The sequence below is a fragment of the Scyliorhinus canicula genome, chromosome 18 (genome assembly GCF_902713615.1).
Source record: "Scyliorhinus canicula chromosome 18, sScyCan1.1, whole genome shotgun sequence".
NCBI lineage: Eukaryota > Metazoa > Chordata > Chondrichthyes > Carcharhiniformes > Scyliorhinidae > Scyliorhinus > Scyliorhinus canicula.
Window position 1 is genome coordinate 19,855,749 of NC_052163.1, and position 72,089 is coordinate 19,927,837.

Below are 72,089 nucleotides of genomic sequence, written 5' to 3' on the forward strand. Positions count from 1 at the left end.
CGGAACAAAAGAGGCCCCCAGCCTGAGAGGCCAGCCCGCCAATCGGTAGGCCCCGATCGTGGGCCAGGCCACAGCGGAGGACTCACCCCCCCCCCCGAAATCGGACCTGCCTCCCCCCCCCCCCCCCCACCAGGCTGCCCCCGGATGCATGCACACCGAAGTCCCGCCGGGTAAGACCACACGTGGACGGCGCCGGCGGGACTCGGGTATTTGCGCGGCTGCTTGGCCAATCCCGGGTGGAGAATCGCCGGGGGGGGGCGCTCTACCGGTGCCGCGCCAACAGTGCCGGCGCCAATGGCGCCGATTCTCCGCTCTCCGGAAAATTGGCGGACCGGCTCGGGGCAGCGTTGCGCGATTTTCCCCCATCCACGCGATTCTGCGGCCTGGCCTAGGCTGAGAGAATCCGTCCCTTCACTCAGCATCCAAGGAGTCACATGATATTTATAGGACTCCTCCTTTCTCCATCCAGTGATGAGACGTATTAACATCAAATTGTTAACCCTTTGCCTTCTTTACAATGTACATATTGTTACAGTTAGGGGTGACCATGGCAATGGTAACATTTAATGTTCTGACCCTGAGACTATGAACTTGGCTGCTGTGGCCTGGATCTTGCTAAATCACCCCTGCTGGCTTAGGAAAAGAACTCCCTTACAATTTGCATCTATTCCTTTCTGCCATTTGCATGGCTTTGACCTCATCACAGCTCTCCTTCCAAGTCAGCTTATTGCATTTGCTCAAAGCCTTGGCCTAGATTTTACCATTCTCTAAGCCACCTAAGAACGCTATACCCACAGTGTATGTAAATATGTAAAAGTAATCTGTAGCAGACTCACTTAGCAAAGGTTTTCTTCTGCAGAATGCAACTCAGGGCAATCTCATTCTTCGTTGTACCATGATATGAATATAAAATCTCATTAGTTTCATAATAATCCATACAATTGCTGTGCACAAATTAGCTGTTATCATAGAATCATGGAATTTACAGTGGAGAAGGAGGCCATTTGGCCCATCAAGTCTGCACCAGCACTTGGAAAGAGCCTATACCTCCACCCTAGCCCCGTAACTCAACCTACCCTTTTTGGACACTAACGGCAATTTAGCATGACCAATCCACCTAACCTGCACATCTTTGGACTGTTCTGTTTCTTTTCGTTCATGTGACCTGTGCGTCACTGACTAAACCAGAATTTGTTACCCATCTTTAATTGCCCTTGAAAAGGTGGTGGTGAGCTGCCTTCTTGAACCGCTGCAGTCCATGTGGTGTAGGCACACCACAATGCTATTAGGGAGGGAGTTTGAGGATTTTGATTTACAGACAGTGAAGGAACGGTGATATAACTCCCAATCAAAATGGAATTTGGAAGTGGAGGTGTTCCCAGGCATCTGCTGCACTTGTTCTTCCACATGTGGTAGAGGTTGTGGGTTTGGAAGGTGCTATCAAAGGAGCCTCAGTGAGTTGCGGCAGTGCATCGTGTAGTGCACACTGCAGTCACTAATTGTGGTGGAGTGAGTGAATGAGTGGTGCTTGAGCTTCTTGGGTGTTGTTGAAGCTGGACTCTCCAGACAAGGGGGCAGCATTTCAGTGCACCCTGATTTGTGCCTTTCAGATTGTGGACAATATTTGGGAAGCCAGGAGTTGAGTTATTCTCTTCAGAACTCCCAGCCTCCAACTTACTCTTGTAGCCACAGTATTTATATGGCTGGTCCAGTTCAGTTTCTGATCAATGGTAACCCCCAAGATGTTGTGTCATGTTGTCTGCATGAACCAGTAACCACACTTCAAATGTATTCCGTTGACTTAAACGCACTTTGCGACATCCTGTACTCACGAAAGGCGCTATACAAATGCGAGTCCTTCTTTTTGATAAGCTTTAAATTAATCATCAGTACTTTATGATGCCTCACACTAAAGTTACCACTGCCCCAACAAATGCAGCAGTTTACAAACTGAGGAGTTACAGAGCATGAAGGAAAGATTTTGCAGAAAACCCAACTTGGCAGTTCTAACACAACTTTAAAAGGAAGGGCAATGCTTAAAAATCGAATTAGTTTTGCAGTAACAGTAAAGGAACAACAGCAGAAACACCTGATCCTTCCGCGCTAATCCGGTGATCCAAGTAAACCAGAGAATGAAGAGGTTGTGAAAATAAAGTCTGGCTGGTTTGCGATAGTTGGGGAGGCAAAAAAAAGCACAGCTGGGAGATGATATGGAGAGCACGGCAGATGTAAAAAAACTAATTAAAAGTCGCTTGAATAAGGACAGGGGGAGTCCACACCGAGTGGAATAAAGAACTTTGATTTATTTACAACCACGGCATAACACCTCCTGGTAGATGCCCACCAGATTTATTTCTGGTCCGTGCCTTACTGGGATGCTACAGTCGCAAAAATGAAACGTGAAAAAAAAAACAGGATTTAAGAATTCCTCCATTCTGTTATGTCATACATGCATTCCTGGGGACTTTCTCTGCTCTTCTGTGGGCACATTCTTACAAAATGTATTTTCTACAACTTCACTTGAAATAGAAAACAATGGAAATCTTGACAAATACATTTATTACGTTGCAATGCATGGTGTCAGATGGGGGTTACCCTCTTCCCTCTCCCCCAATAATTAATCTCTGGGAGGATAGGGTAGTGCAGTAGTTTCGGAACATTGACCTTTGACCTCTGTACCCAGGATTGTCTGTACCAAGAATGATGGGAGGAAAGGACTCTTTTTTTTTTTTAAATTTAGAGTACCCAATTATTTTTTCCAATTAAGGGGCAATTTAGCGTGGCCAATTCACCTAACCTGCACATCTTTTGGGTTGTGGGGGCGAAACCCACGCAGACACGGGGAGAATGTGCAAACTCCACACAGACAGTGACCCAGGGCCGGGATTCGAACCCTGGTCCTCAGCGCCGTATGCAGCAATGCTAACCACTGTGCCACCGTGCTGCCAGGAAAGGACTCTTAATGTAAATTGCAAAAGACCTGCGTGAAATTACTTAGTTCAGTATCAAACACCTTGAAAAACCTTACCAACTTAGTACCTGGCAAAGCTCTAGGATCATTCTCATGGAACCCAGTTCCCTGTACAGCCATCTGACAGTTGCTCTTTACCAGAGCCAACCAATTAAAAACGTGTCTCTGTGCTCCCTGGCCTTTCAGGGAGGATGGGCAGGTCGCTGTGCCCTCCTGTCAAAGGAAATATTTCTACTCAAAGGGGCCATAACATGAGTCAGGAAAGCTCCGCAGCACTTGCGGTTTTGAGGCTCAGCAACCAGAGGAATGGAGAGGAGGCCTGGGAAGGCAGCTCCCCAGGATTTCTCACTTCCTTACCCACTAGTTCTGGTGCAGGAGCTAAGTCGCTGCAGTGAGATGAACTCTCCTAAGGACAGGGGGAAGACGACAACCTCTCCAACCAAGCAGGGGTACATGAATGTCACACTTGGAGTGTGCACCCTCCAATCTGGAGACAGTGCAGCAGGAGGCTCCAGGACCTCAGGAGGACGACACAATAGGTGAGAGGTATGATAATTTTGTAATCAAGCTCCAGACTCTAACTTTCCCAGCATGTTCCTGCACAGTATTCCTCAGGTCGACATAAGAACTAGGAGCAGCGGTAGACCATCTGTCCCCTTGAGCCTGCTCCACCATTCAATAAGATCATGGTTGATCTTTTTGTGGATTCAGCTCCACTTACCCGCCCGCTCACCACAACCCTTAATTCTTTTACTGTTCAAAAATCTATTTATCTTTGCCTTAAAAACATTCAACGAGGTAGCCTCAACTGCTTCCAGGGAAGGGAATTCCACAGGTTTACAACCCTTAGGGTGAAGAAGTTCCTCCTCAACACACCTTGTTGCTCCACTCACTGCTTTCTCTTCAGACACCTCACATATCCATCTGAGCAGCTCACCCTTCCACTCACCCTCATTCTATGGCTCCCTCGCACCCATGCCTCACATTCACTCTTCATAATGTCTACCGATCTGCTCCAATGGGAGGGACATTTTAGTTCCTTCAAGCCGCCTATGGGAACAACCTGCAAGTCAGCCTAAGCTTCCTGAGGCACTGCTGCCCAGACCTGTTCAGAGTTGTTTCTCTGTCTGCATAAACTGTGTTGACATTTTCACCTCCTGTGCTGCTGGTACTATTGGCCATGGTGTAGTCTCTGGTCTTCACCCTGGGAAGTAGTGGAAGGTGGGGCTGTATAAGCTGTTTCCATGTCGTTCTGACGGCCTGCAGCGATGAAGTGCAGCTGAATATGAGTTGAAGTGCAAGGCAGGTAAAGTGCCTTCCGAGCAATTGATCATCACCTGTCAAGCAATGATGACAATCTCCAAGGGAGGTGCTTTAAACACCAATCTCTCAAAGGCCAAGGCTGGAGCTACAGTGTAACTGATCAAAGTTTCCTTGAAGAAGATCTTCGCACTGTGTACTCGCTGACCTTGGCAAGTAGCTGAATCGTCTATGTTCTCTGGTTGGGAAATGCAGGATTCAGAACAAAAGGACCTTATAATTACCTTCTTAATAACCTCAACAAGCTCATAAATACTTGCTAACAGAACTACAGAGGTTCCATCTCACCTTTAATGTTGTCCTAGGGAAAGCCAAAAGAGAGTGGGATCACATTAGGATCCTGACCAGACCAGACGTCAATGTCCTGAACTTACCCACTCCCCGATGATGGCCTCCGACAACCTGGAAAAGGTCTTCTCCTTTGTGGTGAATTCATACTGTATTGTAATTCACACTGTATTGTATTGCATAGTATTATGTCCTTGTGGGCTCCGTCTGTGAGCCGTTGCGCGGCTCTGCCCATAGGGGGAGATGAGGAGCTTGTACAGGGCTCCACCCTTGGCTCTGACCATAGCTCCTCCCATGGCCCCTCTCACTACCGGAAGTATAAGGTGCTGCTGCCGTGAGCCTGCCCTCAGTTCTTCTGGTCGCAGGCAGGCTTAGTTGTAAGACTATTAAAACCACAGTTTACTTCCAATCGTGTTCCGAGTGAATTGATGGTCACATCACCCTTTTCTTTACCATCCCAGAGCACAAGACAACCCATTTTTCGGCACAAAGTTGGCAATCTCACTGCATGGATTTGTGAGGATTACTGATGCGACAGGATAAACTCTTTTGAGACTATGAATGAGGGACTTTAATGGGGCAAAGCTTCACTTTGCAGCTGGCCCTCTGATGCCTGGCCTGGTAATGTCGGATGTCCACAGAAGAGTGCCACTTCTCAAGACCAACAACTGTATGGTGAGCAGAAAACATTGCAAAAGTAGTCAGCAGGAAACAGAAATGGAAAGGTAAATTTTAAAAATTGTTTTCAAACTGCAGGTAGAAAAAATAGAGAAAAGGTGCATGATTAAGTTCAAATTGAAAGTCAAAGAAATAAAACATTTAAATTCCTACATTAAAGCAGTGATTAAACTTCAAAAAGTACTTAAGCTCTGTAGGGCATCCTGAGGTTGCGGCGGGTGCTATATAAATGCACGTCCTTTTTCCTAATACAAAATGTGGTTTTTCATTGGACAGTAAAAATGTGAATGGGACCTTGCAAAATCAGGCTTTGCTGTGGATTAGTAATAGTCAAGACTATTCATTCAAGTAGCAGCATCGACAGGGAAGAAATATTTTGAACAGAATGCTGCTCAAATCCAAATGTAATCAGATGTCTTACTAACTAAATAAGTGTTTTGCCAACAGTTTAAAATGATTCCTTTCTCACCTCATTATTTTCGAACGTGGCTTCCCAGTGTCCCAGAGTATGGTGCGTTTACTGTGGCCCAGTGCACTGCCAGCCAGCATCAAATCAAAACTTCTTGAACAACACAGTTTCATAATCAACAACAAAACTGCAATTCAAAATCTTTAAAGTTTAATCTGCCGCGCAAGTGGCTATATGAAAAGGAAATGCACGTAACAGCTGGAATCCATCTGCTACTGCTTCGGGGAATTATTAAGCAGCCGCATTCAGCTGTTTAGAATACAAGAGGGTTAAGCTGCGATTTGCTGATCCCCCATTAACCTGAATACTGTTGCTAGATTGAAAATAATACTTTTAATTTTCCAATTATGGGATTTTTGTTTAGGTGCCTCAGATGAAGACAGGTCATTGCTAACTAACCCATGCATTCACTGTCTTTATCAGACATTTTTAGGTCAATGATAGCAGGTTGTAAGTGGAATACAGAGCTACCCCTACACATATGCCCTCACCAAACCCAATTCCGCACCCCCCCCCCACCCAATAATGGCACCTCAACACCCAAGCCCTAATGAATACCCCTTTGCTGTACTAATAATGTGACATTTGTGTTTCCCACACCAGCCCAATCATTGCTGAGTTATGAGCAGTTTTACAATGTCGACTCATATTCACTGGAGACTGGACCACAATTGGTCAAACTTACCTCATTTAGGACCTGTAACCCAGCCATCGTTCATCCCATTAGTCAGGACACTGTTCTAACACAATAGATGGCCTAATCCGCCAGTTTACCCTACATTTCCAATGTTGAATAATTTAAACGACAAGAAAATTCGGGAATCATACAGAAACAAACAACACTTCTTAAGAGCAAACCTACATTAATTTGTTGCTGTACATATATTTGGTCCAGTCATGTTCCAGCAAACAGAAACGTCTTGTTAAAGATTTAGCCAGCTAAATCTGCCACTTTCCCATGTATTTCAGTGAGAATGTCTATGATTATGACTCTACATGTCACTTCTTATTCATTTCAGATCAAAACAGAATCTAAAGGACTGGGCAATTGACTTGAATCTGTTCTGAAAGAAGTTCATTTTTATCCTCGCAACCGTAATTATTTTTAAATGCAAGCTCAAGGCCTCAGTTACACAGTGTACCTGGAGTTCCTCCAGCTAATTCCACTTCAGTTGAATGGAATCCATTTACATGTTAGCGTATTTGCATTTGTTTAGGGATTCTAACCTGCAGCCTGGGGCTGGTGGTTAATCTAGCCCTCAATTTGAATTAACATGGCCTGGATCATCCATTTGTAAGGCCAGCCCTGAAGGGATCTGTCACATCTCCGATCTCTGCAGTTCCATGGAACTGGCACAGATGCTTCAAGCAAACTGATCTGAAGTAGACAGCTCTGAATATTGCATGTGGACATAAACATGAAATACAGCACGATTCTAGAAAAAGCAAAGAGTTTATCTGCTGTTCTAGTTTGCAAGCTTCACTGAACCAGCACCACCAACACTACAGATTAACAGGTTGGTCATCTAATCAGCTGCTGGGACAGCCTTGCTGTGGATAAAAGGTATGGTTGCTAAATTTACGGTTGATATAAATGTAGGTAGGAAAGTAAGATGTGAAGAGGACAAAGGGATATAGATGGGTCAAGTCCAAAGATGTGCGGGTTAGGTGGATTGGACATGCTAAATTGCCCGTAGTGTCCTAAAAAGTAAGGTTAAGGGGGGGGTTGTTGGGTTACGGGTATGGGGTGGATACGTGGGTTTGAGTAGGGTGATCATTGCTCGGCACAACATCGAGGGCCGAAGGGCCTGTTCTGTGCTGTACTGTTCTATGTTCTAAGTTGTTGGGCAAATGCAGTATAATGTGGGAAAATGTGAAATTGTCCCTTTTGGCACAAGAATAAAAGAGATTGCAGAGCTTCAAGATGCAGAGGGACCTGGACGTTCTAATGCATGAATCAGAAAATGTTAGTGTGCAGGTACAGCATGTAATCAGAAAAGCTAATAGAATCTTAAAATTTATTGTGAGGGGAATTGAATCCAAAAGTAGAGAGGTTATGCTTCAGTTATGCAGGGCAGTCGGAAGATCACATCTGGAGTACTAGGTAGAGTATTGGTCACCTTATTTAAGGAAGGATGTCAATGCATTGGAAGCAGTTCAGAGGAGGTTTACTAGCCTAATTGAGTGGTTGTATAGGAACTGGGTGGCCTACTCCTGCTCCTAATATATGTGTTCATATGTGCCTTAGCATAAAACAGTCATTGAACTTCAAAAATATTTCATTTGTCTGAAACACTAAAATGTCTTGAGGATGTAATGCCACTGAAGGGAAAGTTCTCTCCCTAAACATTACTGTTGTTATCAGCTAATCTCCATTTTCTTCCTCCCATGTTTAGAACAAAGAACAAAGAAAAGTACAGCACAGGGACAGTCCCTTCGGCCCTCCAAGCCTGTGCCGAGCATGCTGCCCTTCTAAACTAAAATCTTTTACACTTCCGGGGTCCACAGCCCTCTATTCCAATCCTATTCATGTAATTGTCAAGATGCCCCTTCAACGTCACTATCGTTCCTGCTTCCACCACCTCCTCCGGCACCGAGTTCCAGGCACCCACTACCCTCTGTGTAAAAACCTTGCCTCGTACATCTCCTTTAAACCTTGCCGCTCGCACATTAAACCTCTGCCCCTTAATAATTGACCCCTCTAACCTGGGAAAAAGTCTCTGACTCTCCACCCTGTCTGTGCACCTCATCATTTTGTGGACCTCTATCAGGTCGCCCCTCAACCTTCCTCGTTCCAGTGAGAACCAACTGAGTTTATTCAACCTCTCCTCATTGCTAATACCCTCCATACCAGGCAACATCCTGGTACATCTCTTCTGCACCCTTTCTAAAGCCTCCACATCCTGTTGGTAGTGTGGCGACCAGAATTGAACACTATACTCCCAGTGTGGCCTAACTAAGGTTCTATACAGCTGCAGCATGACTTGCCAATTTTTATACTCAATGCCCCGGCCAATGAAGGCAAGCATGCCGCATGCCTTCTTGACTACCTTCTCCACCTGTGTTGCCCCTTTGAGTGACCTGTGGACCTGTACACCTAGATCTCTCTGACTGTCAATACTCTTGAGGGTTCTATGATTCACTGTATATTCCCTACCTGCATTAGACCTTCCAAAATACATTACCACACATTTGTCTGATTAAACTCCATCTGCCATCTCTCCGCTCAAGTCTCCAAACAATCTAAATCCTGCTATATCCTCTGACAGTCCTCATCGTTATCCGCAATTCCACCAACCTTTGTGTCATCTGCAAACTTACTGATCAGACAAGTTACATTTTCCTCCAAATCATTTATATATACTGCGAACAGCAAAGGTTCCAACACTGATCCCTGCGGAACACCATTAGTCACAGCCCTCCAATCAGAAAAGCATCCTTCCATTGCTACCCTCTGCCTTCTATGACCTAGCCAGTTCTGTATCCATCTTGGATTTTTTTTTTTTAGTTTTTAGTATTGTTTATTCCTCGTTGAATTAAAAGTGAAATGGTATATCTCATGAACTTGTCTGTGGTAACTAGCACTATTAAGAAAGAATTTACGTTTATACGGTGACTTTCATGGCCACAGGATGTTTGAAAGCATTTTACAGCCAATAAATTACTTTTGAAGTGTGGTCACTGCTGTAATAGAGAAAGCACAGTAACTAATCTGTACACAGCAAGCTCCCACAAATAGCCATGTGATAATGACCAATTAATCTGTTTTTTTGTGATGTTGATTGGTGGATAAATATTGTCCCGGACATTAAGGATAACTTCCCTGCTCTGCTTCAGGCACAACCCTCAGTACTGCAGTGAATTGAAATCTGTACCTACAAACCTCTGACTCGGACACAAGAGTGCTGCCAACCGATATTGTCAGTCCGCCTGTCATTACACATTGTTCTTGGGATGTTGGCATCGTTGGCTAGGCTAGCATTTATGGCCCATTCCTAATTGCCCATGTGGTGACATTTAAGAGTCAATCAACCACATTAATGGTGATCTGGAGTCACATGTAAGCCAGACGAGGGTAAGACGGCAGATTTCCTTTCTGAAAGGACATTATGGAGTTTTTATCACAATCGTCAAAGGTTTCATGGTCATCGTTAGATTTTTAAGGCAGATTTTTATTGAATTAAAATTTCACCATCTGCTGTGGTGGGATTTGAACCTGGTTCCCTATTCCCCTGGGTCTCTGGATTATTAGTCTAGTGGCAATACCACTATGCCACTACCTCCCCTATCACATGAATAATGGGTACATAGATGACACAGTGGGGGCATGTTGAATTATAAATGAAGAGGCAATAGAAGTGAATTTCCTTGGGGTTTCTCCTATCCTTCCATTGCAACTGTGGCAGAATATCTGTCGAAACCTCAGTGCGGCCCCATTTACACCATTTTTCTGGGGTTTCCAGGACTCCTCCCCACCGATGTCACCAGAAGAGGTGGGCTGGCAGAAACAGGGTGAAGAAAACCCCTGTAAAATAGATTGAACAAAATCAATATTAGTACCTAGAATCTCCACAGTCCACATCTAATCACTAACTCGAGTTCAGTCAAAAAGACAATACATAGTCTCGCTCACCATACATTGCCAAAGTTGCACAACTTAATTACTTTGCATCAACTATTGCTTGAAAACACGTTTGGATAAGTTTAATACTGGTTGTGTCCATTAGTAGTCTTGGCTTTGGTTGGACAACTGGAGGTTTTTGCTGTTTTCTTTTGCAGTTCTGTGAGCTCTTTCACTCTTGTGTCTGGGCAGAATGCTCAGCAGCTAATAACAGCTTTGGGACGCAAATTAACTGTGGCTCAACAAAGTTTGCCCAAGGTCAGCAGAGGGTTTTAAAACAAGATGCACCAAAAGTTAGCCACCAAAAAACTTTGGGAGTAATTTCTTCACCGAGAGTTTTTCCTTTCACTTGTGCTTCCCCCCGTCCTTGATAATGGATTTAACCCCATGGCAGGAAGTGGCTGGAACACAATTGACATTCCTATTATTTTCACTGAGGATATTTCTGGGCATGCGAAAGCTTGCTGTTGTCGCATTTGGAAAGAAGCTGGCTTTATCTCATGAGAAATACCTACACTCTTCTAATTGCTTGGAATTCACCTCTCTTCCCAACTGCTCGGCATTTCATCTGAGCTGCAAAGAATTCAACAACCCACTGGGGGCTGATCAATACGATCTATGATGACACAAAAGCAATCTGATGGCTGATCACCCACTTCATATCTCAGCAAGAAAATCACTAACGTGAAAGCTCATTTTGTTGGTCTGTCATTAATTTGTTGCTCGACATAAGCAAATGTCCTTGATCTTTGTCTGGTTTGGTGCATTTTCGTACAAAGACGATGCCAGATGTTCATCTTCCCTTCAACCACAAAGCATTACAGTCTCTTTTCCGAGGGAAGATTAGTAGTAGCAGGTACTTCTGGTGCAATCTCTGCTTCTGTAGTTGAACTAGAAGTTACGCAGTCAGATGGGCCGGCGACCATTACCTCTTGAGGTAGTTCTGGCATTGGCACACAAATGTGTGTTGACAATAATTGATCCATATGGCTTCTCTACGTGAGTTATCTGTTGTTTGGACTGAGTAGGATATTGCACCATCTGAGCCAATACCACCACAGGGATCTACTTCTCACCAGCGTTGTAACTGCTCGCTAACACTTGTTCTCCTTGTTGAAACAAGCATTCCCTTGAATTACTTTCCTCTCTCAAAATCTGTGACTGTTGGTTCTCCTCTACTATGTCGGGTGTCTCCTCTGGCAAGAGTAAATCAAAGGTAGCCCTCAGCTTCCTTTTCATTAAAAGCAAAGCTGGGGATCGGGTGGCACGGTGGCGCAGTGGTTAGCATTGCTGCCTCACGGCGCCGAAGACCTGGGTTTGATCCCGGCCCCGGGTCACAGTCCGTGTGGAGTTTGCACATTCTCCCCGTATCTGCGTGGGTCTTACCCCTACAACCCAAAAAGATGCGCAGGGTAGGTGAATTGGCCATGCTAAATTGCTCCTTAATTAGAAAAAAATAATTGGGTACTCAAAATTTATTTTTTAAAAAGCAAGCACAGCGATGAAGTGAACCTTGGTACTTGGCAGCTTTCCGTGCATGCTTCAAGGATTGGACAAACCTTTCAGCTAAACCATTCATGGATGGTGGTGAGGTGTTGACTTTAGATAGTGAACGTTTACACATCTTTAAGTAGTCTTCAAACTCTTGGCATTTGAACTGTGGCCCATTGTCGCTCACAATCTGCTCTGCTTTTCCGAGTCTCGCAAAGATCTTGGGCGGGATTCTCCGACCCCCTGCCGGGTCAGGGAATCTCCGGGGGCGGCGCGAATCCCGCCCCGCCACCCCGACGCCAGCTGCCGTATTCTCCGGCGCCGTTTTTCGGGGGGGGCGGGATTCCCGCCACGCCGGTCGGGAGCCGTTGGCAGTGGTCGGATGGGCCCGATGGGCCAAGTGGTCGTCCATTTTTGGGCAGTCACGACGGCCATTCTGCGCATGCGTGAACTCGCGCAGTCCCTTCGGCGCCGGCTGGAGCGGCGCCAACCTCTCTGGCATCCACCTAGCCCCCTGGACAGCTGAGAATATCTCACCTTGAGGGCCCGTTGATGCCGGAATCAATGGCGCCGGTTTTCCCGCTGGCGTGGGGACTTAGTCCCTGGAAGGGAGAATCCCGGCCCTTAAGTTTCTCGCTGATTTGTTTCACAGTGGTTGACTTCATTAAGACCCCCTCAGGCCAGTTTGAATGTGCGTCTACAATAACCATGAACATTTGCCCCTCAAATGGGCCAGAAAAGTCAATGGGCAGATGTTGCCACGTCATTTTAAGCAACAGGACACAGTGGTTAGAGGTGCTACTTCACAGCGCCAAGGACCAGTCCGACTTGGATGACTGTCTATGAGGACTTTGCATGTTCTCCCCATGAAGTAGCCGATGACATCACACACGTCACATGACTAAGTTCTTAAAGAGAGATTGCACACAATTACAATAACCCATAGAAGTAACAGATGGCACTTGTCCATGTTGAAAAATGTTGGATTGAGCCAGGAGCATACATCAGTTCTGGATTGAACATCCTCTGCTGCAGCTATGGAGGCCGATTCATCAGTGGCACTCCCTTCCACAGCGACACAATGTGAATAGAGTTGGCCTAGATCCATTGATGTATTTTTCCATCTCTTTTCCACCATCTGGCCATTTCTTTTCTCCTCTCCTTTTTCCACACCCTTCCTGACCTGCTTGTCTGCAGTCACTCCCCAGCGGGGCAATAATCTGAAAATCAATGCAATACTGCCAAAACTGAAGATTAATCTATCTATCTATAGGACAAGCCTAGTGAATAGTTTTACGGAGGATTTATTATGGAGGCAATGGGGGTCTTGGGTGCTGACAGAAGAGCCGGCAAGAGTGCCAAATTGCCTCTTTTTGGGAATGCCAGCCACATTGTGTGCCAATCAGGCACTTCAAAGGCCAGCAGCAAGCCTTACCTTGAGATCAAGGAACCTGGGGATGGCAATCCTGCCCACCAAGAGCTGGTGGCAAATTAGGGGTTGGCAGCTCTATTGAACAGCACACCACTGGGGAGGCGGAGATTGCTGCTGGTACAAACTCACCTGAGGCCAAGGATTACCACTGGATCCTAGGCTAGAGGTGAGTGATGGCAGGAGGGAGATCATGAGGTACAGGTCGCAAGGTGAGGGGAAGGGTGAAGAGGTTATGAAGGGGACTTGGCGGCAGTGGAAGGGGCACAGCTATCAACGGGCACCCACCCCCCACTTCCTAATGCCAATTCCCTCGATCAGGCTCTGGGTGCCTTTGATGAAAGGACCAACAACAACACTGCAAAAGTTTAATTGTCATCCTCCCTTCATGGCAAGTCACTTCCTAATGCTGGATTAACATCAGCGGCAGCTGGATGTGGACCTTAAGTAGCCATTAAGGGCAATAATCAAGGCTGAGGTGGGATAGCTATCTACATGCCTTCCTGTTGAACACTTAATTAGGGTGGAGTCAGGGAGGAAACCCACCCGCCTGGTTAAATATACCCTTGTCACCAAACCCACCACAGGGAAAACATAAGCTTCTATCTTATGTAAAATATCTGTTGTCACACTATTCAATCCATTTATGATCCTCATCCTTATGATCTTTAATAGAACACAAAGTCTATCACTGGTATATGATTTTTTTATGCAGAACAATAAAAATGATCTCAGCCCAGTGTTAGAAGATGTTAGAGTTAATTTTGTTATATTCATGCTGTTTTCAATCCAAATATTCGTATTTCATATCATAGACATATCATAGAATTTACCTCAGAAGGAGGCCATTCGGCCCATCAAGTCTGCACCGGCTGTTGGAAAGAGCACCCTACCCAAGGTCAACACCTCCACCCTATCCCCATAACCCAATAACCCCACCCGACACGAAGGGCAATTTTGGACACTAAGGGCAATTAATCACGGCCAATCCACCTAACCTGCACATCTTTGGACTGTGGGAGGAAACCGGAGCACCCGGAGGAAACCCACGCACACATGGGGAGGATGTGCAGACTCCGCAAAGACAGTGACCCAAGCCGGAATCGAACCTGGGACCCTGGAGCTGTGAAGCGGTTGTGCTATCCACAATGCTACCATGCTGCCCAACTGCTGGGCAAAGTTTGTCAGTTTTGAAACAAAGGATTTGAAGAAAAACTTTTTCACCTAGATGATGGTGGGAACCTGGAACTCACTGCCTGAAAGGGTGGTAGAGGCAGGAACCCTCACAACATTTAAGAAGCATTTAGATGAGCACTTGAAATGCCATAGTGTGCAAGTGCTGGAAAATGGGATTAGAATAGATGGGTGCTTGATGGTCTGTGCAGACACGATGAGCTGAAGAGCCTGTTTCACTGCTGTAAAACTCTAAGCGCCTGGACCAAGCACAGCAAAACTACTAACATGAGACAAACAGGGTTGAATTTCCTCCGTAATATAAAGCAACAATTTTAATTTAAAATTAACAGTGTTAATGGTGTCAGATGGTTGTACCTTTAAGAAATGGGTGTTTATCAAATAGCTGCAGTGATGTCACTGTGTGGGTGGAGCTGGACTGTCTGTTTTTTACTTTCATTTTCAGCTGAAAAGCTGCTTTGTGACTCTGCTTTTGGTTTCATTTTCAGAGTTGGAGAGCTGTATTTAAAGCAAGCAGGCGTGTAATGATCTTTCTCTCTACAAGCGAAAGAATGTCTTCAGCTCACTTTGATGATTGCAAAGTAATACCTGTTTCTGTAGAGAATTTAAACCTGCTGTCTTTGTTAAAAAAGGGTTTAACTTTTGGATGTTGCTAGGAAAGGCATTAAGGGTTACCTATAGAGTATCGCATCTGTGGGTTACGTGTGTTGGTGGTTGATAAGATGTTTACTGTGTATTTATAAATGTTAACTGGGTTCATAGAATAAACATTGTTTTCTTTGAAAAATACTTAAGCAGCGGGATTCTCTACTTTACGCTGAAATGACCCGCGCCTGCGTGAAAACCGGCACGAACCACTCCGACGTCAACGCCCCCTGAAAGTGAGGAATTCTCCACTTACCTCTATTTTCTCGGGTGCTTGGTGGAGGCCGGAGAGGTTGGTGCTGCTCAAGCCGGCGCTGAAGGGACTGCGCGAGTTTGCGCATGCGCCAAATGGCCGGCATGTTCTCGCGCATGCGAGGAACCACTGGCATGTTTTGGTGCATGCGCGGGGGGTTCTCTTCTCCGTGCCAGCCATGGCAGAGCGCTACAGGGGCTGGCGCAGAAGGAAGGAGTGCCCCCACAGCACAGGCACGCCCGCAGATCGGTGGGCCCCGATCGCAGGCCAGGCCACCGCGGGGGGCCGCCCCCAGGGTCGGTTCCCCCCGCGCCCCCTGAGGACCACCCCAGCCGACTTGCCTGCCAGGTCTCACCACGTAGGACCATGCATAACCCACGCCGGCGGGACTGGCCAAAAGTGGACGGCCGCTCAGCCCATCGGGGCCCAGAGAATTTCCGGGGGTGGACTGCTGCCAACGGCCCTTGACCGGCGTGGCGTGAACCCCGCCCCTGCCCGAAAAACAGTGCCGGAGAATACGGTAGCCGGCGTCGGGGCGGGATTAGATCCGCCCCCCCCCCCCCCTTCCCGGCGATTCTCCGACCCGGCGGGAGGTTGGAGAATCCCGCCCAAGGTCTCTGTTGCATAACACATGGAGAATGGACCCTGATGCTCCCCATAACCAAAATCTATTAAAAGTCGTGTGTCAGGTGAACTCCATGTTATATTTTGGAGTTTTCTAAACACTGGCCCATAACAATGGGATAAAAACTGAAAATGCTGGAAACATTCCCGTACTTCCAAAATGTTATGTTTTTTTCAGATTATTAGCATTTGCAGTACTTTGCTCCGATGGAGTTTTAAAGATCTTTCACACGCAGCCTCAAAAGTGCTTGGCATTGTCACTGGGTATAAATTCATCTTCCTCTCAGGGTCCTTATCCCTCATTTTGATGAGGACATATAAAAATAGAATTAAAAGAAGCTTCAATCTACCTGCAGCTCCTTGCCACTGTCCGAGAGGTTTGATGCCGCTAAGAAAAGAAACAAATTACATTTTCTCTGCTCCAATGACCCACCAGATTGTCCTACCCGCCCATTTCCTGACTTTCCTGATCTTTAGCTATAAATACACACAGACATGTCTGGACTGAGAGCTCTTCATTTGAATGCGCAAATACCCAGGGGATCCAATATGGAATTGTAGACAGTGTGAATGAGTAATTACAGCTCACAAGCAAATACGAGAAGACTGAGATGAAAATGAGATAGGATTTAGGAAGGTAATGCAGCGCAGTGGAAAAGTACTCACAAACCAGTGTGCCAGGATAGACCTGGACTTGATCTACGGGACAAACACAAATGTTCTGATTCAAACCCAACTTCAAGTTGTTGAGCACGAACATCCTCGACTTCTTGGCAATGGAAGGGTTATTTTCCAATTTACGTCAACGAGGATGTTTGCTGCAGAAAATGTTAAATTTTGAGCTTCAGCCAAATTGAATAATTGATGTATTTAATAACCCAGGTTCAGTCAAGTGAAATGCAATTCCAGAGATTTTCGTTATCATCGTTCTCTCAGTTGTTTGGCTGAGGCGTGAATTTTCATCAGCGTCATTTCCTGCACAGGGGAGTTCCGACGAGCAGAGGTCCTCAGTGCAGGAATGAATCGGGATGCCATCTTTAAATGGCACCCTGATCTCTCGACGTCCCCCCCCCTTCACCCAGCATGACCCCCCAAAACCCCAACTCATCGCTAAGGGTCCCCCCACACCTCACCTCACACGGGCAAGGCAACCCCAGGCCCGATCACTGACGCAGGGAAAATCAGCACCTTGGCACTGCCAGCCTGGCACCCTGCTAGTGTCCCTGCCAGCATGGCAGTGCCAGGCTGGCACCCAGGTGACACTGCCAACGTGTCCTGGTTACACTGCTAGGGTGCCAGGCTGGCAGTGCCAAGGTTCCTCAGTGGCACCAATAGTGCCATGGTGCCACCCTGTCCAGAGGCCAACCACCTGGGGACCTCCGATTGCTTGGGAAACCCCCACCCCAAAGTGCCGTTCACCCTGGTACCATTTGTGGGGACCAGTGCTGAATGGTGCCCAGCTGGGGTCTCCTCAGCGAGGCCAATAGGTGCCGGGTGCCAATTCAATCTGGCTTCAGCACGACTAAATGGGTTTCTAAACTCACTTAACTGTGCAAGACTGGGCATGACCCAGATCCTGTCCATTGTGGGCATGACCCAGATCGTGATATCTCTCAGGATTTGTCCAGATCTCACGAGGCGTAACGGCCACGGGGAATCCTGGGCGAGGCCTCTCCCGAGAGCTACCGGCCGTGTCCCACTCCGATTTCAGCGGCACGCAGACGGTAAATCGCGCCCACTATGTAAATAACATTTTAAAATAAACCATTATAATTCGTCATACATATTGACTGGTGGTCGGCAATCATTCCTTTGCTAGATTGGCGATGGGATAAATCAGAGCGACTTCGTTAGCAGCGAGGAAATCGACAAGAGCGTCCTTTAGAAAGCTGCAAAGTGAATCAGATCATTTGAGGCCTGGTGAAGAGAGGACGAGCATGCTTCTCTTCAGGAAGCAAGAGGCCTTTGACCCGACAACTGAGAATTAGGTGCAAATACAAGACAAGTTAGTGAAGAAGAACATGGACCATTTGAGAAGGCAGGAGCCATCCTGACAGCCAGTGCTGCTGTCTAATCCAGTTGTGACCAAAAGTAGCATGGTGCTCAAGAGGTGAAGTGGCTGATCAGCCAGTGGCAGGCCAAAGGACTGCTCCCGTTGAAACTGAAGAAAGTGAGCCACAGCTTCCAGAGGAGGGTCCGAGTGAGATAATTGCAGCAGAATCTACCTCGACAGTCGAGCCACATTGTTCCCAGAGGAAGACTAAGTCCACTGATAGTCTGGGTTTTTGATGAGCTGTGTACAAAAGTGTTTCTCTACACTGTCCGGGGCGTGCATCGGGAGTGACCCTGGGCTGGATTCTCCGATTCTGGGGCTATGTGCCCATGCCGGCGTGGGAACGGTGGCATTTTATACCAGACAAACTGGCGCAAAACGGGCACCGATTCCCCGTTTTGCTGAGGGCCAGCAGGATGGCACCATAGAGCATCTGGCTATGGCTACCAATACGCCCCGGAGAATTGCGCATGCGCACGGCGGGGTCCTGCAGCGGCCGCAGCCCCCGGACCCAGCCCGCTAAATAGTGCCACCCTTTGGACGGCTTGCACGCCCCGGACCACCCCTCCACAGTGCCCCCAGCCCCCAATAATGTTCCCCCTGCCCGCGGATCGGCTGTCCCCCGACTGTGGCGACGCTGGACTGAGTCCGTAGCCGCCACGCTGTGTTCCCGACGGGTGAGACCATGAGAGACTCACGCTGTCGGGAACTCGGCCGGTCAGGGGCGGAGAATCAGGGGGCAGGCCTCAGGCAATGTCCTGAGGCCGTCGATACGTGGCGCGGCGTACTCCAAGAGTATGCCATTTTGGAGGGGGCAGAGCATCGCGAAAGCGGTGCCGCCCCCGATATGGTCAGAAACGTGAATTCTCCGGCCGTTCGCCGAACGAGATTTCGGCATTGGCAACCGGAGGATCCAGCCCCCCATCACTCAGTGGGAATCGAGCATCGGGATCTTAGTGGGGAGCGTGGGCTTTTGCAGCCAGAGTAGATCCGAGAGACAGCAGTGATAACATCATGAGTGACTCTGGATGCGATTCAGTCATCACGTTGCCCCCAGCGTGGATCCGGGCACAATGGGTGAATCGTGGGCGAGCCCCAAGTCGGGTTCTGCGCTGGCTGCAAAACCGCACGCTGGTCACCCAACTCGTTCTGCCCGGGGGAAGGATGGGGTTGAAATCAAGAGGGGAAGTGACGATGGGGTGGTGGAACAGGGCGAAGGGGGTGGTGCAGGCAGGCCCGCTGTGAAAATTAACCTGACAGAGGCTTCACGTATCAGCTGTGAAATGTTTTAATAGTGAACATTTTAATGTGGCAGATTGCCATTCCCCCTAGCTACAGATAATGACCCCCTCAGCAGTGCCCTCTCAATGCTCCTTAATCTTTTTGATCTTCCGTGGTCTGCTGTTACGTCTAGGTGTGTCCTCAGGATGCGCATCATAGTGGAGGCAGTCTGCCATTTTCCATGTCCTGTGGCCTTTGATGCCCTTGGCGAACCTCCTCCGGAGGGCTTGGTTTCAGAGGGCTCCAGCTGACTTACTGGTGCCACAGGTGCCGCTGTGCCACCCTGTTCGCCTGCTGTTCTTGAGATGTCTCAGCATCAGGAGGGGGGGAGGGATTAAGAAGAACTGGAGATGCCATAGTTTCCTTGATGGCAGGTCCTGGGTGGGCCTCCAGCGCTTTCTCCTTCCTGATGGTGCACAAAGAGCCTGGGTGACTACATGGAACAGATGGCCAGCTGGAGTGAGCTCCAAAGTCCTCTAAGCCGTCTGGCTCTGCCAATCCTGGAGACTCCACATTGTCTAAACCATGGAGTCGACACCCTCAGCAATGGTCCTCAGTAACTGGACCATGCTCTGGAGGGCCTTGACAATGTTCACCTGATTTTGGGACATGTCCCTCATTGACTGGGACATGAAGTAGAGGCCCTCAGCCATGGTCATCACAGACTGAGCCATGCCTTGGGCACCACAACTCATGGCGTGGACGTCACGCTCCATGTTTTCCAATGCGCTCTTCACAATAGCTGTGTTGGCTTCGGTGCCATGCATTGCCAGCACCATCTCCTGTGTCTGAAAGCTTTGGGACTCCACCAATTGGAGTTGCAGTCGTTGGAATGTTGCTCTTGCCTCCTCCTGAACCTCACAGCTCAGGCCCAACATCTGCATGAGCTCTGGAAGAACCTTGTCCAGAGGCATATGGCTGGGACTTGGGATCCAGCAGCCCTCCAGCTGCTGTGTCCCTTGGATGCTCCCATCTCCACCTGATGTGCATCAGCAACAGTGTGGTGCTCACTAGATGGTACTCCTGAAGCCTGTCTACTAGTGTCGCCCACCAAGGTGTTCGTCTCTGAAAGGTGCGGGTGAAAGCTGAGACGCATCACCGGTGTTCGTCTTGAAGCTCTCCTCCAAGGCATTCTCGTGGATTGCGGGGGAGTGTGGGGCGGGGGTGGGGAGAGGGGGGGGGGGGGATGCGTGAGGTGGTGTTAGAACTCCGGATGGCCCGGTCTCACCGGATGGTGATCGATCCAGCAAGACAATGAACAAGTGGTCAGTGAAAGAGAAAGGTTAATTTTATGGGACATCAATAACACACTTGAGACAGGTCATCTGGGTGAAGGGGCAATGGACCTCTGTGGCGCAGGCTGACCTCGCTGTCTCTCTTCAGGCAACCCTGTGATCTCAAGGGCCCGTTTCCCATCACGGGTGAGGTCTCGAATATCTTGGACTCCTCCCCCCTTCCTGGCCCTTTCCTTCAAATTATGGGCTATTTTCTCCTGCAGGACAAAGAGAGGACATTGTGAGTTGCATACTTGATGGGTCAGGGGGTCTGTAGCAGGTAGCATGTGTGGGAACCGCACCTGGACATGAAGGGGTTGTGCTGGCGGGTTCCTCGGGGTTCTGAGGAACAAGTTTGAAGATCAGATGTGGTGAAGGTGCGAGGCATCAGCCAGTCAATTGGGGGTGGGGGTGAGGGAGACAGTGAGGGGGGGAATTTGAGGGGTGGCAGGTGGGACTGATGCCAGGACGAAGGTGCCAACCTACCCTTGCAGCTCATAGGAGGTCGTTTGTCTTCTTCCAACATTGGACGACAGTCCTCTTGATTATATTGCCTGAGCTCACTGCAGCTGCCACTGCCTCCCAGGCAGCATTGCTGGCCCGGCTGCGGGTCCTCTGACACCCTTGGGGAAACAGGGTGCCACGCCTCTCATCCGCTGTCTCGAGCAGCCGAGTCAAGTTGGCATCGCCAAATCAAGGAGCAAGACTGCACACTGCCACACTTGTCTATTGACTGGGAGTGAGTGTTGAGGGAGCACTTAAAAGTGAGTAGAGCAAATCAGACAGTGAAGGGGTCAGGAATGGCGAAATGTGGGTGCTCATTTTTGGCACGATGTGCCATTGCACAATGACCTCGATCTCGCCAATGCGGCCGCTGAGAATCCCCCGCCAAACTTGCCCAAAAGCAGACTTAGAATTATTTCCGCTGAATTGCGCCCAGGGTATGTGTCCTCTGAGGTAATAATTAGTTGGATGTCAGTTTACAACACAAGGGCAGCACGGTGGCGCAGTGGTAGCACTGCAGTCTCACGGCGCCGAGGTCCCAGGTTCGATCCCGGCCCTAGGTCACTGTCCGTGTGGAGTTTGCACATTCTCCCCGTGTTTGCGTGAGTTTCGCCCCCACAACCCAAAAAGATGTGCAAGGTAGATGGATTGGACATGCCAAATTGCCCCTTAATTGGAAAATATGAATTGGGTACTCCAAATTTAAAAAAAAGTTTACAACACAAAAAAAACATAATTGCCTCTTTTGGGATAGAACTGTTCAGTGTTTGTACTGTGTGTGCTCTGACCACTTCTGCTGGCAAGACAGCGAGGACCTGGAAAAGTAAACCTGAAAAGGGGTAGAAGAAATGTGTCTGCAGCTCACTGGATCTACTCAAACGAGGCCCGATCCACAGCCTTTTCGCCGCCGGTCAGTCTCTTAAAATTCAAAGCGTACCCAATTAAATTTTAATGGATCAAGTCCACAACATAAACACATGGAATTATTTGGTCACTCAATCCAAGAGGTATGGCACAGAATTTTCACTTCTTCATGCGAGTCTTGTTCATCCTTACAGGATGATGATACAAGGGAATGGGCTAAAGGTGACATAGCAAAATATCGAAGAAAAAAAGGACCATTTATTGGGTACAATCTGAAGTGTCCTGAAATGTTATTATCGCTGTGAATTATCAATGATCGTAATCGACTGGAAAATAACTGGATCGCAAAGAGGAAAGATATTTTATTATATTACGCCTGTCAGTTCAATATCACCCCTCAATTTAGCATCCAACAGAGCGTGGTTATAATTGAATAAACGTGGCCTCTGCCACCAGATTAGGAACAGCCTTCTCGCTACTTAGGTGCACAGTAAACAGTTGCATGACCCTGTTGCATTTCGGTCTCTGAACAATGATGTGGGCAAGCTTTCAAATGAATGTGTCTGCAATGACTGGTCTTTCAAGTGAAAAAATCTGCGAGGATGCCTACATGAAGGCGCAGGCACTCAAAAAGCTAGATGTTAAGTGGTTAACCCATTAGAGCAGCCTTTGGAAAGTGTAATGACCTGATAGGAAGCTTTGGAAGACCAGCAGCATCACCAGAAGAGTAGGCATGGCTCAGGCAGCAAGGAGAGCGTGAGGCACCCTCGAACACCAGCATCAAGATCAGAATGAACGAGGACCAGGAGGCCACTCGGAGATGGGGGAGAACTAGTTTGGGCTAAAGGTGCAGCCTTTCCTGCCCATGGTTCTGTCATTGGGGCCTGGAACTTCTGGCTCTGAGGACCACTTGCGTCCACAGAACCGCCAGACTCAGCAGTCAGCAAGAGCCACTCCAAAACAGGAGTGAAGACAGGAGATTCCTTCATGTCCCCTCATTAACCTCCTAATGGGTAATTATTGACTACCTGTCTCTGCCACGTGGGAGATGTTTCTGTTGTTCCATCACTTCCAGGAAGATTGCCATGAAACAAGAAAATGTTGGTTCTCCAACCCGACACTCTAATATGCAAGTATTCTCCCAGTCCCACTTTCAAATCTGCCTCAGCAGCACTGGGAAATTCTGTCCTATGAGAGGCGATTTTTCCCATAATGCCATTGAGAAAAACGATGCATGATTAGGCCTGTTCTGGCTGCATAATGTACAAAGCGAACATTACAGTTAATTGTCTACTTGCTCAATAGCTCAATCAAATTCAGTTTGCAAACTGCATGTCCCAAATGTATTACAGCATTCTAGTCACAAATTATTTCTTCAGATCCCTCAAATCTTGACATTCCCCCCCCCCCCCTCCTTTTTTCAGCTCAACCTTCGACTCCAAGAAGCAAGACTGCCTTTCCTTGGCTTGCTTCCAAAGACTCTCTGGTTCACCCACTTGCCTTTTTTCAACAAAACTTTACAATTACACAAAACTTCACAAATTAATCACAGTAACCATTTGGCGATCTCATAGCTCACACGCAATACAGAAGCCGGCATGCCCAGAGCACGACATTTCTGCTGCTACTTTTCGAACAGATTGCATGCTCACGTGTGCTAATTTCGACCAACCCCCAATTGCAGTAAAAAATTATTGTTTGGACCAATCGACAAAAGCATCAACCCCACCAACTCAGCACTTATATTTCATCATCTTTATATGCTCAATTCCAGTGGAGTTAAGGCCACTGAAAACCACATTCATTTCCATCACAACCCACAAATTCTTCTCCCAGTCCAAATGCTCTGATGGCCTGTGATCCTGTCTTCAATGAAACAGGACCTCTGGTATACATACGTTCTATCTTCTGTCATTGCTTTTTGGGATTGTCTCATGTGATATGTTTGTCACTGTGTAGAAACCTGGCTGCTTTCTATTGGGTTGTTGACTGACATTGTTTTTTTATTTAAATATGTAATTTTGACTGACAAGCAAAGAATTCAAATCAGAGTCGAGGAATCAACAACAGCAATGTCTCTAGTAAATTCACATGGATTAGCCACAGGTTGTCAGCTCCCTTGCGCTGACGGCTTCAAAGGTCCCAGTGCCATATTTAAACACCAGTCCAGCACACTCATCTCACCCTCTCCAGCCCACTTGTCTTCACCAGACTTTGTAGAATGTCAGCAGCCAAGAGGGAAAAGGCTAGCACCGTCAAGAAATGGTCTGTTCCTCGATTCAGCCACTCTTCCCCCTAAACCCACCCCGTGTGAGGTGCCCATGCCCCACTTGGAACTCTACCAACTGCATCAGGAATCATTGTGCATCCCCTTCCAGTGATCAATGTCAGCCATGATGTGGAGATGCCGGCGTTGGACTGGGGTGAGCACAGTAAGAAGTCTTACAACACCAGGTTAAAGTCCAACAGGTTTGTTTCAAACACGAGCTTTCGGAGCACGGCTCCTTCTTCAGGTGAAGAAGGAGCCGTGCTCCGAAAGCTCGTGTTTGAAACAAACCTGTTGGACTTTAACCTGGTGTTGTAAGACTTCTTACAGTGATCAATGTGGCCTCCCTTTAAGCCCTTTGTTTGTGAGCTTTTTATGCAGCCTTGTTGGGGTTCAATTCCCCTCCCCACGGTCTTCCCACTGCCTTGCATTGTTCCTCACCCCCTCCCCCTCCCCCACACCCCCACACCTTGCACAACCCTCCTTCCACATTTTCCCAATTGGCTTTGTCAGGTATACCAGTGTAAATCTGTACAGCATCTCACGCAAACATTTTTTACCTTTGATTAATGTGCAGCATCTATATCTTGCAATATCAGCGAGTCATGGTTTAAAGCCTCTCCCGGGATTCCTGATGGTTGTTACACGACGGTAAGTGCAGCCTTTGGGAAGGGGGCAGCAGGGGGGATCCCCACCAGAGGCCCAAATAGCAACAAAGTGCCGTTAGATAGCAAATCACACGTGGTGCTTACCCTGCTAATTCTGCCTCGAACAGACTGATTTTTTGACTAAATCGTGCCCTTTGTGCCCATCTTGTGACTAAATTAAAATGTGGGGGAAAAAGTCTCTCATGGACCTCCCACTTCTCTTAATCACCAGACGTCCCAAAGCACTTTACGACCAATTAAATACTTTCTAAGTGTGGTCACTTTTGTGATGTAGGATATGTTTCAGGTAATTTGTGGACAAGATAGCTTTTGTGACATTGATTGAGGGACAAATATTGGCGCGGACACTGGAGATAACCCCACTGTTGTTCCTCAGAATAGTGCCATTGGACCTTCTCAGATCACCTGAGAGAGCAGATAGGACCTCGGATTGATGTCTAAACACCACCGCTGGAAGCACAGCACTCCCTCAGCACTGCACCAGAGTGTTGGCTTTGATTTTCTTTGCTCACGTCCTGGAATGGACTTAAACCTGGAATATTCAAACTCAGAACTAAGAGTGCTACCAACTGAGCTGCAGCTTCAGAACAGTTGCTGTATGACAGTGTTGAGCAAAGTACCATTTAAGCTGCCCCTGTGACTGCAGTACAGATCAGGTAGTGCATTCCAGGCTCTGAATACCAATGAGCAATATCATATATGTCTATCTACAAATATCCCACGATGCTGAACCCAAGATCACGCATCCATAGAACCCTGGAATTCCTACTGTGCAGAAGGCAGCCATTCAGCCCATTGAACAATCTCCGAAAGACCCAACCAGGCCTGCTCCTCTGCCCTGTAACCCCACCTAACCTGCACATCTTTGGATTGCGGGAAGAAACCGGAGCACCCGCAGGAAACCCACGCAGACATAAGGAGAACGTGCAAACTCCACGCAGACAGTCACCCAAGGCCGGAATTGAACCCGGGTCTCTGGCACTGTGAGGCAGCAGTGCTAAACACTGTGCCACCTCAATTGGCACTCGCATTATTGTCAGTTAAAAAAAGAGAAAGCAAAAACCCTATTATGGTTTTGTAAGGAAAAATACACTTTAAATCGTGCTGTAATGTGGGGCCATTCTTGCATATGTGATCTCAGAAAATACACTGATAATGCCACCAGTGCTGTACAGATTTAGACCTTTTATAGATTGCTACAAATGGTCACTTTGCACCTGAATAAAACATTGTTTTTTCCCTAAAGGCACTGTAACATTTAATTGAAACCAAACACAATTAAGAATGAAAATCATGTCATCTGTGTTTTATTCAAAGAAAATTACATTACATCCTTGTTTTTTAAAATAAAAAATAATGCAGTCTTTAACTGCCATATAATGTGGCATTTTTACTGCTGGAATTGAAATTGTTGAATGTAAATACTTGAAGGTCAGACATCGGATAAATCAAAGGTGGGTTAGAAACAATGGGTTAAGGAGATGGAGTTCGGTCTATCTGGGCAAAGAAGCACAAGTGTTCATTTGAGAAGCAGAGAAACACGGCAAGGAACAATTCCAAGAAAAAGAACACTTTTATTTTTATTCCAGCAAACATCTCAGGTGCTATGTAGCAAGGAGGGAGAACATAGAACATACAGTGCAGAAGGAGGCCATTCGGCCCATCGAATCTGTACTGACCCACTCAAGCCCTCACTTCCACCCTATCCCCGTAACCCGATAACCCCTCCTAACCTTTTTGGTCACTAAGGGCAATTTAGCATGGCCAATCCACCTAACCTGCACGTCTTTGGACTGTGGGAGGAAACCGGAGCACCCGGAGGAAACCCACGCAGACACGGGGAGAACGTGCAGACTCCGCACAGACAGTGACCCAGTGGGGAATCAAACCTGGAACCCTCTGTGGTCATTTGCATCATTATTGTTTTTGGGATCTTGTTGTGCACAAATTGGCTGTCACGTTTCCCACATGACAAGAGGGGACTTCACATCAAGAGTGCTTCAGTGGTTGTTGAAGTGTCTTGGGACATCCGGGAAGTGATGAAACATGCTAAATAAATGCACGTTCTTCCCAGCAATGGTCATGAAGGATCATATGTCGCAGAATAATAAGCATCTCGTGAAGGAATAACTGCATATTTTGGGGGGGTGCTCCCTCCCGCCGGGCCTCATTTCTGCCTGGTGGGATGCTCTGTTACGCCGGCCGGTCAATGGGGCAGCCCCACGCTGTTGGGAACCCCCCGGGCTGCTGGCAAAATGGAGCATCCCGCCGGCGGAGAATCCCGCTCCTCGTTTATCACCTTCACAAAGCTTGACAATAATGTACCCCGATTAACCAACGAGTTGTTCATCCAACATGTTTTTACAGCCATCACAATGAAAAGACGTATTTCCATCAATTAGCAGTTGCCTTTCAAAAATAATAGTTAAATTGCAGTAGTATCCCAAAAGTGTACAGGAAACTCAAGGGTAAAGGTTAATGGCTTCCTTGACATCAGGCCTAACAATCTACTCAGAGGATGCGGTGAGCTTTAAGCTTGCAAAATGTGAAAATATGATAAAGGAACAAATACAGATATTACGTTAAAGTATGGTGAAACATGAGGCAGAAGCTACACCTCCACAAATGGAGTTCCTGGTTTCAAACCTTCGAAAGGCTGGTTTCAGGGAAGCCCAACTTCTCTTACAAACAGAAGAAGTTTGTGTCCCATTAACACAGAAGTAGAACACTTTACCCAAATGAACTGGGATAGTAAGAAGCAAATCCCCTCAGCTGATACGCTTACTCATATTAGTCAGTGGAGCATTCACAAGTGTGCTTCCATTGGAGTTTAGAAGAATGAGAGGTCATCTTATTCAAACAAAAGATCCTGAGGGGATTTGGCTTGAAGGGATGTTGTGGAGAGAATAGAACTGGGGATCACGGTTTAAAAATAAGGGCTGGGATTCTCCAATCCCGCGGCCAAGTTCTGACGCCGGCGTGAAAAGTGGCACAAGCCACTCCGGCATCAACGGGCCTCAAGAGGCAGGTTTTCACCCTTTCCTAGGGACTAGTATGGCACCAATAGGTAGCCCTCCCACCGATCGGTAAGCCCCAATCGCGGGCCAGGCCACCATGACCACCCCCCCCCCTCCCCCCGCCAAAGAGTCGGATCCCCCCCCGTCATGTTCCCCCACCAGGACAGCCCCCGCAGCCAGAACTCCGAGGTCCTGCCGGGTGGGACCTATGTAACCCACGTCGGCGGGACTCGTCCAAACTCGGCGGGCACTCGGCCCGTCGAGGCCCGGAGAATCGGCGGGCCGGCGTCGGGGTGGCGTGGCACGATTTTCGCGCCCCCCGCCGATTCTCCGACCTGGCGCCGGGTCGGAGAATCCCGGCCAAGGGGTCTCCCACTTAAGATGGAGATGAGGGGAATATTTCTCTCAGAAAGTCATGAGCCTGTGGAACTCTCTTGCCCAGGGAACCATCGAGCAGGGTCATTGAATATTTTGAATTAGATAGATTCTTGAGTGACAGCAGAGACAAAGGGTAAAGGAGGTAGGAAGGAAAGTGGAGTTGATAACACAATCAGAACAGCCAAGATCTTATTGAATGGGGAAACAGGCACAAGTGGTAGAATGACCTACGCCTGCTCCTAATTCAAATATTTGTCTGCTCGTATGCTTCAAGGTAGTAAGGAATCCCTGGTTTCAAATAACCTGGGTGGAATTCTCCTTGGTGGGAGCCACTGCTTCGCCGGCAAAGTACTCACGCCCGTGGATTTCCCCATGGTGCAGGGGATAGCCACATTTGGAAACCCCATTGGCCGGCGACCAGGACAGAGGATCCCGCTGCCGACGGGGGCGCACTGTGCTAGAAAACGGGTCTGGCGGGATAGAGAATCCTGCCCCATATGTTTCACGTTTCTCTTTTTGTGCTCTCCACCCTTACTGCTTGGTGACATATTATGAGTTACAAACACGCAAATTACTGTTGGGTCACAATATTCCATTTCAAAGTGCTCTTATGGCAGGCTCATTTGATGACAAAGTACATTGAAAAATATCTGTCTTGAACTCCAGACTTTTGGAAGGATAGTGCGGCTTTAGAAGGTGTGCAATACAACTTACTATGATGCTGCCCAGCATAAGAAAGGATAGATATGAACAGTTATAAAATTAGGGGTTTATTATCGGAATAATGCAGTTTACGTGAAGACACGTGCTCAAAATTATGAAAGGGTGAGTAAGTTCAAAAGAGATTCCTGTTGAGACATTAGGAGCACGAGGCCATACTGGAAGAGTAAAAATGAACGGTTTACAATAGTAAGGGAAACCTCTTTACGAGAGTTTAAAAAAAAAAAGAAATTCAAATTAAGAGGCAATTTATCATGGCCAATCCACCTACCCTGCACACATTTGGGTTGTGGGGCTGAGACCCACGCAGACACGGGGAGAATGTGCAAACTCCACACGGACTGTTACCCAGGGCCGGGATTAAGTCCTCGGTGCCGTGAGGCAGCAGTGCTAACCACTGCCCCACCGTGCCGCCCATTTACAGTGAGCTTTGCGTCTGTGGAATTCACTTCCAAGATAAATGGTTGAGGCAAAAAAAGGTTAACATTCAAGATTAGATTAGATAGAGGGAATGAAGATAGCAGGAATAAGGAATCGGGAGCATTGTGATTAAATGTGATCAGAGATAATTTTCCCAATTGGGAGAAAAGTATAATGGACAGATGATCCAGTATATCACCCGTGATATATGATTGCCCGGAGTCAAGACATAAGGATATTGAAACATAAGAGGTAGGAGTAGCTTGCCCCGCCATTCAAAAAGATCGTTACTGATCTGATCTTGGCTTCAACTCCACTTTCCTGCCTGCTCCCATAATGCTTGACGCCCCTATCATTCAATAATCTGTCTATCTCCATCTTAAATGAATGAGCCCTTTCTGAATCAGTGTCCTCAGTTCTAGATTCGCACAGAAGGGGGAAACATCCTCTTAGCATCTACCCTTTCAAGCCTCCTCAGATTTATATACGTTTCAATAAGTACACCTCTCATTCTTCTCATCTCCTTTCGGCCTTGTCTCTCATTTTGTACAAATGGCATTTTTATTTTATTTTTAGCATGAATTTGATCCATTTCAACTGGATTTAATGTATTTTTAAGTAAATGTTGCTGCTTTTATACCAATTTAAACCCACTTCTGCAGAGTCACTAACATTTTGTTTGTCCAGTCAAACAGAAAAGACATCAAAGCACAAGGGGGCAGACATCCCACATCAGCTTGTTGTCAGCAATAATTCTGCATAATGTTTGTTCTTTGACAAGAAAGTGACAGGCGAACTCTCAGACCCAATGAAGAAAAAGAACAAATGCCCAATTAAGAACAATGACCACCAGTATTCTCAGAACAGGAAACGTTCTATTAAAAAAAAGTGCCATCCTAATGCTAAATCACTAACGCCAATTACTAAATATATACATTACTAAATGTAGTGTGGACTGTCAGTGGTTTCTCGCCAACCTGGATTCTATCAGTTCCAATTATCAGTTTTGTACAGACGTTGTACTCAATAAACCAGAAATTTTCTTCAACTTTCCTCTTTCCTTGAAGCATCAACTTGGGAGTATTATTGTTTTTTACACCGAGGAAACAGTCACAAGCAATGTAAAACTTACACCCCAGGCAGAATTTTACAGTCCCATCACGGCGGGGCAGGGCTGTAAAATGCAGTGTGCTGTTCAAATGTTCATTGACTTGTGTGGGACCGGATTAATCCAACCAGTGTAAAATCCCGCCCCTTGATGCTGAAACATTGTAATAACAGCAGACCTGTGGTCTTGCAATTACTTTCAAAATGCCTCAATCAAACATGCATGCAAACTGCACTGATTCGTCATTTGTGCATAATGTTCCTTCAGCTGGTTTTAGCGAATTCGTTAAAAACTTTGCGGAATAAGTGAGTTTGGCAGAAGAAAAAGATGGTTGGAAATGAGACGGAGATTCCTTTGGAGGTTCCAAAAACAGCCAGATTCAGAGGAGAAAAATGAATTCAGCAAAGTATGCTTGCGTCATTATGAACTCAGGCGCTTATCCAAGGTCACAGACTTACAAAAAGATTGGTCTTGGGCATCTCAGAGGAGACTTACGTTCAGCAACCCTCATTCAGAAGACCCATAGAGCTATGGCATCTGCTCCAGGATACTTAGCTGTCCAATTCAGCAACAGGCAGAACTCACCCCACAGCTGTTACGGTCACCACTGCATGAATCTTTTACATAACCGGATCTTCCCAAACCATCACAGGTGAATATGCCAGGTTAGACAGTCTAAAAGACTATAAGACCATCAGACATAGGGGGCAGAATTAGGCCACTCGGCCCATCTGGTCTGCTTCGCCATTCAATCATGGCTGATATTTTTCTCATCCCCATTCTCCTGCCTTCTCCCCATAACCCCTGATCCCCTTATTAATCAAGAACCTATCTATCTTTGTCTTAAAGTCACCAAGTCACTGAGTGGTCCTGTACCAAGTTCCTCTCATCCATCGCTCTCCAGCTTCCTGACACTTACTGGCTCCCAATTCTCCAATGCCTCAAATTGTGTTTAAATCCCTCCACATTTCTATAACTTTCTCCAGCTCTACTTACCCTATTCCTATGAATTTTGCATTCCTCTGGCCCCTTGTGTATCCTCCACTTTGTTTGCCCTACCATGGGTGGCCATGCTCTCATGTATCTAGGCCCAATTGATTAGAATTCCTTCCCCAAATATCTCTGCCACTCCATGTATCTCTATTACTTGAAGTTCCTCTTCAAAACTCTTCCTAACATGCTGTTTGAATCAGTGTCAGTTTTCTTTCCTTATTGCACCTCTAAAGCACCTTGGAATGGTTCTGTACATGAATACACCTATATTGTTGTTGTCAAAGGTATGTAGGTGTCTGTTATAGCGATCAGTGAGAAGCAGATTCATTCCCCCATTCCTAATCTTATCAGGGATGATGTGTATTGGCCAATTCTTTGAAATATCGCAGTAGCACAATGGATATAATGTGGTTCTTTGGGAAAAGCCAAATGGTTTATCACATATATCTGCATGAAGTTGATGACTCTCCACGTTCTGTAATTGTGAAGTGTATTCACTTATCTCAACAGGGAAGTGCCTAAACTTTCGGTGCAAGATGAATATTTCTGCTCACCCCTTGCAAAAAGTGGAAGTCAATTTTGCATTTAACTTTAAACGTATCAATATGTTGGGATCTGCGAGATTAAAATCAAATGAGTGTTTTTTTTCCCCCAATTTGTTGTGTTCTGAGGTTAACAAAACCCTCAATAGAATTTGACATGCTCAGGTCATTTTTCATTTAAAATCTCTTGCCTGCAATAAGCAGAGTTTTTGCAATCGCTACATTGAGCACACTGGGAACATTAATATCGTAATTTTATGGCTGCTCTGCTCTGGACGTAGGTAAAACTTTATTGCTTCTCGAGTAAAGACACTGTGCACTCTGTGTGCTGATGTTCTTTATTACTTCTGTCGGACAAAGCACAAACTAGCACTTGGAAACTTTAAATTGGTGTGAAAAGGTTTTGGTTGTTCTATAAGTTTCCAGGGGCTGTGCAAATCAGGCAAAAACCAAAAACAATGGCCAAATGTTTGAGAGGTGTACTGATAGCACTGGTGTGTTGATAATTAGCTTGTACAGCAGTAATCACGGAAAGGAAAAGGGTCACCACTGAGGAGTAACACGTGGAGTTATTTATTAGAATTGTGCACATGCTGTGATTCCTAAATAAATGGTGGCATCATTTACATGTGGCTTTATGAGGGAGTAGGACTACTTAACATTAACATCGCAGGTGCATGAGAATTGTCCTGTATTCCCTCACCACTAAAAACATACCATTATACAGCCTCAAGTCTCACCATTGATTTATGATTGCTCTCTAATCTATGTAATTAATAGGAACTTATATAAATTCTGTCAATATGCAGTACACCGATGCAAATGGAACACTGGCAGTCTGGGTACAATACGGATTTACGGTAACAATATCATTTTAAGACTTCTCACATCACAAGACAATTTAGTTTCTCCAGGTTTAGTAGCATTGAATTTAATTTTGTTTTGCTTAGTCGCCCATTAAGTTCAAGTAAAGAGCCACAATCCAAAGTAAAAGGTTGAAAAGAGCATAATGCAAGTACTTCGAGCAACAGTCGGTAGATGAGGGCAAGTTTGGATTTCAACACGTTGTAACTTGTAAGAATTAAGGGCAAATTATTGGGGGTAAAAAGTCCCACATTGTTGGAAAAGGATGGGTTTGAGATGATGGCAGCACAAGATATTTCAACATCACAAAGATTCAAACTGGAAAATGTGCAAGGTGATTTAAGGTCTGAGCCTTTGATCAGTGGTAATGTTCTTGCCTTTGAAAAAATGAAATGAAAATCGCGTATTGTCACAAGCAGGCTTCAAATGAAGTTACTGTGAAAATCCCCTAAGTCGCCCCATTCCGGCACCTGTTCGGGGAGGCTGGTACGGGAATTGAACCGTGCTGCTGGCCTGCCTTGGTCTGCTTTAAAAGCCAGCTCTTGAGCCCTGTGCTAAACACAGCATACAAGGCTGTGTATCAGAAAGTTATGAGGTCAAGCCCCACTCCACAGACTTGATCATAGAATTTATGCTGACACCTCAGTCCTGACTTTCGGGTAAACCGTTAAACCAAAGCCTTACCTGGCCCCCAAAATGGATGTAAAGGATCCCGTGACATCATTTAAACAAGAGCAGACGTTCTCCTAGTGTACTGGCCAACATTTATTCCTCAGCTACACCAACGAACCCCATTACTTGGTCATTTATCTGACTATTTGCCAGTCCTTGCTGTACAATTTTTGGCTGTTGTGTTTCTGTACATTACAAAAGTGACTACAATTCAACTTCGTTGGCTGAAAAGCACTTTGGGTCATCCTCAGATCATGAAGGGGGTTATATAAATGCAAGGTATTTCTTTTTTTCCACAGAATAACAAGAGCACAAAATGAAAATTCATGGGAGCAAAAAAAATGCAAACTAGTATTGATAAAATAGGGGAAAGGAAAGGTTGTAACACAGCAAATACGAATGGCGGTGATCAATTCTTGTATTCTATCTCAGGCTGAAAGACCCGTCCCCCCCATCCCAGCTCAGCAGACGTACGAGCTATATTCCAGCCTTTGCTGGGTTTATGTTTTGCACAATGTTTTTGACTGTGTGTGTATGTGCTCAATGAGGACAAATTCCTTATCTGCCTGTGGCTTGCAGAAAAACTTCCTTCTCCAGGGGATTTTTAAAAAAGTGGTCAGTCCAGTCATGAAGTCACCAAAGTGTTATCATTCCTCGTCGATGCAACAGCACAAACAAAAGCATCTTTTTTAACGATTCGTAATCCCTACGATTGCCTGGACATCAAGCATTCAGATGAGCTGCTTTTAGCTCCCTCCATCCAGGCTGGAAGTTTCCTTCCACTGTAAGAACAGCTGACAGCTGGTCCTAGAGAAGCCGCATCTGCCAAAGAAACACATCACTAATTAATAGGAATCTCTTTATTTCACTCCGCTGCATTTCAGCCAAGGCTACAATAATGGGAGCTGCGAACCTGGTGGGAATGTCACTTCTTGCTGCATACGAATCGGGTCACATGCGCCATCTCATCTGCATAACAACAGTTAACGAGATACACTGCCGGTGATGTAATGCGTCATGTGAGTGAAGAGGGCAGTGAAATGAGGGGAAAGCTCAAAGCTTTTACAGCTGCGAATGTTTTTCTGAAGAGAAAAATGAGGAAAACATTTAGCTAAGCATTCTTTAAACGTCCAAGCGTCAGATGAATCTTCAGTACATCCTGTATATATTATCTGCCCCAACAATGAAACAATATAAATCAAAGTCCAAAAAAAAATCATCATCTGTTGCTATAACTTTCAAGGTGCTGGTACCACAGAAACAAGCAAGCTGCATATTTATGAGTTATATTTAGTTATTCAGTAAAATAACGCACTTGATCTGATATATTCATCCCATGAGTTTCTTACCACAATGGAACATCTCAATTCGCCAAAGTCCAAATTATCAATTTTCCTAAGTAACAACCTCAACACAACAGGTAGTGGTAATTAGTGCAGGATGGAATATCATTAAGGATGGAATTCTCCCATCTTAAAACTAAGGGCCTTGGTGGTGTCAGGAATGTGGAGTGTTTTCCATGGTGAAGGTTGGCAGGAAAACACACAAAATCATCTGGCCCCGACCTCATTAATTATGCTCACAGGGGCTTTATGCCATATTCAGTGGAAGGACAGGCCTGGGCGACGTGTAGTCAGTCATCCTAATCGAATTCCATATTGAAAAAGTACCCAACACCACTGGCGCACTATTGAAGAAACTAGATGGACCTCTTGAGAAATAAGAAGTAGGGGCTGGTTTAGCACAGGGCTAAAGAGCTGGCTTTTAAAGCAGACCAAGGCAGGCCAGCAGCACGGCTCAATTCCCATACCAGCCTCACCGAACAGGCGCTGGAATGTGGCGACAAGGGGCTTTTCACATAACCTCATTTGAAGCCTACTTATGACAATAAGTGATTTTCAGATGGATCTCCAGGAACTTTCTGAGGCTGGAAGATGGGACCTCCTCCAGGACACAATATCTGGAAGCTCCACTTGCAGATGCTCCCCCAACCCACTACTTTGGTGTTCCAGGGTCCGGGATTGTGTGCTGCCTTCAGGTATTGTTCAGGTGAGTCTCGACATTTACGCACCACGTCATTTCAGACGTGTTTCATGCCAGTATGTTTACCTGCTGGCAGAAGTTGGTGGGGGGAGTGGGAGTGGGGAGGGGGGGGTCAGGCCTTCAACTGCTTGCATCAATGGGATGCAAATGAGGTCCATGCTGGCCTCTGGCTGGTTTTACGATCCACCATAATGGGCATTCAGTGAAATATACCACTGTCAATTCACACCGGCGTGAAAACGGTTTCTGGGGCTTCCGCCATATTCTCTCCGCCATCAAATCTCTCCGGCAACTGGGCATGAGAGAATTCTACCCGACATCAACGTCTTACATTGTCAGTTGGAGGAAAAGGTCGCAAATCGAGGATAAGTGACAGGGTTAATGCTTATTGAACAACACTTGTAATTATCTGAGCAATGAATGTGCCATCTGTAGTTATATCCTGACATCCACACATTGTATTACACTTCCGAAAAGTTTGTTTTCATGGCAGATCTTTTGGCAATGAAGCAAATGTAGGACGTACAAACCCAATGAATACAAGACTATCCATTATATTTGTTTTCATGTGCAGATTGCTGAATATCTCTGTGGAAGGATTTAAGCATTTCTTAGATGTAAAATGTATTCTTCACATTGAGCTGCAATCCAAGTAGCAAATTTATTGGCTTTTGTTATTTTCATAAGCTTTTACTGTATATTGTAGCACACATTTTCATTGAAAAAACACCTGATGATTGGTAGCCATCCCCATTATCGCCTTCAGAAAATGTACCAGAGCAGCTCAATAAAGCACACTATTTCTTTTCAGTAAAGCAATTTCTTCCTATTTGGTGGGATCATTACCTCCACCCTGTATCCTGAATTATAAAATCCTCCTGCTTGTCATATTATGGGAATATCCACAATAAAACGTACAGTGGCACAGGTCCACTGTGCTGCAGGAGAAACTGGCAGTGATAAGCAGAGGTATGAACCCTCAGGGTAAAACTTGAACAGAATGCTCATTCACACAAAATAAAATGGAATACCGTGTATTTTGTCTGGAAATATAAATTGATTCTGCACTTAAATAAGTGCTACATTCCCAAGGTTTACATGATGTGATGTTCACATTCATTTGGATCTCTTCCCTCATGGAGTATTATCCCAAGGCCATGCCATCCTCACGGTACACTTCCAGAAACAACGGCCAGAATTCATCCGGCCGTTGAGATTCACTTTTCCCACAGGCAGTACACCCCCGCTTGCACGTGGCTGGGGGACCGGAGAATCCAAACCAATATTTTCAATACAAGTCAATTGTGTGTATGTCTGTACACTGATGTTACCAAGTGGTCAAAATATTGTCCTTTTAAACTGCTTGACTAACGTGGCACAAAATATCTGGTGGATAGCCACTGGCACTAAGGTGAATTGTCTTCTATATAATAATGATGATCTTTATTGTCACAAGTAGGCTTATATTAACACTGCAATGAAGTTACTGTGAAAAGCTCCCAGTTGCCACACTCCGGCGCCTGTTCGGGTACACAGAGGGAGAATTCAGAATGTCCAAATTACCTAACAGCACGTCTCTCAGGACTCGTGGGAGGAAACTGGAGCACCTGGAGGATAAAAGCAAATTACTGCGGATGCTGGTATCTGAAACGAAAGAGTAAATGCTGGAAAATTTCAGCAGGTCTTGCAACATCTGTAGGGAGAGAAAAGAGCTAACGTTTTGAGTCCGATGACTCTTTGTCAAAGATAACAGACAGAGAAAGTGGGAAATATTTATACTGCGGAGTGAGAATGAAAGATGAAACCGAGAGGAAACCCGGAGGAAACCCACAGACATGGGGAGGACATGCAGACTCCGCACAGACAGTGAATCAAGCGGGAATCGAACCTGGGACCCTGGCGCTGTGAAGCAACAGTGTTAACCACTGTGCTACCATGCCACCCATCATATGCAGATTCAGGTGATGCTCAACTCTTAACTAAGGATCAAACTTAGAACAAACTTTTCCACTCAACAGAGCCAACCTCTTATTCTCGCTGTAATACATGGTAGCTCAGTTCCTTTTGTCAAATACAAGTTCCGGGAGGCATCCACTGACCTTCTCCTGGGAACAACAGCAACAGAGCAAAACCAATGAAGACTTGCAGTTCTACTTACCCTGCCTAAGAGTAGTTGTTGTCTCAGTAATGGATCTTTATTTACCTCTATTCCTATGAAGCAGAACACTTTGACAGAATAAATCAAATGCCAATTCAAACAGCAATATTGTCTCTGCCAGATACATAATCAGTGTCATGAAAGGCCAGGTTAAATCTGAAGAATCAATAAACACCACTGTGTGAATAGATTCTTGGGCGGGATTCTCCCGCACTTAGCGCGATGGCCCGACTCCGGCTCCAAGAGCGGCGCGAACCACTCCACCGTCGGGCCACCCAGAAGTTGTGGAATCCTCTGCACATCCAGGGGCTAGACCGGTGCGGAGGGGTTGGCCCCGCACCGAAGGGCCGCCGTGATCCCGCGCATGCGTAGAACGGTCGGCGTGTTCTGGCACATGCGCAGAACCACCGGCATGTTCCTGCGCATGCGCAGGGCGGTTCTTCTCCGCGCCAGCCATGGCCGAGCCCCATAGAGGCCGATGCGGAGGGAAAGAGTGCCCCCACGGCACAGGCCCACCCGCAGATTGGTGGGCCCCGATCGCGGGCCAGGCCACTGTAGATGCCAGATCCCCATGTGGGACCATGTCCATTTCACGCCGGTGGGACTGGCCCAAAATGGGCAGCCTCTCGGCCCATTGGCACCCAGAGAATTGCTGGGGTGCCACTGCCAACGGCCCCCGACCAGCGCGCCGTGATCCCCATGCACGCCCGAAAACCGGCAGCGGAGAATTCAGCAGCCGCCATCGGAGTGGCAGGGCGGGATTCTCTGACCACCCACCAGGTCGGAGAATCGCCGGGGGGGCGGCGTGAATCCCGCCCTACCACCGGCTGCCGAATTCTCCGGTCTTTCAGCATCAAAAACATGTTCCATTCTACTTTGGTAAGAGCTCTCTCTCTTTACATTTCTCTGTTATAAGTTATTGTTATATTTTATGAGTAAATTCAATTCATTAACATTTCTCACTTACTGACATTTTGATAAAGAATGTTGCAGTACACAGATAAGCCAATTTTTCAAAGTTGGGGTATGAAACCCCACAACTTGTGATTTTAATACAAGTTTGCATGGTGGCTACTTTATAAAGCTTACACAAGAAATCTTCAGTACCTGTACCACCTTCCACAGCAGTCGAGATGAATCTGGGCACGATGCGGACAAGCACAACTCTAACACAAGCCAACCATAAAAGCAAAGGTGGCGTTGGAATTCGGCCGACCCAGGCTGGAGTTTCCAAAGCTGAACAAGCTGCAAACAATCTCTGGACACACTGGAGCCACATCCTGAAAGGCCCTTGTGGCTGATATCAGGTCGATACTCATCCCAGCACTGAACCTCCTCTTTGAATGAAATTGTCTTAGAATGTGCACATTTACAACACTGCAATCAAACATTATGCATGTTTCTGCATTGGCCATCCCCCAACACTGCCCCCCCTCCCCCCCCCCAACCACCACCACCTTCCAAAAAGAGCTGATTGCCACGGAGCTAGGGCAGCAGATAGGATTTACAAGTGCACTGAAGGTTAATGTGGTGGAGTCACGCAATAGGAACATTTGGCCATCTACCGTTCGAACTAATTTCACAAATTATTTCATTAACACCGGTAAGAACAGCTCAAACCTTATAAAGAATATCTAACACCATCGTCGGTCAGCTTACTTTAACACAAGGTTTTAAAGAAACTAGACTAATTATTTTTAAACAGAGAAATCTTTTTATTGAATTTGTGAGAAATAAATCTAGAAAGCACCTTGTAAAAAATCTGAACTGAGGTCATGACTAAACTAGAATCCAAAAATGCGGTTCAGATGTTAACCTTTTCCTTCTCAAAGAGATTTAGGTCACTTTTTGGCCAGGACGCTATTTGGGTTCGATTCAAATTCATTTTTGCACCAAGTTAAGTGCATGGCGACCAGCTCTAACTCATGTGATAAGTGAAGAAATTCTTTTCTACCTCTGTATCTTCCTATTGGTTTGTGCTCTTTCATTTTATCTATTAATCTTCATCCTCTTCATTCTCTGCAAGTTTCCACATTCATTATCATTTTTATTATAATTGTTTTCTAAAGCACCACTAAAAAGGTGGAAAAGCAAAGCCATCTGATGTTTTAGAAACTGTGACCAGCATGAGCTCAAGAAAACAGCTGATGAGTTGAAAAGATTCCATTATATACTCCTAACAAATGTCTAACTCACAAAATCCAAGTAGTCGTATTTACTTCCCAGGGTAATCTTCACTTCCTATCATGATACTTGGAGCAGCTTTTGTTTTAAGTAATATAAGTACCTGATCACATGCATGCAAATGTCATTTGGCTCTTTGTAAATTCAGCACATCTTCATGCTTGCCACTGAGGCACAACACAATCAACTCAGAATAACATAAACCACAATTTAAAAATTTGTAAAACTTTAAATGTTTACTATCTTACCCAACATTTAAACTATGTCATTAAATAGTCACAGCCAAGGGGAAAAGGGGAACTGTGAGCTCGACAACCTTTGCTCTAACATTAATGATGTGTTTTAAATTCATACCATGAAACATTCCTGCGAATTTCATAAAAGGTGTTAACTTACATTCCAAAACCTCTCCTGTGAAAACAAAGACAAAAACATTGACCACAGTAATTATGCTCTCCTGCAGAAATTTTTCGTCTAAAACAAAATATAACATAGAGTGCAGAAGGAGGCCTTTCGGCCCACATTAAGCCCTCACTTCCACCCCAATAACCCCTCCTAACCTTTTTTGGATACTAAGGGCAATTTAGCATGGCCAATCCACCTAACCTGCACATCTTTGGACTGTGGGAGGAAAGCGGAGCACCCGGAGGAAATCAACGCAGACACGGGGAGAACGTGCAGACTCCGCACAGACAGTGACCCAGCAGGGAATCGAACGTGGGACCCTGGCGCTGTGAAGCCACAGTGCTATTCACTTGTGCTACCGTGCTGCAATAGACATCTCTTATTTTGATTTCATTGCCAAATCCATAAATTATTGAACAGGTAAATTATTTCATTTCAAGCAGAGACCTGTCACTTTGTCCACTTGTAGTAATTGATTGATGTTGTGTATTTCACTCCAATCAGAAGGGAAGGATGGGCTGGTTGTGAATTTCTCTGTAAAATTGCACTATTATCAGCTAGGTAGACAACAATTTTTTTTCTTCTGCTGAAGTGGCTTATCTCACTCAATCAAGGGGTCAATTGGGAATAAATAAAACTGACTCCTTAAAGTGACCCAAAGGTTTTGGAAACATAGAAGTGTACAAGAGAGTGCATATTAGAATTCTGAGATTTATCACGAAGCAGGATATAAAAAAGTTTCTCATCTTAGCATTTTCAGTACACTCATTTACTCCAGCACTGTCCCAGATAATCAGACTGTGGAAGTAACAAATAAAATGATGCCAAATGCAAGCAGTAAAGTTATTGACAATGTCAATATCACTTTTGAATCATCAGGTGACATCAGTTGCCATGCTTATGGATCAAAGAAATATGAGCTAAATAAAAAGCATTTTCCCAGGAAAATGAGACTGGAGTTTTAGATGCACAATGCACGACAACAACATAAGCACTCTTAATTGCGAATTAAGTAACAAAGACAATTGGAAAAACTTTTCATTATTCACTTGATTTTTCACTGTGTTCTGTGTAATTATAGATCAGTAAATTGTAACAAGCTCAGAAGGATTTTTCTGGTCCACTGCCTGAAAATTGTGCAAATTAACACAATTAAGCAATTTTCCTTCATTAAGCAACGGGTAATTATCCTACTGCAATCTGGACTCACAGACTGCCAAGCAGGATTCCCCTACAGCTCTTTTCAAATTATCAGCACCAACATCAACAGAACTACAAGCTATCTCGAGGATCAAATTTACAATGAGAGAGCAGTTTAATTACATTTCTAATAAAACAAAATAGTTCCATCCTCTAGTGATGTACACCATGCTATACTTTTGAGGGCCTATTAGCTTGTTACTGCAATCAATAAGCGATTTTGCTTCCTACTCCCACTCAATATTGTCGCAGTACATTGTCCTTTCAATGGTTAAGGCAGCACGGTAACACAAGTGGATAGCACTGTGGCTTCACAGCGCCAGGGTCCCAGGTTCGATTCCCCGCTGGGTCACTGTCTGTGCAGAGTCTGCATGTTCTCCCTGTGTCTGCGTGGGTTTCCTCCGGGTGCTCCGGTTTCCTCCCACAGTCCAAAGACGTGCAGGCTAGGTGGATTGGCCATGCTAAATTGCCCTTAGTGACCAAAACGGTTAGGAGGAGTTATTGGTTACGCGGATAGGGGGGAAGTGAGGGCTTAAGTGGGTCAGTGCAGACCTGATGGGCTGAATGGCCTCCTTCTGCACTGTATGTTCTATGTTATTAGCCTCAAGCGAGGTCCATCTTCTTTGAGCCTGCTCAATGTTTTTTTTATCCCACAAAACACCTCCACAGAGCCCGACCTGACCCCTTCAAAAAAAGTAGCAATATATGAAATAAAAGTTGTTCTTCAAATGCACTTGAGCCTGGGAATTATTACACTATCGATATTGCAACTTGTACTGAATTTACTTCATGGCTATGACACATTGATATGATAGCAGTGATGGCACTTCATAAAGTAATTCATTTGTCATGATGTACATTGGGATATACTGAGATATTGAAAGCTGTTACATAAATGCAAGTCTTTCTTGCTTCTTTAAGCCGTAGCTTCACTGCAAAGAAACAACGCAAAAGCTGTAAACCTGCACTTGGGACTTGACATTAGCCTGGAATGACGCTAAGTGAAGCTCACTGGTGAATAGAGTCACACCCCATTTGGAACTAGGTCAGGCCTTAACTCAGGGGGTCCAATACAAAACGACAACAGAGACAGTCCAGTTGAAACATAATAGAACATCATAATTAGGTCACGTGCTTAATTGCTCCAGCTCCCCTCCAGGTAAAATCCTATAAACAAGGATTTTGCACCCTTACTGTTCTATCTCTTTTTAGAAAAAGTGACCATGCTAGGTTGCATTGGCTGCATGGTTGGAGTTAGTTTGTAATAACCGATAATGAAAGTATACATCAAATGACAAGTAGCTGCCCAATCACTTGGATGTCAGAGAAGTAGCTTTCCTCTAACTTTTCTGTAAAGTTCCCAGATGAAGTCACATCGTGACCAAGAACTGCTGCTTTTATGATGAATAAGGAAAGTAATGTGTACCTTACTAAATTTGAATTCCAATGAACACTACCAGTATACAAAGGTCTGCTAGACTTGGATTATCATTATGCTTGGAACATCATTTCTGGAGGGTGATGAGAGTCTGGAACTCACTGCCTGAAAGGGCGGCGGAGGCAGAGACCCTCATAACATTTAAGAAGTATTTAGATGTGCACTTGCGATGCCAAGGATACAAGGCTATGGGTCAAGTGCTAGAAAATGGGATTTGAATCGTTAGGTGGTGGTTTTTGACTGGCGCAGATGCAATAAGCCAAATGGCCTTTTCTGTGCTGTAGACCTCTATGGCTCTCTATGTTGCAGATAACTGCCAACTGTAGACCTCTATGGCTCTCTATGTTGCAGATAACTGCCAACTGTAGACCTCTATGGCTCTCTATGTTGCAGATAACTGCCAACTGTAGACCTCTATGGCTCTCTATGTTGCAGATAACTGCCAACTGTAGACCTCTATGGCTCTCTATGTTGCAGATAACTGCCAACTTGTAAGAATTTATTTCACAGCAACAGGGCTGGTTTAGCTCACTGGGCTAAATCGCTGGCTTTTAAAGCAGGCCAGCAGCACGGTTCGATTCCCGTACCAGCCTCCCCAGCCAGGCGCTGGAATGTGGCGACTAGGGGCTTTTCACAGTAACTTCATTGAAGCCTACTCGTGACAATAAGCGATTTTCATTTAATTTCATTCAGCAAATGAGTCTGAACAAAAGCAGTGAACTTTTCTCAAGATAAATTTTGTGAACGACTAGATGGTAGCACAGTGTGTAGCACTGCTGCCTCACACCGCCGAGGACCCGTGTTCGATCCCGGCCCCGGGTCACTGTCCGTTGGAGTTTGCACATTCTCCCCGTATCCGGATAGGTATCAGCCCCGCAGCCCAAAGATGTGCAGGGTAGGTGCTGATGGCCATGCTAAATTGCCCATTGATTGGAAACAAAATGAAAAAAATAAGATACATTTTAGAGACATAGTTAGACCTCTGAAAAACGATGTGTCTCTCAATGAAACTAGCACAGATGGTCCAAGTTTGAGTGCTTAATAGAAAATATTTGTTTATTTCAGGACTTTTTATTTATCTGTTACATTTGACTCTATAATTATGTCAGATGAGAATGGATGGGAGGTGGTTTTGTACAATAGGATGCTTGGATCTCCCATTCCAAATAATAGGAGTGAACAGAAATTTTTGGTATGTTAAGTGGCTGGATCAGATAGATGTTTATCCATAGCTTATTACCTTACAGGAGGAGGGCTGGTAGTGCCGTGGGTTTCGTCCTGCCTCTGAACCAGAAACGCCGGGATTGTGTGCCATCCTAGAACTTGATGGCCAAGGAAGGTGTGTTCATATTGCCAAACACGTTAAGAATCAATCAGCAAAATCGTTCCAGCACACCAGTGGCAGGCGGTAAGAGCGGGAGAGGTCAGCCATGCTTGATGTGGAGTGGTGCCACTCAAGCCATAAGCCTTTGGCAACAAGCTCGTGATCTGTTCCAGGTCAAAACTCACAATGGGAGCAGATGACCACCTGCATTGTGCACCACCAGGCGTGGGAAGAGAATTGTTAACTTATCGGAAATTTAGCGGGAAAAAAATTGTCTAAGAATACAAAGGCAGTCCTCAAAGGGTTCAATCGAGCCATGTTTAATTTTAAACTAATTCAATCCTCCTGACTTATATGCAGGGATCAGGCTGATTTCACCAGTTGTGTAATCCAGATGATTAAAAGAGAAATTAATAAGGCTCAAGGTTTAATATTTATGGTTTGGAACCTCTCAATCTGATCATTGCAAGGGGCCATCAATCAATTGAGCGAATTATTTTTATTCCAGCCAAAGCAATGCCAATACACAGAAAATTGAAATAATGAAGCTTACTGGCAACATGATACAGCTGCTCTCTGATACCCGGGAGGTGCTAATGTCATAACGTTCGTAGGAACCCACTCAGTTATCATTTTCCACTGTCTGCTCCTGCAAATCTGTGAATATTTCATTACACAGCACAGTTAGGGGTCCAACAATACTCAATCCTGACATGTTGCATGTGTGTAACAAAAGTCAGCAAACATATGAGTGGATAATCCCCTGCGAGGGAAAACCAGCAATTAAAAACGTGAAGTGAAAAACTGAACATGAAAATAGGTAAGTACAGTCTTCGGCTATCATTTAGCACCTGGGTGAGACAGGTATATATTCTTGTAATGTAATTTCAAAGCAAAAGTAATTGGTTCTGGAACATTCCATGCTTTGGCTACATAGAATTACATAGAACATACAGTGCAGAAGGAGGCCATTCGGCCCATCGAGTCTGCACCGACCCACTTAAGCCCTCACTTCCACCCTATCCCCGTAACCCAATAACCCCTCCTAAACATTTTAGATACTAAGGGCAATTTAGCATGGCCAAACCATCTAACCTGCACGTCTTTGGACTGTGGGAGGAAACCGGAGCACCCGGAGGAAACCCACGCAGACACGGGGAGAACATGCAGACTCCGCACAGACAGTGACCCAGCGGGTAATCGAACCTGGGACCCTGGCGCTGTGAAGCCACAATGCTATCGACTGTGCTACCGTGCTGCCCGCTGGTGTCTGCCGTGCCAGATCAGGTGTGAAACTGATTTTCATCCCACTAATGGGATGAAAATTAAAGCCTGACCTCCTATGCTCGATTCTCTGCAATATGAGCTGGAAAACATGCAGGTGCAAAACACACCTGGAACAATGTGGCATGCAGATGTCGACGCTCACCTGGGCAGCACGGTAGCACAAGTGGATAGCACTGTGGCTTCACAGCGCCATAGAACATAGAACATAGAACAGTACAGCACAGAAAAGGCCCTTCGGCCCTCGATGTTGTGCCGAGCAATGATCACCCTACTCAAACCCACGTATCCACCCTATACCCGTAACCCAACAACCCCCCTCCCCTTAACCTTACTTTTTAGGACACTACAGGCAATTTAGCATGGCCAATCCACCTAACCCGCACATCTTTGGACTGTGGGAGGAAACCGGAGCACCCGGAGGAAACCCACGCACACACGGGGAGGACGTGCAGACTTCGCACAGACAGTGCCCCAGCCGGGAACCGAACCTGGGACCCTAGAGCTGTGAAGCATTTATGCTAACCACCATGCTACCGTGCTGCAGGTTCGATTCCCCACTGGCTAGAGTCAGGCATTGGTGAAATATACAATTGTGAAATAAATGCTGCTTTAATTATCAACACAATTCACAGTGTTCTGGGTCAAGAAACTAGTTCACAAAGCAGCCATAGCCAATGACCCCGACATTGTACTCTATGATGGAAGAACAACTTTCACCTCACTGACAACTGTCCGCTTATGGACTGGCTAACAGAGATGCCGACTATTCCAATTATTCAGTCATTTTTAGTGTAGCATTAGTGGTATGTACTGCATATTTGTATCATTACAATGACTTCAGGACTGTACCTATTGACAAGGATTGCAACAGTGCAAGTTATAGAGAAGCAGCATATCTTGGACATCAATGTCCAGATTTCTGTGCTTGACTGCATCATGCAGACACCGAGTTTTTATCAGATTTATCCTGCAATAATCGTGAGTGCTGATGGTCTCAATGTTATTATTATCGCAAATTCAGCGTTATTAGAATATTATGACAAGGAAGCTGATGAGAAGTAGCACAGAAATCAGTCACTGACTTACAAAACCGCTTTGTTTAGCTCCAATCTTCATTTTAAAAGATATATACCAAGTTGAATAAATCTAACACTCCTAACAATAAGAATTCTCTAATTATCCACGATGCAATAAAGGTGGTTTAAGGCTTCTTGTTTCCCAAACCCAATTACACAACGACTTTGCAGTTGCAAAGATTTATCCGGAACATGATCTATATTTATGTACAGAATTAACATTTGTTCATACTGCCTCACTTATTTCTGCTTGATTATGTCTGTTGCTAATTGAAATGTATTCACTACCGGAACAACATAATATATTTGTTTGGGTTAAGTTGGCACAGGAAGAGGATTTCAAACTCACTTGCAGTTATTCGTGATCTCATCTGCACGACATTATCAGTGATATAGGATTCCCTAGGGTTACCCTGTCTGGTTAGCATCTGGCAGTGTGTACACACACAAGACTGGGCCTCCAAGATGTTCTTTCTTATCAAAGTTTATAGTCGAGGCACTGTAGTAGACACCTCATTGGTTTTGCAAGGACCTGAAACCCCTAAACATCTGGCTTTCATCTCACCTGTCAACTTTATCAAAAACTGGTTTTAATTTTTGAAGTTATGGTCATAAAGAATAAGAAACAGAAGTTTGATTGCCCACTTTCACATCTTGTATTTTGCATCATCAATAACGTCACAAAATGGCAAAAGCGTTTTTTTAACCCTTTCACCAGCACACTATTCTGCAAAGTTTTTAACCCTTTCATAGGTTTTGGGTTTTGTGTAGATTTTGTTAAAGCAGTTTTTTTGACTCTTGCTGGTAAATATTGCAGAAGGCTAGTGAAACACGTTGGTTTTTCATCTGGACTATTTAAGTGGAAAATAATATCATTGGGCAAATTAAAAAATATATATAAAAAGCCTCAGCACCAGCTATGACTGAAAAACATCATCACTGCAGGAGTCAATTGCGCACAGTAGTATCACCACCTCAAACGGATGGTGCTTCTGCATGAGCAGACAACGGGAATAAGAAGAAAAACGTTAGGCCGGATCTTCCACGGAGAGACAATCACTGTCAAATTGCCATTCGGTTCCTTATTCCCCATCTGAATCTGGAGCCGCACATTTTTCACCTGCACTTCCTACACAGGCTTCCTGAGAAATGCGCAGCGCAGCGGCTCCTGAAGTGCAGCGTAGGGGTGTGGGGAAAGAGAAACACTTTTCATGGCACTAGATTTAAACGTCCCAGCCAGTTTGTGGCCAGGCAGAGGGAAATAGGGTTGTGAGGAGTTGTCTGAGAGTGGCGGGCAGTCAGATGGTCGGGGGGTGGGGGGGGGGGGGGGGGGGGGGGGGGGCAGTCGGTGGTGGGGTTGGAGGCTCAAGAGGGTAGAAGGGTGGCCAGAGAGGAGTTGAGGATGAGGGTTTGGTCAGGTGTGATAGTCAAGAAAGGGGTAATAGATGGGTCTGGAGCGGCCAGGGGATAAGCTAGGGTATTTGGGGGGTGTCAAGTGGGTAGTCGGGAGAGGTGGGGGAATCGGGAGGGTAAGGTAAAGTAAAATCGCCATAGTCCCAGATGACCATAGGCTGCTTTCACCTTTGAGGGGGAGAGCTGACTGGTGGTGATTTAACCTAAGGATCACTACACCTCAGGCGAGGGGCAAGGTTGAGAAGGTGGGGCCTTCATGAGGAGGGTATTTGGATAGTCAGGAGGGTTGGTTATGGGGTGGGATGAGATGAGGATAGTAGGGAGGTCCACTGGAGATTTGGGGGTCAGTTATATAGGTCGGGATTCTCTGACCCCCCGCCGGGGACTTCTTTCTTCTGTGCGGGGCCCCTGTAGGACTCCGCCATATTGCCCGGGGGTCGGCGCGGAGAATAGAACCCCCGTACATGCGCAGAAATAGGCCGGCCGGTCTGCGCATGCGCAGAATCACACGGCCGTTCCACGCATGCGCAGAATCACGGCAGCCGTTCCGTGCAAGCGCGAACTCGCGCCAGCCCTTCGGCGCCAGCTGGAGCAGCGCCAACCCCTCCGCCGTCCACCTAGCCCCCGAAAATGTGGAGAATTCCGCACTTTCGGGGGCTGTTGACACCAGAGTGGTTGCCGCCGGTTTTCCCGCCGGGGTGGGGAGTTAGTCCCCAGATGGGAGAATCCCGCCATAGTTGTCAAGGAGTTAGAACGTGTTTTAATGCTTACAATTTTTCTTGGGTAGCTATTCTGCTAAACGAGTCAGTACTATCAAAGTCTCTGGACTCGAGACAGTGGCCCCATTTGCTATGGGCGCAAATCCCATAATGGCTGCTAAATCTTGCAAGCGCCAAAAATGGGATTTGCGCTGTCAAGATCTTACTTTGAGATCTTCTCCCTCCTCGCCCTCTGCACCAATGATGTAATCAGGTTCACACCCAAAAAGTGCATCAAGTTGATTAAAGGGCTTAAGCCATAGTCATTATCAGCCCATGATGCCCAGGCAGTGCCTTGCCTGGCTAGCAGTGTCAGGGGCGGGTCCTCTAGGAGGCGGGGTTGTCCTTATGTGTGGGGGTGGGAAACAATGCTTGCTGTGGGGGGGGAGGTTGTTCATGCATTAGGTGGAGGGGGCCTGGTGCCTGTCAAGAGGGGTGAGGCCAGAGATGAGGAAGGAGGGGGTAGTGCCAGTAACGGGGAGGAGAGGGGTTACTGCCACTGGAGGCAGAGTTCGGGCCACCCCGAATGTGGTGGGGAGGGGGGTTGCCCTTCTGTGGGTGGGGTTTAGAGTGTTGTCCACTGGGTTCCCGATCTCCATTGGGGGGTCCCAATCTCTGTGGGGATGGGGGAGCGGGGGCCTTTAATTAAATTTTAAGATCAGGGCACATTTTACCATTTTTGTCACAAGCTAACCACACCTTCTCATGCAGTCTTTGTCATATTTATTATTCATTCAAAGAACATCTGTTTGCACAATTAAAACTGGGCGTGGTGCGTTAAAATTACAGATGTTAACAGCACTCATATGCAAAACGTATGTAAAACATTTATAATTATATCTTATGGGAAGACAGGCAGAAATAAGGGAACTTCTCCACAGGAAGCATTTCAATTTTATCTTTTAATTCAGACACAGGAGCAATAAACATTTTCCCAACACAACCTTCATGCCCACAGGTTGTTTAATTCTCTTTTCCTTTGCCACTTTTTTTTTTGTATATTCTTATAAATCCCTCTCGGTGCTAATTTCTGCCAAGCTTCTTTGAACACGTATGCGTCAGGATTAAAAGAGCAGAGACAGGAATTGATACAAATGCATAATTGACTATATGTTAAAAACACAACACGGATCAGACTAAAGCCATTGGGTACATCCAACCTAAGAATGCATGTTTTAACTGCATCACCAGAAATATACAGCGTGGCGCTTCTGCTGATGCCTGAAAAGTCAGAAATAAGCCAGCTAACATTTCAAGACATTTTACAAGGACCCTTCATTCTTAGAATTTGCAGTCCACAGTAAACATAGAGCATACAGTGCAGAAGGAGGCCATTCAGCCCATCGAGTCTGCACTGACCCACTTAAGCCCTCACTTCCACCCTATCCCCGTAACCCAATAACCCCTCCTAACCTTTTTGGTCGCTTAGGGCAATTTAGCCTGGCCAATCCACCTAACCTGCACATCTATGGACTGTGGGAGGAAACCGGAGCGCCCGGAGGAAACCCACGCAGACACGGGGAGAACGTGCAGACTCCGCACAGACAGTGACCCAGCAGGGAATCGAACCTGGGACCCTGGCGCTGTGAAGCCACAGTGCTCATCACTTATGCTACCGTGCTGCCCTATAGTTCTGAAAATGCACCTTCTGAATTGTAAGGGTCACTTTTGTGTTGTGAACAATTATGAACGTCTTGCATCAGCAGCTGCCTCACTCTGCACAACTGTGTGCTCACTGACAGAAATCGGGCCATCAGGTATTTATTTTTTTTAATTTTCAGGCTATGTTATCCATCAAACATCAAGCGCCATTTGCATTTCCTCACCTTATTATTTCAGTGAATGTGTAATTCCTTTTTTTTTTAAATAATTTTTATTGGAATTTTTTACAGAAAATATAAAAATATAACAACAAGTATAGCAACTTGTCAGATATGGCTCAGTTGGCAGTTGAGATGATTGTGGGTTCAAGTCTCACTTCAGAGACTTGGGAAACAAAATCTAGACTGGCACTCCAGTGCTGCCCTGTCAGGATCCAATCCAAAGATAAGCAAGTTAGGTGGATTGGCCATGGTAAATTGCCCTGAGTGTCCAAAATTGCCCTTAGTGTTGGGTGGTGTTACTGGGTTATCGGGATAGAGCGGAGGTGTGGGCTTGGGTAGGGTGCTATTTCCAAGAGCCGGTGCAGACTCGATGGGCCGAATGGCCTCCTTCTGCACTGTAAATTCTATGATTCTATGAGGAGGTGCAATTTAGCTGACGCCTGCTCACACTGGTGGATGTAAAACATACCAAGGCAACATTTCAATCTCTGCTGATTCTGCCAATATTTATCCCTCAATCAACATCAGTAAAACAGATTGGCTTGTAACTTCCTCAGAGTGGCAATCTCAGGCGGATTGTCACACCGGATGGACTTAACCTGCTTGACATTCCAACCCTTTTATTGCATTAGCTTCAATAAAGGAGGTTTTTAAAGAGACAATATAAAGGGAGAAGGTAAGTGGTGGTTCAGACATCGGTGGGGTGCGGGGGAGACCCGGGCAGATGACTGAGATGGGGGAAGGTGGGGACACACCCGATGGTGGGGCAGGGGACACCCGGGGGGGTGGGTGGGGGGTGCAGGTCCGGACTGGCGTGGAAGGGGGTCAGACCGGGAGGGAGGTGGATCGGAGGGGCCACCACCTCTGGTGTCACCTCGGGTTGGGGTGTCTGCTTGGTTGGGATGGTTTGGGGCAAGCTCTGGGAAATGTTTTTTGTGCAGGGTGTCCCGCAAGGGGCCGATCTGGGTATTTTAAATAGTTACTCTGGAGTTAGAAGGGCTTTTTTCCCTTCTATCTCATTCAGAGTAACTTTCAGGGCAAAACTATTCGAAGTTAGCGATTTAAATTACTTTGCCAGATGGTTCCTAACCCAGTGCAATTGTCCAGGAGAGGTTAGTGCTTCTGGATAATTGCCGGATAAACCTTACGTGGGACCCTCCTCAATGGATTCCCCAGTGCATAACTGAGGTACCCCCTAGATGCAATACTGAGAATCCAGGAAGTTATGGGCCAATCTAATTATTTATCATATTGCAGTATGTGGGAACTTGATATGTGTTGACTGGTTGCTGTGTTTCCTACACTGTGACCTTGGCGACACTTCAAAAGTACATCACTGACATTTGGAAGGTCATAAATGGCACTATATAAATGCATAGCATTTTTTTCTTTTTAGTGAGAGGAAAAGGCAAAGAATAAACTTATATTGAAGTTTCCACACAGTGCCCTGTCAATCTGATTTTTAAACGGGCTTCAATTTAACGAACTAATGCTTCTGAGGAATCATCATTCCTAGCAAATAACGGCCTCATTGCATTTTTAGAATCTGATGCCTTTTTATTATCATCGCTGCGCATTGTTGAGACTTTCCCTTGAAGAAACAAGGCTCAATTTCTATTTAGCATACATCAGGGCAGCACGGTAGCATAGTGGTTAGCACAATTGCTTCACAGCTCCAGGATCCCAGGTTCGATTCCGGCTTGGGTCACTGTCTGTGCGGAGTCTGCACATCCTCCCCGTGTGTGCGTAGGTTTCCTCCGGGTGCTCCGGTTTCCTCCCACAGTCCAAAGATGTGCAGGTTAGGTGGATTGGCCATGATAAATTGCCCTTAGTGTTCAAAATTGCCCTTAGTGTTGGGTGGGGTTACTGGGTTATGGGGATAGGGTGGAGGTGTTGACCTTGGGTAGGGTGCTCTTTCCAAGAGCCAGTGCAGACTCGATGGGCCGAATGGCCTCCTTCTGCACTGTAAATTCTATGATAATCAGACAACAGGCAGGCAGTAGATTGAGTGATTGGTGTTTATGCCCATCAGTGCTCTTGATTTCTCAGTAGCGTTCTCTGAAGCATCAGTATACGTCATCGAACAAGAATAAGCAGTGTTTGGATTTTGATGCAATAGGCTAGGAACATGGCCAAACATTTTTTGTTTTGTTTTATAAATTTAGAGTACCCAATTATTATTGTTTTCCAATTAAGGGGCAATTTAGCGTGGCCAATCCACCTAACCTGCATATATTTTGGGTTGTGGGGGTGAAACCCACGCAGACATGGGGAGAATGTGCGGACAGTGACCCAGGGTCGGGATTCGAACCCGGGTCCTCAGCGCCGTAGTCCCAGTGCTATCCACTGCGCCACCGTGCTGCCCTAGAGCATGGCCAAACATGCTGGAAAATGGGATTCGAATAGATAGGTGCTTGATGACTGGCGCAGACACGGGGGGCCCAAAGGGCCTCTTTTTGTGCTGTAAAACTCGATGACTCTATGAACAGCAACCATGGGACACCAATTCAGAACTACCGGAGATGGAAAAGAAAGATTCAGTATTTGCAATCTTCAGAATATAATTAATGGCCTATGATTGGAAAGGGTCAATGTCTCAATAGGCATGGTATCACGCATCTTGTGTGGTATATCGCATAAGGAAATTATATCATTTTTATTATTAGGCTCAGTTCTGGGTAATTGATATTGGGATGGGGGGATGGGGTGAATTTGGTTCCTTAGATCTTGGTCGAAGAAAATTGGCAAAAACGAGGCAATTGTCATCACTCCAAATGGCTGTTCTGTTCTCTAACTTGGCTGAAGCTGAAGGATTACAGGTAGACTGGTGCTCGCAACTGTAAGTGGGTACCACAGAAAAGGAATTGCATTGCTTTCCTTGAAGGAATTAAGAGGAATCCTTGAACAGAGAAATCATTCGCCCTGTACTTGTGAGCACGGTAAAGCCACAATAGAACAGGGTAACTGCACATTTTGTAATCTGTGCAGCTGTCTGTCAGGCCAAAGGTTCATTTCTCAACTTGATAAAACCCAGATTTCGGAGCGAGGCTTTTATTATGCCTTACTGCTGTGCGACCAGTTTCTTGGAATGGCCGTGCTCTCATTACTGAAGTGTTTCCAGTGAAAAGTTCAAATCTGACAGCAATTTTTCTGCACAACAGAAGCAGGACTCCTGTGCATCTATCTGAGGATTCCAAAGGCTCACCATTTTGCACTGCGCTTGCAGAAAGGGTTAGGTTGCCATCAAAAGGTCAGCTGCAATTTACAAGTGATGACTGTCAGCACGCCCAGCCTATGTAAAATATTTAGAATAGTAAAACGGTGCACAGATGGCACTTTGTATATTTTTTGGAATTCAAGACACATGGTGACAGAGATTAAATCAAAACATAACCTTTTACAGATGTTCAGTCAACCCACCCCTTTCTTGTTTGTTTATTTTTGGTTCCACCACTGGTAGCAGGCCGCCTCCTTGCTAACCACGCCATGCTGATGTCGAAGGCAATGAGTACCAAACTGTACTTTGGCAAGGCAAAAAATCTATCGGTAAATTACGTCCAGTGGCGGAATACAGATTTTAAAATGAACATTTTACCTCATTCAATGTCCTCAACTCAAAGGTCCAATTTTGTTTTTATTCCACCGGTAAGTTGTTCATGGCTAAAATCTAAACTGCCTGCAATGCAAGATTCTATGAGGGAGAAATCTACCGCCACCTCACCATCTCCTTGGGAGAAACATGAGGGGTAGGAGGTTGAATTACATATCAACACCGCATCTCCCCCCTCCCTCACCCCAGCTTCCAGCCAGATCTCAAGGTGTGTATTCCTGAAACGTGTACTCAGCACCTTCCATGTGCAAATCAAGGTTGTAATGGCAGCTGCAGAACCACAATTGAAAGCGGACTATAAATGGGTGCAGCTGATACCACACATGCTCCTCCTGCATGGTAGAGTCTAGTGCAGCAGAACCAATGGTCCACAGTCAAAGCCACTTACAAATGTATCAGAATACCTTGAACAGTCATATCTCGGTGGGGACAATTATTTGTGACAAATTTAAGAAGTGTAGACATTTCGAGTCATTCATATTGTATCGTCAGTGAGCTCAGTTGGCTGGTAGGCTGGTTTGTGATGCGGATGATGCCAATAGCATGGGTTCAATCCCCGTACTGGCTGAGGTTATTCCTGAAGGCCCCACCTTCTCAACCTTGCCCCTCGCCTGAGGTGTGGCGATCCTCAGGTTCAATCACCACCAGCTCTCCCCCTCAAAGAGGAAAGCAGCCTTTGGTCATCTGGAACTATCGTGACTTCCCTTTATTCACAAATTATTCAGTAGTGAAGCACTGAAATATTCTTTTTTTTAAATAAATTTAGATTACCCAATTTTTTTTTTCCAATTCAGGGGCAATTTGGTGTGGCCAATCCACCTAACCTGCACATCTTTGGGTTGTGGGGGTGAAACCCACCAAACATGGGGAGAATGTGCAAACTCCACACGGACAGTGACCCAGGGCCGGGTTTCAAACCCGGGTCCTCAGCGCCGCAGTCCCAGTGCTAACCACTACGCCACATGCCTCCCCTGAAATATTCTCTTTTGGACAACATCGCACCCTCAGATTATTTCAAAATACAAGAGGAACGACGACAGAAAGTACTTTGGAGGAAAGAGCAGGGCATGACGACTCGCGCCTGACCAATCAAGGTGGTTTTGTACTCACCTAACTCACTCCTGTTTTGGGAATATTTTAATACAGAAACCTTGATGTGCTTCATTTCATTTTGAAGAAAAGATTGTGGAAATTTATAGTCCCTTTTCCACTCACCCGCTCACAGCTCGAACCCAGTACTTGTGCTTGGAAGGGCAACCTAATGCTAAATTTGTCTTTTCCATTTTAATCCTTTGAATCTTGTCTATTCAAAACAAAGGTCACCGACTGATCCCTCTGCGACTGCAAGGAATCTCACACTTTTCTTTAATTTAGAGATCATTTTAAATAACAGATAGTCCAGCCGTCATTGAATTTTGCATTCTCTTCAGGGGCTATATTTATCAAGGCAATGTAGTGGTGATGAGTGTATCGCTATTTGATCTGAATGAGAAAGGTACTGGCGTAAGTTTTGTTTTATTCGTTCACGGGATGTGAGTATCGCTGGCTGGGCCAGCATTTATTGCCCATCCCCGAAGGAATCTTTAAGTGCTTGTGGATGCCTCCTATATTCAGTTTAAAGTGTTCCTTCGGCCAATAGATATATTCCTGTAACTGGCTATTTCACAGCTGCCAAGGAAACATTTTAAGACGTTGACATCACGTATGAGGGTCCATCAGGAAACACTGAATTACAATTCATCCATGCAAAGGAGAAGCTCGTGTCTGCTTTCGCAGGCACAGTAAGAAGTGCCTGTTTGAAAGCCTCACTATTATTTGAGCGACAGAATAAAGCCCTGACAGCACCGATTTGAAAGCAGAAATACTCTTCCAAATTATTTTCTTTTTTGACTGTCATTTCAAAACCAAAAGTTGTGTTCTCCTCATGGAGAGCTGCAACACAACTTGAAAAGCTGGAGAGAAATGTTGTTTGGCTGAAAGAACCTGAAATGCAATCTGCAAAGCCAAAGGGTGGTCCCAATCAGCGTAGAGCAATTGTACGACAATTTTTCCTGACAGAGCCCCAGGCGTGACATCAGTTTTCCGCTTCCTGATTTATACAATATTGTTTGTCAAGCACTGGTGCATCTAATCACCAAACATTTCGAAGTAGGTCCCTGAGGACCAGGCCTCTCCTTTAAAGTCATCCCATGCCATGTTGAAAATAACATTGACAGAGAAAAAACGTCATGATGTTTGCTTAATCAACTGTATATATCTCTCTGTTACAAAGCTCTAGTCAGAATGTGATGATAAGACATGCAAGAGGTATGCCTGCATCATAGCTTCATGTAAATAGCTGATCATTTGACCCTGCGTTTTTGCCAACCAATTTGGGCTGTGAGTTATTTACAGTGGCAAAATATTACCACAGTATTGTTAAAGGTTGTGTAGCAGTCAGGAACAAGATTGAAAATGTATAAATCTAGATGTAACTGATTATAACCGAGACTAGGGGCTGGAGTTTCCGTTTCGGGACTATGTCCCCACACCATTGTGCAAACTGCGGTCTTTTACGCCTGAAAAACTGACAAAACAGGTTCACCGTCTTGCAGGAAGCTAGCGGGCCGCTGTCATGGAGCTCGCAGCTTCAGCTGCCGATACGGCATCCCGCACTTCCGGGTCAACACCGTGCATGCGCAGGGTGGCGGCATCCAGGGGCCGCGCTGTGCTCCATGGCGGACTCAGACTACGGACCTGGACCACGGAAATAGTACCCCCCATTGGCCACACGCCCGACCCGGACTGCCTGCTCAAAAATACCCCAGTCCCGTATGAGGCCCCCCTGCCCTCTGATCGGCTGCCCACGACTATGGCGGCCGTGGACGCGAATATCCCGAACGGCTGGACCATTAGCGGTCCATGCGGCCAGCAATTCGGCTGGTCGGGTGCAGACAATAGTGGGATGGGCCTCTGGTAATGGCGCCTGGCGGTGGATACCACTGGATAGCACGAGGGGGTAGAATTGCCAAACTGGCGCCAGTCCCGATTTCATGTGGGAAACTGGATTCTCCACCCCGGCGCCGAACACAATTTCGGCTTCGAGCGCGACGAATCCAGCCCTAGAACTTTGTGATATGTAACTGAGGGGACAGAAGTCTCCGATCTCTCACTCATTAAGAAATGTGTGTGAAATAAATTGATGAAGAGTCAACCCCATTGATATGAGTGCCACCATAATTCAGCAGGGTCACCAAAAGAAACTTGGGGCACAATTTTCTTTCCTTTAATATCTGGTGGTATTCAGAATCAGGGTGGTCGCAGACAGAAAATAAAGTGCCTGTGCATCCTACCGAATTACAACTGCTTTTACAATTCATTTGAAATTTCTGCAACAAAGTGCCTAGTGCCCTGAGCCCCTGTCAATTCAGATAAAGGGCTGGATTCTCCGAATTTGGGGCTATGTCCGGAAGCTCCATGGTGTTTAATGTGGGAAAATCGGCGAGGCCCCAGCACCGATCTTCTGACCGGGGAGGGGTTAGCAGCCGCGCCACATAAAACACATGGCCTTCCCAATATAAACACCTGGAGAACTGCCGGGTCCTTGGCCGTGCATGCACACGGCGATGCCCTGCAGCATTCACACCGTACCACATGGTACCGACTATGCGCGGACCCCACCTGCCAGATTGTGCCCCCCAGACACCCTCTTGCCACCAGTACCCCCAGCCCACGCCGAAGCCCCCCAGCCAGCAGCACAGCTTCTCCCCACTCTTAGCAGCGCTGGACAATGTCTGCAACTGCCAAGTCGGGTTCCCGACCGCCGAGACGATAAGTCAACGCCTCTGTCGGGAACTCGGCTCATCGGGGGTGGAGCATCAGGGGAGGGTCTTCAGGTAAACATCCTGAGGCCGTCCCAACGGCACGCTCCTCGATGATGCCGTTTTGGAGGGGGCGGAGCATCCAAAACCAGGCGCCGCCCCCATTCAGTCGTAAAAAGGGTTTCTCCACCTGATCGCCGATTACCAACTAATGAAAAAATGAAAAATGAAAATCGCTTATTGTCACGAGTAGGCTTCAATGAAGTTACTGTGAAAAGCCCCTAGTCGCCACATTCCGGCGCCTGTCCGGGCTGGTATAAATACTGGCTGGTATAAATACTGAAGCAACGACATTTATAGGTGCACTCAGCTATTCTCAGGCAAAAAGCTTTTGGAGACATGGGCGGGATTCTGCGGGAAGCACGGGGCGGGCAACTCTGGTGCGAAGGAGTGGCGTGAACCACTCCGGCGTCGGGCCGCACCAAAGGTGCGGAATCCTCTACACCTTCAGCGCTGGAGTGGTTTGAGTTGCGCCGTTTGGCGCGGAAGGGGCTTGGCGCCACGCCAACAGGCGCCGAAGGGCCGCTGCCGGCCGGCGCAAGTTGGCACATGCGTGGGAGCGCCAGCATGTGCTGGCGGCATCCCAGCACATGTGCAGGGGGGGGTTCATCTCCGCGTCGGCCATCGCGGAGGTCCACAGCAGCCGACACGGAGGAATTGAATGCCCCCATGACACAGGCCCACCCGCAAATCAGTGGGCCCCGATCGTGGGCCAGGCCACCGTGGGGGCACCTCCCTGGGCCAGATCCCCCGGCGCCCCCCCCCCCCCACCGAGGACCCCGGAGGCCGCCCGCGCAGCCAGGTACCGCCGGTAACTACCTATTGTAATTTTGTAATTTACGCCGCCGGGACCAGCCTAAACTGGGCGGCCACTCAGCCCATCGCGGGCCGGAGAATGGAGAATCGCTGGGGGGGGGGGGGGGGGGGGGGGGCGCTGCCAGCGGCCGCCGACTGGCGCGGCGCGATTCCTGCCCCCGCCAAATCCCCGGCGGGGGTGTCGGAGAATCCCACCCCATGTTTCTGCCAGTAACTTGCTTTACATCTGAAAGGATCTGAATTTCCGTCAGTTGGTACCGTGTATTTAGAATTGCTGAGGGACTTCTCACAATTTCCCAATACTCATCAGCAACCTATCCACGGAGAGCATGGCTTAAACTGGCACATTACGTTGTGCAAAGTACGGAGCAGCCAAAATTAGGACTAGTCCCTCACCGGTTTCTCAAGGCAGCTTTCTCTCCTCTATTTCCATCAAATTTCTCACTGGGAACTCAAATCTACGTCTAAAAGGATGGCCGGATTAGGAAGAGGCAAATTTGACCATAATCATTTATGGATTGCCCTGTTGGGGGTAGGATGAATTCAGGTAAAATGGAAGGAGCTTAACTCTCCGTCTGACCCTGACTGCAACTTATTTTAGATTGTTTCATGTGGAAACTGGGTATTCTAACCAGGAAAGTTTCCACTCTCACTTGGCACAGCACAGGAAGGCTTGTTTTTTTTAAATGTTCTTTTTTGAAAGTGTTTTCAGTGAAGAGAAACTCCCAGACTTCAAATTAGGAAGGTCACTTGATATTAAAGCAAATGATTTTTGATTCACACCAAACAAAACAATACATTTCAACGCAGTAAGGAAATGAAAAAGCTGTAGTCTTAAAACAGAAAAACATTTCATTCTCCAACTTAAGTACGCGACAAAAGGTCATCACTGACCTCCACAGTCCTTTTTCATACATCTTTGCTCAAAAATTTTATTGGCTAATGCAACATTAGTTGACAAAAGTTATTTATTTTTTAGGCTCGTTGCTATGGCAGCAAAAGAAATCCAGAAACAGTAGTTCAACTGAGTTTTGTTTATCAAGGAGCTGATGTGCAGAGCCAGCTGTTTATATCCTCGCCAGGAACGCCAAGGCCATTTCTTGCCAGTCCAGAATGGCTCAGACACTTGCTGACAAAGAAAAGCCCAGACTACAGAGCAATGAAACAGGTTTCATTATCTCGGCATACAAAAGCCAATTTCTTCCAAAGAAACTTTCAGTACCAATGTTTAATCTACTCTGTCTTTCAGACAATCAATTAACATGGTGCACGAACAGCATGCCCACAAAAGGAGAATTGCTTTAAGTTTCTCCACATATTTACATGTGAAATTTATTTCTCACTGTGGAAAATGCTTTAGAGCTTCTTTAATCAAGCATTTCCCGTAGAATGCATTTCGAGCAAATACACCTAATGTGAGCCCATAAGTTACCTTTGATCACACCTAATATACTTGAAAGGCATTAATCTATTTTGCTATTTGCTGGGTCTGGTTTAGCACAGGGCTAAATCGCTGGCTTTGAAAGCAGACCGAGGCAGGCCAGCAGCACGGTTCAATTCCTGCACCAGCCTCCCCAAACAGGCGCCGGAATGTTAGTTAGTTAGAACAGTACAGCACAGAACAGGCCCTTCGGCCCTCGATGTTGTGCCGAGCAATGATCACCCCACTTAAACCCACGTAACCCGTATACCCGTAACCTTACACTACGGGCAATTTAGCATGGCCAATCCACCTAACCCGCACATCTTTGGACTGTGGGAGGAAACCGGAGCACCCGGAAATGTGGCGACTAGGGGCTTTTCACAGTAACCTCATTTGTAGCCTACTTGTGATAATAAGCGATTTTCATTCATTCATATTTGTTTTAATAAATTTAGAGTACCCAATTCATTTTTTCCAATTAAGGGGCAATTTAGCGCGGCCAATCCACCTATCTTGCACACCTTTAGGTGGTGGGGGCGAAACCCACGCAAACACGGGCAGAATGTGCAAACTCCACATGGACAGTGACCCAGAACCGGGATTGAACCTGGGACCTCGGCACCGTGAGGCAGCAGGGCTAACCCACTGAGCCACCGTGCTGCCCACTCTATTTGCTATTTTAAACTAATTTAAATAGGTGAATACCTCACTAAATAGCCATCTCTGGAATACCAAGTTAATGCTCTCAGCATTGAATATTAAAAGTCACAAGAGTAAGTGACGTCCAGCGTCAACATTGTTTGCCACCGCGGGCTGTCCTGAGATGGGGTAATGGGTCATCTTCTTGAACTAATGCCATCATTGGTGTGATGGTGCCCCAACAATAGTGCAAAGTAGGGATTTCCAGGACACTGATTCAGCAGTGGTGAAGGAACTGTGATTATCTGCCCAACCCAAGACAATATGTGATTTGAACAGGAATATAAAAGTTGTTGGTGTCAAATATCTTGCTGCTCCTGTCTTTCATTGTGGTATTAACCAAGGAGAAGCTGACTTTGCAGTGAGCATTGTGAGTTGCAATACCTCATATAGAAGCAGTTCTAATGTCCGTGGAGTTCAAATTCCCAACATTTGTTAATATAGGAAAATGAATAATTGGCGCGATCTAATGTAGAAGTTTCTAAGTGTCATTTTGCACGAGTTTGGCTGGGAGTTTCTCCCCGGCTCTGTCAGAGAGTTCCTCACAGCTCTCCAACCACACTTCTCCGTGGCCGGGGGAGTTTCTCGCCAGGCTAGCCCACACAAAGGGCGGGATTTACCGGTTCTTCATGCCGGCGGGATATTCCGGCCCCATCGACGGCACACAGGTTTCCCGGTCACGAGGGATGCAGGCAACGGGAAATCCTGCCATTTTCATCACCGGGGAGCTGAGCTCGCTGGCAAGGCCGGCTCCTCAGAGATCGGGCCACCATTTGGAAAGGGTGCCCCGATTTCCAAGTGAGCATCCCACTCACACTCCCCACCCATGGGTCACCCTCCCCCACCCACATGGGCATTATTCCACACCCTCCCATGTGAGGACACCTTGCTATGGGGTCACTGATGGGCCCCCTTTTCAGGCCTCCCCAACCCCCTTTCAGGCCACCATCATTCCAGGGCCCCCATCTTTCACGCCCCCCCCTCCCCAACCTTCTGGAGGCTCCTTCATAACCCCCTCATCCTTCCTTTCATACGCATGCCCCCCTCAAGCCCTGACCCTTGGAAGTGCCACCCTGGCACATGGGCAATGTGGCACTGCCACCCTGGAACCTTTCCAGTGCTCCTGCAAGCCTGGCAGTGCCACCTGGGAACCCTGGCAGTGCCAGGATTGCAGTGATGATGTGCCAACCTGGCAGTGCCAAGGTGCCCAGGTGTCAGGGGGAGAGTCAGATTGCCACTTCCCCGGTCCCTGACCACCCATGGGCCTCCAATGGCTGGGGAGACTCCCCAGGTGCCGTTCCACCTGGTTCACATTTGTGTGGACCAGTATTAATTGTCACCCCGCTGGGGCCTCCCTGGGGAGGCCGGTAGATGGCAAGAGCCGATTAGGTCTGACATCAGCACGCTGGAGCGGGTTCTTAAACCCACTTAAGCATGCAAGGCTGGGCCCCGTGCAATCGCGACACCTTGCGACATCTTGTTAGATCTTGCGAGGTGTAGTAACTATCAGGAAGCCTGAGGGAGGCCTCTCCTGGCGTTCCACCCCCGTTTGGGTGGGACATGGCTGGTAGATTGCACCCAATATTCTCTTCCATGAATATTGCTTGAGGATTTGGTGGTATGTGCTGACAGGTTTAAAGGGAGTAGTAAGAAAATTCATTCAGCAGTTATACACCCAGTCCTGCTGGGTTTTCCAGTCTTTTTTGTATTGGTGGGAGGTCTGAGGATAAGTTTTGAAGCATCTTTGCGGATATTTCTCATTTCGCTGCAATTCCGGTATGGTCATGAGTAAGACTGGCAAACGAGATCCGTATAGAATCTATAGAATTCCTACAGTGAGAAGGAGGTCATTCAGCCATGGGGTCTGCACCAACCCTCCAAAAGAGCACACTACCTAAGCTCGCTCCCCTACCCCCAAACATTGATAATGGCCATTCCACCTAATATGCACAGCTTTAGACAATAAAGGGCAATTTTAGCATGATCAATCCACATGGCCTAAACTTCTTTGGACTGTAGGAGGAAACCAGAGCACCCAGAGGAAACGCACACAGACACGGGGGAGAACGTGCAAACTCCACACAGACACTCACCCAAGGCCGGAATCGAACCTGGGTCTCTGGCCCTGTGAGGCATCAGTGCTAACCGCCATGCCACTGTGCCATGCCGTACTGGCAGAGGTGACACATTAAACTAAGGCATCTCAGGTAAAGGGCACTATTTTGAAGGCGAGTAGGGGAATTTTCCTCAAATCCTGGCCAACATTTATCCCTCAAACAACATTACAAGAAAATATATTGGCTGAGATTCTCAGTTCATAACTCCTGCCATCGGAGAATTGCAGCAAATTTGTGCTGCCACTGGGGGCGCTGGTACTCACTCCTTATCCATGCAAATGTATGCATGGTGGAGAGCACGCCAAATTCCATTGGAATCTCAGCATCAGGCCACAATTGATGGGTGACCGAATCACAAAGTCCACTGGCACGTCTCCCTTCCTCCCCCTGAACAATGCCCCCCTCCCCCTCAACCCTCTTTGCACTGATGCCCGCCTGGTGGATTTCCCACTACGGCTGGTTGCAGGGTTGCGGAGGATGGCAACGGGTCTAGCATCCGCCACTGAACCCAATTTCCGTCGGGAATCCATTCCTCACCCAATCGGGATTCCCGATCGCAGCGGCAGGGAATGAAAAAATCACGGCCATTATCTGCTCATTTTCACATTTCTGTTTGTGGGAGCTTGCGATGCACAAATTAGCTGCCACATTCCCTACATTGCAAATGATTACTTCGAAAGTACTTCATTGGCTGTAAAATGCTTTGGTGAATCCTGTGATTTTTCTCCCTAACAGTTACCTTGTGTGGCTTGACTTCCATTATTGAAGCTATCAACCAAGAGGTCAGGTTCAGCATCTCTCCTCCAATTACTGGTAGATTTGTGCCTGTCATCACTGAACCTACCAGCAATTCTAGCATGGACCAAGCCACCAACAACAAAAGCAGATTTACTGAATCAATTATACTTGTAAAAGGGTAGTGTTTATCATTTTCATAAGTACATCAAAAAGTATTAATTTAATCCTTAGGTATGAAGAGAATCTAGAAAACCCATTAGCCTGTCGCAGTCTCTAGGATGTATTGCATCCAACAATATCCACCATATATTTCTCCAGACAATTTGCTTGTGTAAGGCTTCCCATCATAGATCCTTCTGTGCATTCCCCACCCTCTGTGTAAAGCAGGTAAATCTAAACCCATCTTTTCACACTCTCTCTTCCAACTTTGATGCTGTGCAATCTTGTCATAGATCTGCGAATGTTTAAAATATTAACATTAGTTTTGTCCAAATTATCTTGGATAAGAGTGACGTTTTTAAAACAGATGTCAAACTGCGAGGTTGCCTATCAAACTTTTGCTTTCAATTAATTTCTTGGGAGTAGTTTCATCGTTGCCTGCCGTAGAACAACCAGATGTAGGTTTCCAACACAGGAAATGACGTCCAATTTGCCCAACCGTTTCTATCCATGACCTTAATTATATACACTGCATCGCTGGAGGCTAGTTCCCAAGGATAATAGGAACCGTCTGTCAGAGCCCCCAGGAGCAGTCACCTGTAATCACCAAGAAGGAAAAAAAGGCCAAATTATCAGCAGGTCAACACTCACATCTTTTTCTCATTGGGCACTCTTCATTAAGTGATCTCTAAAAGGCAAACACAGGTGAGGTATCCAGTGAGCAACGTGTCCACAAGTTACTGATCTCATCTCGGAAGCAATGGAGCACAGGCAGCAATGTTTATTTACTGCAGAGTCAAAGAGCATCTGGGAGCTTATGTTCCTCGACACACTATTTTTAGAGCAATGGTTACAATCATTTCTACTGATTCCAGGTCCAGGCTATTTCTAAATAAACCAGTTAATAGCTATTTTTTCTCAGTATGTTAGGTAATACACTACAAATAGTGCACCGCTTTAATAATTAATATTATTTAAATGGCAAAATTGAACAACTGAATTTAATTTAAATAAAGGTAGCTGAATGTCCCACTTTTGATTTTACCTATACACCAAGGTACAAGTCAAATCGTTCCTTTGCAAAGGTCGTTGCTGTAACATCGAGGTCTGTAAAGCAGGCTGCTTTATTGTCTTAGCAAAATATATACTCTCCACTTTTGAATGTCTTCCGTATTGCACAGGGTGTCGAAGCTTTTTGTCTCACACTCATCAGGACAGTTGTGAGAATACCAAATTTCAAAGGGAACAACAATTAATACTGCATGAAAAAAGGATGCTGATTGGTTGGCTAGTCAACTCTGATAGATCAAGGCATTGCCTTGTAAATGCACAGCGAATGATTGCCCCCCAGCCTTTTGTAATAATTCTAAAAGGCACAATGCCTGGACATGTTCTTTGGGCCTACAGAAGACACATCCCTGCATATGAATATATGTAGCTTCTAACATGCATAAGTGAGCCACATTGTGTGCCTAACTGATAATCGTAAATTGGTTGTTAGTGTAACTATTAGCACACTTGGGATTGTTCAGCTGGTGATGTCCAATTATGGAATCACATCTCACATTAAACATTATGTTATGAGTTTTCATTGATGAGGCAGGTGGCAAAAGACTGGAAAATTTGCAGCTTCAAGTGCCCACCTCAGGAGAAAGTGCCCACAATTGTGAGGGGGGATGAGTAGGGGCTGCAATTGAGCCAACCCGGGAAAGAGATCAGAGACAACCATAAGGACTGTCAGGTGCTGAGGCAAGCTGTTTAAAAGACCCACATTGGTGCTGCGAGTCTTTATCCCAGTTACAAGGAATAAGGTAAGGCCGCCTAGCCCTCAGACACCCTAATTCCCCACACACTCCCATGCCCAAGACATGCATGTCCCCTATTGCAGGCTATTCCACCATTTGCCTCCACTCCACCCTGTTCCTCCTATGGCACCTTATTCCTCACAGCCAGGCTATACCCCATGGCTCCTCATGCCCCCTCTATGCAATCCGTTGGCACTTCCATGTTTATTGGCTGCCTATACACTGTACGGAACTAATTAATATACCATGACTATAGGTGGTTAAGTATGGTCAGTATTCCGCCAATAGTAAAAAGCTAAAGGCTCATTCTGTTTAATGCGTTGGGACATGCAGGCTACGGATCTGGCATCGCATTAACATTGAACTTCACGTAACACATTACACACGTATGGAGGACAGGATAAAAGCAAATTACTGAGGGTGCTGGAATCTGAAACGAAAGAGAAAATGCTGGAAAATCTCAGCAAGTCTGGCAGCATCTGTAGGGAGAGAAAAGAGCTAATGTTTCGAGTCCAATGACTCTTTGTCGAAGCTAACAGGCAGAGAAAATGGGAAATATTTATACTGTGGAGTGAGAATGAAAGATGAGTCATAGCCACAGAAATCCAGGGGAACCGGGTGCTAATGGGCACAGAAACCAAGGGGAAAGAGTGCTCATGGCACTGTCCCAAGAGAGGACAAAAGATGTGAAAGGTCAAACCGCAGGGAAACTAACATCAGAGGATGAACTGTAGATGTGGCGGGAGGGGAAGGGGAAAGCAATGAGGAGAAAGGTGCAGGAAAGGTGGATAAGATGGGGGGGGGGGGGCGGAATTGAGCAGGATTGTTGTGGACAGGATATCACTTTAGCTTGACACCAGTCTCCTACAAGTGGAAAATAACACTCATGTTGCCACTACATTGTAGTATCATGAAGTGACATGTATTGCGCTTAAAATAAATTATGATTCGGAAGTGTCAATGGAAGACTCAAAATAGTATTGAATTTCAAATAAGTGGGCAAGGTGATTTTTGGCCATTGGTTCAGTCATATGGCACATTTCCCCTTCAATTCGTGCAATTAAGCATTTGTTTATATTAAGAGTGGCAATTTTACCCGCTTTTCAGAGTTACAAGTCTCAAAAACTGTGAAGAATATTAACATCTATTTACCCGTAGGTGTGCCCACTGTGACATCTTATAAGGTAAAGAGAAAACATTTTGTTCAACAAAACTAACTGTCGACTTGACACCCGCTCAGTACTCACCAAAAGGGCAGTTTATTCTTTGTAATTTGGCAAACTGTACATCCTGAAAATCCATTTGCCTCGATATTAAGTACACAGATGAACATGTGGGTCAAATGCCATTTCAAATCAGGGCGTATTCTTGCTGATTTTACATTACAGTAAGTCAATCGTCCTGTCAAACAGTGAAAGCACTTCATGTGCCATATCGAAAGAGTAGGTACTGCTTCATGTGTTGGATGGAGACTCTTTTAGGATATCCCAAAGAAGCCTTCATAGTTTCCTCAGTTCTAAACAAAAAAGGACTCATTTCTTCATTTCTTCATTGCAATGAAGTGTCTCCACTTGAAATGTTAACCAATCTTTCTTTTTCAAATGCTTCTGGTGTTGTAGTATATTCCAGCATTTCCTGTTTCATGCCATGACCATCAATCGATACCCAAATTGGTAATCTCAAACCCCTTGGCTAATTTTGTCATCACAGCTCCCTCTTTAAATGACATTGTAAGTGCATGAACATTGAGAACAAAATGCTATGAGCTCTAAAGTTTATGAAAGCCTTTCATGAAATCAGAAGCTGATATTGATGAAGCAGATGGTACAGCGTGTCAATTACCTGGGATGAAAGGCCAAGGGCTCATAACTTGGTGTTCTCAGTGTTGACACTGATAACAGAGGCAGTTACCTCTAAACACTAGACAAGAACATTTGCATAGGAAGGGAAAGAAACAATGGCGGGTACATAACTCATTCATGACCCTTTACGCAGTTACCTCACTCAGCATTAGCGAATGATCCTGACAAAGTCACCCAATGGCACTTACTGGGGCTAATTTTAACTTTGACAATAATGCAAAGAAGACTACACTGAATTGGCTCCTTGTTAGAATCATAGAAATACCTACAGTGCAGAATAAGGCCATTCAGCCCATCGAGTCTGCACCAACCCACTGAAAGTGGACACTACCTCAGCTCACTCCCACACCCTATCCCCGCAACCCACCTATCCTGCACATCCCTGGACACTAAGACTATTTTATCATGGTCAACGCACCTAATTTGCACACCTTTGGACTGTGGGAGGAAACCTTAGTACCCAGAGGAAACACACGCAGGCACATGGAGAATGTGCAAACTCCACAGAGAGAGTGACTCAAGGCTGGAATTGAACCTGGGTCTCTGTGAGGCATCAATAAAAATAATAATTTTTAGTAGTTTCACAAGTAGGCTTACATTAACATTGCAATTAAGTTACTGTGAAAAGACCCCAGTCCACATTCCGGCGCCTGTTTGGGTACACTTGGGTACAATTCAGGATGGCCAATTCACCCAGCAAACACGTCTTTCGGGACTTGTGAGAGAATACCGGAGCGTCCGGAGGAAACCCACGCAGACACGGAGAGAACGTGCAGACTCCACACAGACAGTGACCCAAGCCAGGAGACGAACCGGGGTCCCTGGTGCTGTGAAGCAACAGTGCTAACTACTGTGCTACCGTGGAGCCCACGCTTCTCCTAATTAGCAATTGTAATACGCTTCTCTTAATTATCATTTTCATTTAAGCCAATTGGATATCAATCATTCATACGATCAAAGAAGGTTGAATTTACCCCCACAGTCTGGAATGATGCAAGGTAACGAAAATAGGAAATCAGAGCATAGGTGGGCTTTCTGACCTCTCAAACCTGCAGTACCATTCAAGATGGCTGATCATCTACCTCAACTCGACTGCCCTGCCTACTTTATAATCCAAATGTCTCAAGAGGGGTGAAAAAGGAGAATACAGGGAAAATAAATAAAGGTACAACATTTTAAAAAGTTGGCTACAATTAATATTCATACAAGCTTGGCAAGTCACCAAATCTTTCTAAAGCATCACAAAATTAGCAGTATCAGTTAACATGGAGGGCACCTAAGATTACTGGGGCGGGATTCTCCGATTCCCCAGCTGCTCGGCAGCCAGGCATTCACTGGCAGCGGGATTCTCTATTCCTATCCCTTGTTGATGTTATTTCCCATTGAAGCCTGCCCACGCCGCCGGGAAACCTGAGGAAAGGGAGTGGGCTGCTGGCGGGACCCGAGAATCCCAACACCCTGGCCAGATAATAACGAGACCAATAATGCAGTCTCCGTGATTGCAGGTCCATATTGAATTGCAAATTGATGCTTAAAGCCACAACTGCATGTATTGAATCTGGCTGTGCCACCTGTTACTGTGCATATGATCGCAAGGCAGGACTCTGACCATTGGGGTTCTCTGTTCCTGCTGGAAGTCCACTCCCACCCATGGGTTTCCCGGTGGTGTGGAGTGGCTTCAATTGGAAAGCCCATTGACAAGCAGTGGGAGTAGAGAATCCCGCCACCAGCGAGCAGTGCTTCTGAGAAACACACAGTCCAGGACCAGAGAATCCAGCCCTACATTTCTGACAGAGTGCCTGCCACCTTCCTCTCTGCGAAAGCCTCCAGCAGTGTCACACTTGAGCTGGCAGCTCAGAGATATATCGTCTTTGATCCTCTTTTATTTTGTGGGGCAGGTGCTGGTTTCTTTCTGGTTCCTTTCCATCGTGGATAAAGGTGGGCAAATGCCGTGAAGTTTCAAGCACCGGTTTTGAACAGCCATTACAATATTCTGTGTCAGCTGCCGACTGAAATTCCAACATGGTGTGTTCCTGAGCTGTCCTGAATCTCTGCGGGGTCTTCCAAACCGCCTGTCAGAACCCTGCGAATCGTGCTGAAGCACTCTCCCCACTTGTTGACCATTGGCGTGATTTTTCCAAGCATTCCAATTGATATTCCGCTGAAGAGCCTGGGAATTCCTGGCACGTGCTTCTTGAGCCCTTCTCCATTTTCTCTCTATGCTGAAAGGTCTCTGACACCACATCAACAGGTTGGTAATCTAATCGTAGCCTGAAGACTTTTGCGGTAATCATCAGCCGACTAATAACATGTGTTCTTTCTTCCAAAAAGAACTTGGCCTTGCCAGCTTTTTCCACCAATTTCAGAAGCGTCCATTAAAAACTCAATGGTTCAGAATGTCAGACAAGAACTTAATGGAATCTTCTGACCCGCCAGAACGCCAAGAGTGACTGCCCAAACACGGCAGCACTGATTAGTTGCAAACTGGAAAAGAAATCTCCAGCTCGCATGCCTGATCATCTGAGAATCCATAAAGGAAAGACAGCCTGGAAAATTCAAGTAAACTTAATTACATCATGTCTATTATGTAAATGTAGCTCAAAGCAAAAATACAATTTTGAAACATAATCTATGGAATGTTTTTCCTTTTACAGTGTTAAGTACTGGATTCGTGAATTTTAAGGAATGCCTGCTGGCAAGTCACTGAAATAAATGTAATTTAAAGATGCATCTCCTTTTCATTGCAGTCGCCTGCCCTCCCCACAAGTACACCCCCCCAAAACAAATTCCGCGAGGGAACGGAGTCCCACATATATTGAAATCAATTGGCAGAATAAACAGTGCTGTACATATAGAAGCAAAAGAAAGAGCATTTAAACGAGGCCTATTTTCTCGCAACACTGAGAATCTTGAGCATGGAAAATATTTTGCGTCAAGACGTTGGGTCGAACAAGGTTTGCATTTTGTTTTCCCCTAAGAAACCCTGTGCGCATTAAAACTTAATAGCTTTGGAAGTCTTGCATACCTCCTTGCCACAGGCTCCAGACTTTCGAGAAGTCAACATCATTTTCAGAAGCATGTACACAAGTCATTCCTGTGCAACCGTAGACATTATGCACAACCGGAGACCTTTGTACTTTTTATTATACACCGTGGAACTACCCACTACGGTGCTCTGGAATTATCCCAGTTTTGTACAAAAACCACTTTTTGTAATGCAAGGAACAAAATCTGATATTTTTGCTCAAAGAAATTTGATTCAGCAAACACCAAAAATCATGACCAGGAATGCTCACAAATATAATTATGACCAACAAAGTGGCAAATCAACAAATATATGAGTTACAATATTGATGTCCACCAGAGAGAAGAGAAAATCACGTTAAACTCTTTAATTTTTCCGTCAATGTTTGCTTATCCATTCGAATTCTTTGGCAGCTCTACAAAAAGAACAATCGAGACTTATCTTCAATGATGAACATATCTCGAAGCATTTTATGGAGTTGTTAATAAATAAAAGATGGATTTTGTTTCACAATATGGGGAGGATTGGAGAGAGAATAAAAATAGAGCAAGGGAGCAGAAGATTTGAGCATTGATGATGGCGCAGAGAGAGAGAGACACAGGCAAAAAATCTGGAGAATAGAAATGGGAATAGAAGGAGGGTATAGGTGTAGAATGGCGTGAAGTAATGCCATGAAATTATTGAAAGAGAAGATACAGGATGTTAAATTCTATGCTTTGGGAAACAGTGCCAGTCAATAAGGATGTGGTTGATGGACCAGGATGACGTGACGTGAGACAGGATGCAGGCAACTGAAAAAGCCCAAGGTATCATGCTTGTCAAGCAATATATGGACCCAACACCCTCAGCCTCAAATCAGTGCGGAATAATGACATAAAGGACAGAGAAAGCATCAGCCTTCGATGGAGAGAACACTTTAAAGATCTCCTAAACAGTGATACAATCATAGATTAGGACATATTTGAGGAAAGCCCTCAACTCCTCATCAAAGATGATCTTGGACTCCCACCAAGCATGGACAAAGTTGAAGCCACCATTGAACACTTGAAGAATGGAAAGGTTGCCGGAGTGGATGGGATTCCAGGAGAGATTTTCAAAATTGGAGGAGAACGGATCAACCGTCACCTCCATCAGCTGTTCCTGAAAATCTGGGACAGTGAAGAACTTTCTGCTGACTGGACAGGTGAGGTCATCATCTCATCTACAAGGAAGGAGACAAAGTGGACTGCGTGAACTACTGAGGAATCTCCCTACACTCC

At 46.0% G+C, this 72,089-nt stretch overlaps 1 long non-coding RNA gene across 3 annotated transcripts; it reads left to right on the plus strand.

The window, feature by feature from the left end:
• The first annotated feature begins 4,950 nt into the window (after window positions 1-4,950).
• Window positions 4,951-60,091, plus strand: LOC119953441. Of its 3 annotated transcripts, XR_005458021.1 has the most exons (4): window positions 4,951-5,304; window positions 6,746-7,290; window positions 44,283-44,374; window positions 59,982-60,091. It is a non-coding gene; the product is annotated as an uncharacterized LOC119953441 (long non-coding RNA). The 3 variants fall into 3 exon arrangements; XR_005458022.1 differs by lacking the exons at window positions 44,283-44,374; window positions 59,982-60,091 and adding an exon at window positions 25,270-26,140 and having other exon boundaries at window positions 4,960-5,304; XR_005458020.1 differs by lacking the exons at window positions 44,283-44,374; window positions 59,982-60,091 and adding an exon at window positions 14,950-15,210 and having other exon boundaries at window positions 4,964-5,304.
• Window positions 60,092-72,089: the final 11,998 nt, after the last annotated feature.